The 72,089-nt window shown below is 32.5% G+C and overlaps 1 protein-coding gene across 1 annotated transcript; it reads right to left on the reverse strand.

Annotated features, from left to right (window-relative positions):
- Positions 1–7,893: 7,893 nt before the first annotated feature.
- On the reverse strand, positions 7,894–12,895 carry LOC107951277 (protein DETOXIFICATION 35). Its single transcript, XM_016886271.2, has 7 exons — positions 12,426–12,895; positions 11,470–12,095; positions 10,357–10,413; positions 8,574–8,812; positions 8,365–8,483; positions 8,195–8,281; positions 7,894–8,060 (listed from the first exon to the last, which is right to left on the reverse strand). Exons 1-7 carry the CDS (start codon positions 12,693–12,695, stop codon positions 7,983–7,985), a joined length of 1,476 nt encoding a protein of 491 aa, XP_016741760.1. The 5' UTR covers positions 12,696–12,895; the 3' UTR covers positions 7,894–7,982.
- Between the last annotated feature and the right edge of the window lie 59,194 nt (positions 12,896–72,089).

The raw sequence follows: 72,089 nt of genomic DNA on the forward strand, positions 1-72,089 counted from the left end.
AGAGTATACGGGGATTCAGCGTTGGTGATATACCAACTCAAAGGGGAGTGGGAGACTAGAGATCCTAAGCTAATCGGTTATAGAAAACTAGTTCTTGAATTGGCTGAGGAGTTTGACGATATCACCTTCTATTACCTCCCACGGGAGGAAAACCAAATGGCTGATGCATTAGCTACTCTAGCTTCGATGATTCAGGTGAATAGACTTGAGGCAATGAGGCCTGTTCAGATGAGTATCTCTGAGACCCCGGCTAATTGCTGCAATATTGAGGAGGAGGGAAAAGATGATTGTCCTTGGTATCAGAGTATCCTACAATATGTAAAGAATCGGGAATACCCTGATCAAGCGACAGAGAATGACAAAAGAACTCTGAGAAAGATAGCCATTGAATATGTCTTAGATGGAGAAGTGTTATATAAAAGAAGGAAGGATCAAGTACTGTTAAGATGTGTGGATGCTGTGGAAGCCAAGAAAATTTTGGAAGAAGTCCATGAGGGTATTTGTGGGACGCACGCCAGTGGTTTCACGATGGCCAGACAGATCATGAGATTTGGGTACTATTGGCCCACCATGGAAGGAGATTGTATTGATCATGCCAGGAAGTGCCACAAATGCCAAATTTACAGAGACAAAATACACGCGCCCCCTTCACCTCTTCACGTCATGACCTCTCCTTGGCCGTTTTCCATGTGGGGTATGGATGTTATTGGGCCAATATCACCAAAGGCTTCTAATGGGCATCGCTTCATCTTCGTAGTAATTGATTACTTTACCAAGTGGGTGGAGGCTGCCTCATATGCAAATGTCACGAAAGCAGTAGTCAGCAAATTCTTGAAGAAGGAGATCATTTGTCGATATGGAATGCCTGAGAGGATCATATCCGACAATGCGATGAACTTGAATAATAGCACAATAGCTGAAGTTTGTAGCAAATTTAAAATTAAGCATCATAACTCATCGCCGTATCGTCCAAAAATGAATGGTGAAGTGGAGGCGGCCAATAAAAACATTAAAAGGATTGTGGGGAAAATGATTGAACCTACAAGGATTGGCATGAGAAATTATCATTTGCTCTCCTTGCCTATCGAACATCTGTTAGAACTTCTACTGGGGCAACGCCTTTTTCTCTGGTTTATGGAATGGAGGCAGTATTACCCATTGAAGTTGAAATCCCTTCTCTACGGGTGTTATCTGAGCTACAGTTGGATAAAGCCGATTGGATCCAATCTCGGTACGATCAGTTGAACCTAATAGAGGAAAAGAGGCTAAGGGCTATTCACCATGGGCAAATGTACCAGAAACGAATGATGCGAGCTTATAATAAAAAGGTTCGCCCCCGAGAATTTCGCGAAGGGGACTTGGTACTAAAAAAGATTCTTCCTATGCAAAAAGATTTTAGAGGAAAATGGATGCCAAATTGGGAAGGCCCTTATGTTGTAAAGAAGGCCTTTTCCGGTGGAGCTTTGATCCTATGCGAGATGGATGGCAAAAGTCTACCAAATCCTGTAAACGCAGATTCTGTCAAGAAATACTTCACTTGAAAGAAAGCGGAACCAAAGTGAAAACCCGTGAAGGGCGCTTTGCTTCCTAAAAAAAAAAGGACTTTGGAGAGGCTAAGGTGAAAACCCGTAAAGGGCACTTTGAGACCAAAGAGGGCTTGAGTCGAAAACCTGAAAAGGGCGACTCAAGTATTGGGCAGGATTGGAACATCAGGACTTGAGCGGATCAAATTTTGATCGGGGGATATGATGATCTTCCTTTACTTGAACCAACAAGAAAGGATATGCAACGTCTTGAAGCATTGACAGAGTATTGCAGATCTCCTGAACACCTGTCAAACTCAGAAGGGTCTTCGGAAAGTTTGTACAGAGAAACTCAATCTGCGATAACTGGGGCACCTAGTTCTTATGTGTATTCTTGAAAATACATTCTTTCTTCCTTTCTTTTTGTGAAAATACACATTCTCAATCCACTTCTTTGTTACCTTTCTTTCGCCATCTTTGATGTTTTATTTGAGTTATGATCAGAACCAACTTTATTCTTATCCATTGTTATGACATTTTCACAAACATGTTGCATTGGAATAATGATTAATGGACTAATAAAACATTCACAAAGGAAGTTTTGCATATTACTCTGAAAAGTTCTAAATAATATAGGAACCTGAAACAGGACTATTGTTTAGAACACGCCAATTTTAAAGGTTGGAAATATCTAAGAAGGAAGAGTCTAAGTTAAAGACTATCTTTTCAGATTTTGTTGTCTAAACATTGATTGAACAAAATGACAAGATGTCGTGTTGGTGGCAAAGCTTCAATGAACCAAAAAGCGATGTTTACCAGGCAAGAAAAAAAGGTCTTCTAGGAGAAGAAAATTTTGCATTTGTGCATGAGCATTATGTATGACACCTTGGGGATGAGGTAAAGGACCAAAGAGTTTCACATTCAATGTCATTGAATTGCGATAGGAGAAGATTGAGAAAAGCCATACCTTTCCACCCTTGGGTTACAGTGGGAGATTGATGGTACAAATTTTATGTCCCAGTGGATTGAACTTTGACGTGCACAGTGGGGGGCAATCAGATTAAGTGTTTCTTTGGATATGCTAACCGAGCAAGAAGGCGGTGTAGCGCGTCAGTGATAAAGCCTTAATAAGCTTTTGTGTGATGATAACCTAAGCATTAAGGAATCGTTTTCATGACATTTTGCATGTCATTCATACACATCTAGTTAGGAGCATTTGTTTCATTTTGATAATGTCATCTTAATCATTAAGCATAATTAGGTTCATTATAAAAGGTCTTATTCCCCTGAGATTACGGTGGAACAGACCAAAGAATTGCAGATCTTATCTCCCTGAGATTACAGCGGAACAGATTGAATATAGTAATCCTATCTCCCTGAGATTACAGTGGAGCGGATTAAAGGATCTTATCTCTCTGAAGTTACAGTAGAGCAGATCGCACCAGGTCTTATTTCCCTGAGATTACAGTGGAACAGACTAAAGAATTTCAGATCTTATCTCCCTGAGGTTACAGTGGAGCAGATTGAGGCCAGAAATCTTATCTCCCTGAGATTACAGCGGAGCAGATTGAAGACACTATCCTATCTCCCTGAAGTTACAGTGGAGCGGATTAAAATAAAGGGTCTTATCTCCCTGAAGTTACAGCAGAGTAGATCGCATCAAGTCTTATTTCCCTGAAGATGCAGTGGAATAGACTGAAAATAACAAGTCATGCCCCCCTAAAGTTGTAGCGGAGCGGACAGTAGATAGCAATTCTTATCATGTCTAATCTTATTCCCCTAAAGTTGTAGTGGAATAGACGGAAGCGAAGTCACAAACCTTGTCTCTCTGAAGTTGCAGTAAAGCAGGTTGAAGTCACGAATCTTATCCCCTTGAAGTGAAGGGGGCAAGTTGAAGATATGAGTCCGATCTCCCTGAAGTTGCAATGGAGCGGGTCAAAATGATGGACCTTACCCCCTGGAGTTACAGCAGAATGGATTGAAGCCACAGGTCATATCTCTTCTTGAAGTGCAGTGGAATGGATTGAAGCAACAAGACACAGTGGACTGGAGTGAAGCTACTAGAAGAAAAGCACCACGACGAGTCCAAAACAGGCGAGACCGGGCAAAATTGGCCTTTCTTGGTCTTTGCTCTATTCTCGTTACACGACAATGAGCAAAGAGGGGCAGCTGTTGCAGGCCCATTTACCCGGTGGCCCACTACCCGTTACAAGCCCAATTACAAAATAAACCAAACCCATCTAAAACCTAACCCAAAACCCGAGCCCAATTCCCCCTAAAAACCCAACTAGGGTTTCAGAAAAACAAAACCCTAGCCAAACCTAGCGCCGCATCCCTCCCTCTGCCGTCTGCCTTGTCCCATCGCCACCCACCGTGCCTAGCTTCATCAACACCTGCAAAATGGCAGAGAAAGTCGGAGCACACAACAGATAATGCAAAGAATACAACTAAAATACAATGTAAATGGGATATAAAAGCAAAAACAATATCTCTGTAAAAAAAAAGGGGACAGCGTTTTGAATTCAAAAAAGAAAAACAGATAAAAAAGGTTGATTCCGATTCTTTTTTCTGTTCTTGCGTTTTTGTATTCTCTTTATTTTCCTTTTATTTTATTTTATTTTGTTTGTTTTTCTACAATCTTTCTTAACGAAAACGAAACTAAAAAAGAAATACCTGTTGATTTCGGGGGCCAGAGTCAGAGCCCTCCTTCGCCGTCACCGGAGTCGAATGGGGAGGAAGGTCTCCTTTTTCCTCTCGGTCCCGCGGTCGAGAAGGCTTAGCCTTCAGGGACGCTGTGAAGGGAGGGCTAAGAAGCCTGTTTCGCGCAGCTCCGGCCACTGGCCATGGAGGCGGCGGTGGATGCCTGAACTTAAGGGCTGAGATTGAGGGGGGAAAAGGGAGAGAAAAGGAGTCCGAGGTTTTTGTTTCAGTTTTTTTTTGAGAAAAAACGCAGAAAATGAAGCTAGAAAAAATTTTTGGATTTAAATAATCATTTCAAAACGGCGCCGTTTTGCCTTAAGGCCTCTTACCCGCGCGTCGACCCGACCCGCAACCCGGGGTCCGCGTGTTTTTGTGCGGGTGGGTTATTTGCGCTTTAAGCCCTTCCGTATTTTCAGTTTGATTCGATTTAGTCCTTTTACGACTTTTCTTCATTTTTTAATTTCGATCGCAGATTTGTCTCGGTTTTTATTTTGGTCCTCAACTCGTTGGACACCTGGGGAGGGGACGCGTGGCCTGAAATTGGGTTTATTTCCCATTAGGTCCTTTGTCCTCTCGCGTCTTTCCATTTTGGTCCTTATTTGCGCATTTTATTACTGCTCAAGCCATTAAATTTTATTTTTATCCCAGTTTGGTCCTTCTTCTTTATTTTCTTGTTGATGTTACCCCAAATCTTTGTTCTAGAATTCAAATTGGTCTTTTGTTGTTATTTTCGTTATTTTATTAATGAATATAGTTATTATACTTGTTTTTTTATATAACCATTTATTCCTCATTATTATATTATATTAATGTTGTTTAGTATTATTATTATTATTATTATTATTATTATTACTATTATCCTTACTATTACTATTTTTACATTCATTAATATTTTGTTATTGTTGTTGGGTTTTATTTATTTTCACTTATGAAAATTTTAGATATATTTGTTTTACCATATTATTATTATATAATTATTTTTATATACATATAGGTATATATATTTTTTTTCTAACTTATTTAATATAAATACTAAATTTCGTATACATGTATATCTATGTTTTTTTATACATTAAAATATGTATATTGTTTATATATTATGTTATTTTATTTTATCTTATTTTATTTTCCATATATGTATATATTTTCATCTACATACATATATTCTTATGTTTTGTAATGTTTATGTATACCTTTCCTATAATATATATGTACAAATTTTAACCTTTGTAAATATACACACATATACACATATTTTAATTTATGTCCACATATATACATCTCTTTACGTTTACTATGATTTCACTTTGTATTCACTATTTATTTATTTCATTTTCATTTAGTATTTTGAATGAAGGATTTAATCTTGTTCGTTTATATATTTTATTGTTTGTATGTTGTTATCGTTGTTCATATCATTTTTATACTTTCATATTCATTATGGTTTTGCCATGCATAAATAATGTAATTTGCTTTCACTATAATTTTGTGCTTTATTTTTACTCGATATAACAAAATTTATTCTTTAAAATGGCATTTCGTGTTTGGATTCGAGAAAATCGTGCCCTAACTTACTGGGTTTCGATTCTCTCGATAAATCTAAATGTACGAATCTTTCTAAACTCAAATTTTAGACGACCTCGGGATTAAAAAATCACGTCCTGACTTACTGGTCGTGATCTCATTTTTAAATCCGAGATGGCTAAAATATCTTTTAAATAAGCGTTTTTCATTCGCGTATCGAGAATTTGAGATATTGTATGCTAACTTACTGGATATGATTCTCTTTCTCGATTAACGTGAAATATATTCCTTTTTCCAAAAATTTTCATTTTAATACAAGGATCGTATTTTTAGTTCTTTCAAGTTCTCAATTTTCGACATCAAGACATTAGATAATCAACTAGGTACCAATTTCTGGGCGTTACGAGGGTGCTAATCCTTCCTCGTACGTAACCGACTCCCGAACCCATTTTCTAAATTTCGTAGACCAAAACCGTTGTTTTAATAAAATCAAATTATTTATTAAAAACAACCTTTTTCCCAGGTGACCCAATCACACCTCAAAAAAGATTGGTGGCGACTCCCTTTTTCATTTTCAAAACCCAAGTCGACCCCGTTTTCCATCAAAAAAACGGTGTCAACAATCCTTATCAAAAAAAGTTGTGCGGAATTTAAAAAAAATCAAATAGAGTTCAAAATTTCTCCTATAAATAGGGAGGGAGGAAGCCTAAGAAAGGCATTGAAGTTAGTTTTAAATTTTTTTCTCTAAGTTGCTTCCCATCCACCATCCTCCTCTACTTTGTAAAAACCTTCCCCTTAGTACTACTTTCATTCTGTAAATTTTGTATAACTATCTACTGTCTCCCATATCCTAGTAATCTTCAACTGATAATAGCAACCAACAGTTTAGGAGTATATAATCGATCTCTTGAGCAAATGATGTCAAATGTTAAAGTTACTCATGTTATTCGTGTAGCATTTCTCTATGATCAAAACCATCAAAACTATTGGAGCTGGATAAAAGATTCTTAACTAAAACTCATTCAAAAACAGAACTGACTTTTGTGGAATATCCAAAATAAAATGAATATCAAGTTTCAAAGTTTCCAATGTCATGCAAGCAAACAGAACGCCTGGTAAAGTGGAGATTCGGGTGAAGTGATTAAGGGGCACGTTTAAATCAAGATGCTAAACCGCACGCCTCTGTGCAGCTGATGTTTAAATCAGAAAAGGGCAGTTTTTCTTGGGAAAGGTGTGGAGAAAGCGAATGTGAAAGAGGCGGTAGAGAAAGCGAAGGAGAAGGAAGGTAAATTTTAAGAATCAAATTGAGACCATTTGTAAATTAAGGGATAATTTTTTTAGAATAAATGATATCATTGATCACTAAATTATGAGTAAAATTTTGTTTTGGTCACTTAACTAAAAAAAGTTATAATTTGGTTATTGAACTATTAAAAGTTTTCATTTAAATCATTGGACTCTTAAAATCAATGTTATATGACTTTCTCTGTTCATACTATCTACACCAATCGAAAGCTCTTTGTCCTCTCTTCTGAAGTTTAATTTTTTTTATGAAACAACTTTAGACGTTACGAATTTGCAAATCAAAATTCAAATAGCATTTTTCCTTGATCTTCGATGCTGACTGTCAGATCGACTTGGATCTAAAGTATGTTGTTTTACTTGTTGATAGGTATTGATCGTCGAATTATCATTTGGAGTTCGCTGGCCGATTTTTAAAAAAAAAACATAACAACCCAATGACTTAAAATAAAAGTTTTTGCATAGTTCAATAACTTGAATGAAAATTTTTGAATAGTTCAATGATCAAATTGTAAATTTTTTAATTAAGAGAAAACTTACCCATAATTTAGTGACTAATGGTGTAGTTTACCCAATTTTTTAAAATTATGACTAAATCAATATAATATAAATTTATAATTATACCAATTTTTTAACGACTACGTCACTCTACCGTTAAAAAAACAATCTTAATTAATTGTGTTACCAAAAAAGGAGCAATAATTGAGTTACCTGTGATATAGTTTACTGGCTTTTATTACTCCACCAAGGTTGGCTAATGGTGGAAAAATACATGCAAGATAAGTATGAATTATTCGGATGCCTAAAGTTAGGGAACGGAAATAATAATAATAGAAACGCATGATAAGGTTCAAGAAATTTTCATATTAAAAATGAGTAAGTAAAAATCTATATAATAACAACATAAATCGAAAATTCAGGTTAACAACTGATCTAAACGCTACTATTCATACCGTCGGTATTGGTGTCTTGGCCACCCCACTTCCTCATGCGTTCCGTTGTTTGTTCCACCTGCAAATGCAATCACACTACTACTGTAACCAACATGAAATCAATGAGCAATGGTAAATGCCAGTGTCAAATCTTATTAAGATACGACTCTCTTATTGTCTGGTGAAGATTTATGACAAACATTTTTAACTAACCTCCTTGTTCCAATTTATTCTACTTAGAACAATCAAGAGGAGCAAGGTTTGCAAAGCCGTTCCGGCTATCATACCTCCCCAAAGTCCCTACAATTGTGAGAAGAACAGTTGCTTTGGTCAGTGTCCATAACCATGCTATTTACAAATGCACATAACCAGAAATACCATACCATCACTCCTAAGTCAGCTATATAACCAAGTAGGTAGCCGAGCGGAAGACCAAAAGCGTAATAGCAACCTAAGTTAATATAAGCAACCAATGACTGCCATCCACCTCCAACAGCAACACCTACAAGAATGACATTAAAACAGAGTAATATAAAGAGTTGCAAAAATCAGGCAGTATAGCAAAAAGGATGGGAATCAAGCATATTGACACCTGATATCACAGGTTGAACACTGTTAAGAACCATGGTTACACCAAGAAGGTATGCCAAATGAGCGACAGCTCGTTGCATTTCTTCGCTGCTAGTGAAAATGACAGCAAAGTGGTCCCTGGTTATCACAAGAAGAACCATGCAGAAAAGGCCGATGAAGAGAGACTGAAGCACCGTAACATATACCGAGTATTTGGCTGCTCTTGGGTGTCCCCATCCTAGCTCATTGGAAACCCGAACGCTGACAATTATAGGACCAAACATGTGAAACCTTTTGATTCAATTTCGAAAATTCACAAGACTGTTGATGTTTGTGGAACCTTTTAACACCTACTTTCCACTGAAAGCGAACTAAAATTCGATCTATTCGAAAAAATTTAAAAAAAATTAAATTTTAAGTTAATTGAATTGAGATATTCGAGTCAGCTTAAATAAATAAATTGAGTTTCGAGTCCGAGGGGTTAAATTTTACAATTCGAATAACAGATTGATGTAAATATCCCTTTGATTCTTATTAATTTTAAAAATGAACAAATTAGTCTCTCACAACAAAAATTATAAAAAAAATTCAAAATATTTATAAAAATTTCAAAATTTATATTATTTAAAAAATTTTAAAATATATGCTGCATGTGAGGTGTAAAAAGTAAAATTGGAATTCAGCCTAAAAAGAATCAAATGTGTGAGAATAAGGGTCCGTTTGTTTACATGTAAAAGGTTTTACGGAAAATATTTTCCGCATTTTCCTGTGTTTGTTTCACAAAAAACAGCTTGGTCAACGGAAAATAAGCTTTTTTCCTTGCAAAATGACTTATTCTTTTAAAAAGCATAAGTCATTTTCCGGAAAAGAGCTTATCAATAGATAATTTTACTTTTATATAAAAATTAACTTAAATCAAGTTTAATATTATTATATTGATAATAAAATTTATTTTTATTTTTAAAAATATTTAAAATATTAATATAAAATATTATATTTTTTAATATTATTAAACATACGTATTTAATTATTTATATTTAGTCATATAATAAATTATTAATATAATCAATATAATTAATTATTTTTAATAAATTATTTAATATTTAAATTTTATTTTAATAGTAAATTTTAAAGATAATAATTTTAAATAATATTATTCACATATTATTGAAAATATCAATATTAATATTTTAACACTAAATATTTATTACAATCATAAATATATTAATAATAAATGTTTTGTAGTATAAATGTTAAAATATGTCATAAGTCTATATACTCTTTACAAATTTGCAATTTAGTTTCTATAATTTTATGTTCAAGAATTTAGTCCCTCTACTTTCTAGATTTGAAAATTAAGTCCAATTGCTTATATTGTTGCTTTTTTTTGTCAATTTTGTTAATGTTACATTTTTAAAATAAAAAAAATACTCAGTTAATAGTCATGTAACTAAAAAAATAATCGTTGCAATGAACCTAAATTTAACAAAATATTTTTAATATATGTAAAAACAATGTAAAATATAAAATTATAGATATAAAATAAACTCAATTAAACAATGAAAAAATGAAAAAAAAATCTCAAATGTATATTTGTTTACTTGAAAACGACTTTTATGAAATATTTTTAAAGAACTTCCAAACAAAAGAAAATATTCTACACAGATTCATCTAAATACCAGAAAATATTAGTTTTTTCAAAAAAAAAAATTATTTTCTATAAATCATTTTTTGAAAGTCATTTTCAGTGAAACATAATAAATCAATAAATGTGTAGCAATCAGCATATGGTGGTGTATAGTTACCTCATAGCAGCATTTATTCCAATGAATAACATAGCTTCCCACCCGTTCAAGTTCATGCTGTCATGCAAAAACAAAACGCATCAACTCTTGTTTCTTTTCAGTAATATCTTACCAGATTTTTTTTCTCAAACTTAAATTTTTATCATATAATCACAAGAAAAATAACAAACCCACACGTGACCGGCTTCTACCTTCCTTCAACTTGCCAAACCTACCCCAATGTAACCCCCATTCTCTCACCCTGTCATTTTCTTCCATAATTCCCAACCACCGCTCGTACAGGGAAGGAATTAAATGTTCAAATCTAAGAGATTTCTTTTTAAAACCGAGGGTTTGTTTTTGTAAAATTACCATGAAAGTTAAAAAGATTACATTTTACCTCTATATTCAAAAGATTAAAAAGTAAATTGAATTTCGTCTATTTTTATTATTAAAAATTAGTTTTTATATGTTAGCATAAGTTACACGTGACACGTCATGCGTATGTATCTGATTATTTTATCAGTCATGTCAATTTTTAACAGTAAAAATACATGAAAATTTTAACAGAAATAACAGTAAAAGTTCTATAGAGGCTCTTGTAGTAAGAGTCAGATTGCATTTTACCCCCTCTACTAAAAAATGTGCAAATTAGTTTTTTTTACATTAGATCAAAGAGTAAATTGATACTTCTGTTAAAATATTTCATCCATTTCTACAACTAAAAGTTAGTTTTCATACATTAGCATAACGTACATATGGCATGCCATGTGCAATCGTTTGATTATTCTGTCAAGCACACAAGTTTTTTAGCAATACAAATAGATGAAATTTTTAACTGAAAGGAGTGATTTGCTCTTTTATCTAATGTATAGGAATTATTTCGTCTTTTTTTTAGTAGAGGGAGAAAGATGCAATCCGACTCTTATTACAAGGGCCTGTATGATACTTTTAGCTAATTAATTTACTATTTAATATAATGTATTACTTATTTTTTGAGTGAAAACACTAAAATGTAATCTAACAAGCATCATATTTTTACTGGTTTGTTTATGCTTATTTACCTATGAAAGATAAATACTAAACCACTAATTTCCGATTTCAACAGAGTCAAAATTAGTGTTAAGAACTCACCAAATGGAAAGGGAACCGACAGCAATGATTGCATTGTCAAGGTGACCGACAAGAAGAATCATGCTCATCATGTACCAAATTTCAAGGCAAAGCATAACAGCAGAGGCAATGGAGAGTCTAACAAAGGCCCATATCTCCTTGAACGCCAGCCATGAAAACCCATGCCACACCTCGTCGCACCAGAAGATAACATAAGCCACTTGAGCTAAAGTGATCTCCCAGTTGGTGATGTCGAATGCTATGGCTGCACCAGTTGTACCCCAACCAAACACATCAATGAACAACCACAGAAGCCCAATGTGGAGAAGCAAAGCCAGAAACCCAATCCATGCCAGCACGTTAACCTTGCTTTGAGCTTGAAGGAACTTCCCAGTTGGGAAGTTAATGGCGAGTGAAAACAATTGTGGGATTGTAAGTATAGTGAACTTCCCAGCTAATTCGGCGATGTCTTCTTCTTGGCCGAGAAATTTAAGAATTGGGGTGGCGAAAATGTAAAACGGCAAGATAATGAAACAGGAAGCCAGCAAGATAATCCAGGACCTTTGCATATAAACGCCAAGCAAGTGTAGTTGTCCAGCACCGAAAGCTTGGCCGCAAAGTGTCTCAAGTGCACTCCCCATGCCAAGCTACATTAATTAATTTCCATAATTTGCACAATAAAATTAGGGTTCTCACCTCAAGAACTTGCAAACAAAATGGTCATGCTTTTAGATCTTTCTACATATTATCTATGGGACAGGGATGTTATTCCAAAAATAATGCAAACCCAAGGCTTATGATCTTGTAATTAATTGAAAACATTGCGTTCTTGAAGATGATGAAGAGAAGAAAAACACATGGATTCAGAGGAAAAGAAAGATAAGTATACGTTAATAACATTATTTTCTTTAAATATCCCAAAAGGGATGAAAGAATGGATACTTTAAATTCATAGTAGTGAGAGATAGGGAACGAACCATGAAGCCGAAAGAGAAAGTTCCGATGACGGTGAGAGAAAGGGTGACGGCGGAGAGTTCAACGTTGCCGATATGGCCGACGAATATATTGGTAAAAGAATTGGTCCCGTATTGACAAATTATTTGAAAAGCAATAGGAGCTGCAATCTTCCACATCTTCACCGTCTCTATCCAAAACACCGACTTAACTTCCTGGAAGCTCCTCGCCGGCGCATAGTCTCCGTTCTCCAACAACGTTGGCGCCGTGATTAGCAGTGGCGTCGCCTCCATTTCAGGTAGGAGACCGGTGTGGTGGTGCTGCAGCGGGTGATGGTTTCGAGTATGATGAGGAGAACGCCCGCTTCTCAGGCCAAGTCTTTCGTCCCCTTTGGCTTGGTTTGTTACTACAAATTACTACTAACACTAAGCTCTCCAACTCCCCAACTCTCCGCTCTCAATAATAATAATAATAATAATAATGACACCTCGATATTAGTAAAAAGATTATATAATAATATATAAAAGCTGCCGTCGAAATTAATTATATTCAAAACCATTAAATTATTAATAATTTTATATTTTGTTCACAAAAAGTAATAAAATGGTCATTGAACTAATTAAATTTTTTTATTTAAGATATTGAACTATTTTTAAGTTTTTATTCAAGTTACTAGGTTATTAAATTTTTTTTAAAGTTTGACTAGTGAGCTCCAAGAGACATTTCGATAATCGGTATGTTGAATAAATACCCATTGACAAGTAGAACATATCTTATATCCAATTCAATTTGATGGTCAGTGTTGGATATCAGAGAGAAAGTTGTTTAGGTTTGGGTTCCTAAATTTGTGACGTTCAAAGTTAGTTCATAAAAAAATGAATTGTAGAAAAAAAAAGGAATGAGAACTTTTGACTGGTGCAGGCGGTGCGAACAGAGAAGACCATACAACATAGATATTAACAGCCTAGTGACTTACATGAAAACTTTTAATAATTCATTGATCATTTTGCAACTTTTAAAAGTTGAATGACCAAAATATAAACTTACTAATAATTTGATGATCTTGATGTAATTTACTATTTTTAAATTATACGTAAAAATAAAAATACTTTTGAAATCATATTTATTGCTCTGAAAAAATATTTAACTAAATTGAAAATTAAAATCTCATCGCTAGGCTTGAGCGTTCGATCGAATCGAATAAAAAAATTTTGAGTTAATCGAGTTTACGAATCCTATTTTATCATCCTAACTTGATTTGAATTTTTCTCGAATTGAGTGGAGTGAGATGAAATTCGAATCGGATATATTTGTTCGAGTTAAATTAAAAAAGTACTTTGGATCCTTAAAACCACTGCCCACCATAATCAAATTTGCCCACCGCAATCAAATTTGTTATTAACTTTCATCCTCTATAATTTATTTATTAATCTTTTATATACGGGTTAGTTTCTTTGCTTGTTTAGTTGTTTAAATTATCTTCTGATTCTTGTCACAATGTATTTTGAAAGTAAAAAAAATATTAAATGTAAAAAATGTGAATTTTTTTAATAAAAGTTATTTTAAAGATAAAATGTGAAATCGATACCAATAAAAAATTTTAACACAAATATTTTATGGCATCACTAATAATTCAATTTTAACAGAAATTAATAAATATTCAACATGATTAAACAATTTAATAATATAAATAGTACAAAATGTGAAATTTAATTCAACAATATAAATAATAGATATAAATTCAGAAAAAGAAATATTTACGATTTGGGAGATGTAAAAGATTTGAGAGAAAGCAAAAGTAAAAAAAGTTTTATGGGTTGGGGGGAAAGGAAGTAAAATGGTTTAATATTTGTTTATTTGAATTATTCGAGTTATTCGAATTCGAAAATTTAACTCAAATCGAACTCGAAATTCGAAAAAAAAATTTAGTTGACTCGATTAATTCAATTCAAGTAATTCAAAATTCGAATTTCTTTTTATATTTTTTAATCGAATTAAATTTTACTCACCCTTACTCATTACAACAATTGAATTAAAATTTTAAATAATAGTACCAAAACATTACTTTCTTACCGAAATAATAAATAATTTAAGCTTGCACGTGTGAATTTAATATTATATTCATATATTCATTTGTTTTGCGTGAAACCTTTTAAAATGGTTTTCTAAAGCAGAGTATTTTCTTTTTTCTAAAAGGTAGAAATTTATATATGAATAATGCATCATAGTATATAATAATCTAACATTTATTATGCTGCTATAAAAAATAATATAATTTTAATTGAAATGATGAAATTTAATACAAGAAAGATTAAAATTATTGTACTCAAATTTCGTAATATTCAGTTGTGCATATATTTTTCTATATTCTATATTTATTTAAAACATAAATTTATATTAATTTTATAATTGAATCAAGATTAATGAACACATCAATTTAATAAAAAAACTTAACATATAATATGGATGATGATGATTTTTTTTATTTATTTAAAATGTATAAAAGACGTGTGTTTATAAAATTTATTGTTAGTGTATAAACCATGCTTAATTCGTTGATTTTTAAACCTAAAATCCTTACCAATCCTAGCACCACAAATAAAAAATTAATTATACCTATGTTTGTATTTTATAGATTTTTAAATTTTAATTAAATTAGTGACCTAATTATGTACTAGCTTATATATATATGTTGTTTTTTTATAATAATTATGAATTTAGGTTTTTTTATATTTATTAGAATAGGCCATTTTTGAAGAGAGGAAGTGAAAACGTGCCTTACAGGTTGAAAATTAGAATTTTTATTAGAATACGTCGTTTTCACTTTTTTAGAATTTTTTTTTGCGATTGAAAATTAGAATTTATGAATTTATTTTTGTTTGTATTTGATATAGGCATTGTTATAGTTTTAAGGTATGCTTGAATTTACGGTGAAACCCTAGAGCTCGGTGACCTACAAATTTCATATGCCATATGAGGATGGAGCCATCACCTGAGAAGCCGGATCACATTGCAACTCAAGGTCCCAGTTGACGGTGATTATACGATCACAAGTTGAAGTGTAACTAAGGCTTCAAGTTTACAAAGGTTATGCTATCAATGGATGAATTATAACTGATCCCCCCAGTTGGCAATGGTTATGCATAGGGGTGAGCAAAATTCGATTGGACTCGAAAAAATCGAAAAAAGTTTAAATTTTGAATTATTCGAATCAAATTAATTGAGCTAATTGAATCAACTCGAATATTTCTTTTTTTGAATTTTGAGTTTGAATTCAAATACCAAACCCTTTTACTTCCCTTCCCCCCAACCTCTGTCTACCCACAACCCCCTTCAAACCCTTTTACTTTCCTCCCAAAAAATTTATTTCCCTCAAACCGCCAAACCCTAAACCCTAAACCCTAAAACCATAAACCCCCAAACCCTCAAAACTTTTTTTCTTTTACTTTCCCCTCAAAAATTTTACTTCTTTCAAACCTCAAAACTTTTTTCCTTTTGCTTTCCCCTAAACCCCCCAAAACTTTTTTTTTCTTTTGAATTTATGTCTACTATTTATATAATTGAATTAAATTTCACATTTAGTACTAACTATATTATTGAATGGTTTAATTATGCCGAGTCTTTATCAATTTTTGTTAAAATTGAATTATTGATGATGCCATAAAATATTCGTGTTAAAATTTTCTGTTGGTATCATTTTTACATTTTATCTTTAAAATAAATTTTATTTAAAAAATCATATTTTTTTTTACATTTAATATACTTTTTAATTTCAAAATACATGGTGACAAGAATCATAAGATAACTGAAACAACTAAGCAAACAAATAAGCTAACCTGTATGTAAAAGATTAATAAATAAATTATAAGGGGATGAAAGTTAATAACAAATTTGATTACAATAGGCAAATTTGATTATTGTGGGTGTCAATGGCTATAAGGATCCAAAACCATTTTTTTCTATAATTTAACTTGAATAAATATATTCAATTCAATTTGTATCTCACTTGACTCGATTCGAGAAAACTTCAAATCGAGTTAGAATGATAAAATAAGATCCATCAACTCGATTAACTCAAAAAATTTTCATTCGATGCTGGCACGGGATCGAGTTTCACCCCATCAAAGGAGAATGCTTTATAAATCCCATATAGAAGTCTAAGATCATAGTTATAGTGAAAAGCACATGGGCCTTCCAGTATAATCAAATTAGTCATTTTTTTCCACCAAAGACAATGAGCCCATTACTATAACCTATGACTGAGTTGGGAGCAACAAGATTTCTAGTGTGGAGGAGTTATTGTGCGGTGCAGAAAAGATGAAACTCGAATCGAATAACTCCTCCCCACTAGAAATATTATTGCTCCCAACTCTGTCACAGGTTATAGTAACGGGTTCACGACCTTTGGTGGAGAAAAAGACTAAGTTGATTATACTGGAATGCCCATGTACTTTTTCCTATGACTATGATGTTAGACTTTTGTATGAGTTTTATAAAGTATCCTCCTCTGATGGAGTGAAACTTGATATCGTGCCCGTGACCGCATATAAACGTGTTATTGTTTATAGTAAAATATCACAACAAAAATATATAAAATTAATAATGGAAATGTCTGGAAATGTACGGGTCAGTTTTTCTTTTAAGGGAAAAATTAAAGAAGTGAATGTGAACCGTGCACCAGGTAAGGTCCCAGGAAAGGGAGGTGAGTCAAATTTAATCGCTTAAAAACCAAGCCTTTCCTAGTTAGAGCCAATCCTAGACGCGCATCTTCTCATTATCACACTTCTCACAGTTATCGAATAACCTAAAGAAGTGAAAGGAATAATACAATACATGTATTTTCTTATTACTACACTTCTTATTTTTTAAACGATTAACTGTGGATCATCTCATATATATATCACAATTATAACATTACATAATATAAATATTATAAACAATTATAAAACATATATATAATGAGATATGTAATAAAAAAAATTGCCCGCCAAGGTTTCTATGGTTCTATTTCTAGAAAATAAAATTACATAATTTTTCGCCACAAGGCATTCCTTGGGTCTTCAACTGCCATCGCATTTTTCCTCGTCATGGACTCCTTTTGAAAAAATTACATTTAAGTCCAATATCTGTTTCCGGTTCACAAAAATTCTATAAATTTTAAAAAATAACCCTACATGGAGATGATAGTCCACGGTCTATATCCTAAGAACCACAACCTCGACAATAAAAAATAATTATATGACAAATATATAATATCGTATCCATTCCCATATATAACTCAAAACATGCATAAGATCTAAATAATGCCACTTTCTATTTAATGAAATTATTCAAGAAGAAGAGAAATTTATTTTGATTATCTATTTATACTTATAGATAGAACACAATCTGACTCTGATACCAATTGTTTGAAAAAATGGGTTTGGAAAACGCAGCAGAAAATAAATTTAGGGAAAAACCAAAGTTTTAAAAGTTTTTCCAAAACAAGATCTTGGTTGTGATACCTAAAGTAATAAACACTTAATCAATATTGTACCTTTTCGATTCGTCTAAGATGAGTGCTTCAACTGAGTAGTCTTCTTCGCTATCCTCAAGCTCAAGTATGTCGAGTGTGGTGTGATGAACCATAAGTCAATGGTGTCGAGAAGCATACTTCCGGAACCTTGACTTTGCAAATCGGGCTAAAAAATAGTATTATTATATTTTTGGGAGTTACCTTAGTAATGAATTAAATGATAGTAAGATTACTTTAATTATTAGTGTTTGAAATTTTAAGTACAAGGATTAAATTTAATAGGTGATAAAATCTATATTGTTATTAAATTGCAAAGTGGTATTAGATAAGGACTTATTCATTAAATAGACCATTAATTATATAGATTTTTTTATAGTGGACAATTATGGTTATTTTAAGTATGTATATATTAATTATATACATATATTATGTACATGGAATCAATAAAAAAATGGATTAGAAAAATATAATATAAATGAAAAGGAATTGTTTAATAAGAAAAGACACAAAATAGTGGGGTAAAAGAAAGAGAAAGAGTAAATAAAAATTAAAAGCTTCATTTTGCTCTTGCATGCCGAAAAGGGGAGAATATTTTAGCCACATTGTTCATGCTTTATAGCTCAAATTGGTTAGTAATTTTTGGTTTTTATTTCATGGATTTTGTGTTTTTGGAATCCTAAGATCATGAGTTAAATAACCCATGTTGAATGTTGATGTTGGAACAAGTTAGTATGGCAAAAAAATCTAAATTTTAATGTTATTGGGATAGATTTTTGGAATTGGAATGGAAGTGGAAAGAATTGAAAGCTAGTCCATGATTTGGTGCATTGAGTTTTTTTAATTGAAGCAAACTTTAAAATGTGAGGGTAAAATTTATAATTTTGTGAAGTATAGGGATTGTTTTGGTGGATTATTCTTATGCTGGAAATTTGAGATTTAATTACTAAGTTCATTAAGTAAAAAAAATATTTTGTGATATAAATTTGGTTAGTATTAACTAGCAAGGAGTAAAATGTTATAAATAAATCTAGCATGGTGTGATTTTATAAAATTTAAGATTTTAGGGACTACTAATAAATTAATTGAATATTTGGTGAGTTATTAAAATTATAAGGAAATATGATCAATTTAATTTTGATGTTAATGTTTGAATTGAGTAAATGGCTATTGTTGTTAAATAAAAGTATGAACTATGAACTAGGATTGATTTATTTTAGTAAAAACAAGAATGATATTAATTGAGTTAAATTGTTAAACTTAAATCAAAAGAATAATAGATCAGGCATCAACCGTGGGAAAGAAAAGATCACTGAGTAGATATCCGTCGTATTTTGGTAAGTTCGTGGACTCAAACTTAATCTTTCTAATTACTATTTAATTAATCAATGCTAATCTAGCTATTGATATAAAATGTACGTGTATTATCGATTTAACGTAAACGAAAATGAATGAGGAAATTGTGGAAGTAAATAATTGTACAATCATCGATATATTCGACTAGAGCTGGGCTCACTGTGGATTTTCTCGATATAATCGACTAGCGTTGGGCGCAGTTTTTGTCAGCTTGTTTGACTAGTGCTGGGCACACAATTGTCTGTTTATCCGACTAGCGCTGGCCGCAAACACCGTTGGTTTATCCAACTAGAGCTGGCCTCACATTTAATATCGTCGGTATATCCGACTAGCACTGGGCGCAAACTCCTCTGTGGTTTATCCGCTAGGCACCGGGTGCCATGTAACTAATAGATCATACAACAAGGTTACTTGAATTATCTAAAGAATTGAAGTTTTCATTGGTTAAATTATAATCTCATATTACTATTGATTGTTCTTGTGATTAGCTAAATAAATGAAATCTATTAGATGTAAAATTGATTTGCATATTTGCAGGTTAGATAAATAGTAGAACCGGACTCGACATCCTTCAAGTATCTCGTACTTAATGTTGGTGATGTTTTCTTTTGTGTTTTTTTTTTTTGCATGTACCTAAGATACTAATTTAGTGATAATGTTCCTTTTGTTTAGAAAGTCCTAGGGAATATGATTTCACAAGTTCAAATGATTATAAATACATGTTTGAAGTTTTATGCAATACTTGAACTTAATATTGCTTAAATGATTTGGTCATTTTTGTGATTAACTTAGGTTGTTTGGTTGGTAAATGAAGTAAAGCTATTCTTTGTGTCACTTTGGTTGTGAAATGAATGGGAATGATATATGTAGGTTGTACATTTACCAAATTAAATGATTTGAATGTTTGAGCTTTGATTGAGGTACCTATGAATGGCATATGGGTTGTTGATGATAGAATTAAATGTAGTGTCAATGATGGCACATTGGTTAGGTACCTAAGATGCTTGATTGAGCATGTTTGATTATGTTTGTTGTTACTTTAGGCCCTTTTAAAATATGCTTAGATGGGTAGAGTGATCATGCTTGATTTGGTTTCGGAAAAGCTTGTTTTAGATAAAGATTTTGTCCACACGGCCGTGTGTCTCAGCTGTGTGTGACACACGGCCTGGCGACACGGTTGTGTGTCCCCTATAGGTTCCTTTGCATGCTAGTCAAGTTGTTACACGGCCTGGCACACGAGCGTGTGAGGCCATTTCAAGTGTCACATGGCCTGATACACAGGCATGTGGCTTGGCTGTGTGACCCAAGTCAGTGAGTTACACGGGCACGGGCACGGGCTGAGAAATGGGTATGTGTCCGTACTTCGAATGCCCACACGGCCAAGTCATACGGCCGTGTGACCCCTGTAGCCAAAATTTTGCAACTTTTTCTTTAACTTTTTAAATAATTTCTATTTAGTCCTGAAATGTTTCTAAGGAAATTTTAAGATCTTTTAAGCTCGATTTAGGGACAATTTGCATTTTGTTGATGATTTAATATGTGCTTATGTTTATTCATGAATTGCTTGTTAAACGTTTCGATTGGTCTGTAATACCCCATATCCCTACTCCGGGGGCGAATAAGGGTTTGGGGCGTTACATGTTGGCTCTCTCCGAATTAGGAAAATTTTCACAAAAATTACTAGTGGGGGTAATTTTGTAATTTTTATAAAATTTTAGGTCAAGTTGTAAATAAAAAAATATCTCTAGAAATTTTCTAAAATAATCTCTTCAGAGAATTTTCTCTCTACAACTTTTTCTTGAATTCAAGTGTGTATTAAATAATGACCCAATACTCTCTTTATATAGAGAGAATTTAGAGAGTTCAACTATGATTAAATTTAATCACTTTAATATTAAATTAAGATAATATTTATTAAGATAAATATTAAATTAAATTTAATATTAAATCTTATTAAAATAATAGAATATTTATCTACAAGAAAAACATTAAATTAAATTTAATATTAAGATGATCACTTTAATATTAAATTAAAAAAATACTATTAAGATAAATATTAAATTTAATTTAATATTAAACTATTAAAATAATATTAAGACGAACTTCGTGAGCTTTAATACACAACACATTGGTGGATACTGTTATAATATCGTCTATGTGCCTGTACGCCAATTTCCATACTTAACCTATCATTTTTGTTTTGGGTAGATACTCTCATAATATTTGGACTAGGACTCATACACCATTAATCATATTTAACGTATCAACTTCCACTTCACTACTCGACTGATTTTAGATCTTACTTGACAATATTCCTCAATCTTTTTCTTCATATAACCCTGAAGATACTTCTCGAAGGAATACCTCTACAGAGTCCACTTCTTACAGTTTTTCTCTTCAACCAACACTAAACATTTTCCCAGAATGATTGTTCACAGATACTATTCATGAATGGATACTTACTATATAGATTCACGTTTGACGGATTCCCAGGCTGATTTCAATACTATCAATCTACCAAACAACCTAGTTCAAACCCAACACATGATTATATTGATAATGAATTGTCCAGGTCATTTAAAAGAATTCCACACATCTTGGTTGCAAAACACAAAAAAAAACCCAAGATGACAAACAACTAAGATTCTATAAGATTCTATAATATATGGAAGATATTAGATGACACATATTTCAACTATATTTAGCGCAGATGAACTTGAACCAATGAATACTATTATTTTTCATATTTACGAATACACCCATATTCTAAACTTATATATTACTATGGTGGATACCCTCATTAGCAATACAAATACATATTTCTTCCAAGAACTTTCCTTAAAATGCATTTGATTACCTTACAGAACTAATCAAACCAAAATAACTTCAGATATACCATATGCTTATCATGGACTTATCTATCAGAGAACTCTCAGAACTTATCTAGAACTTACCACAAGAGCGTATAACCAGATTCTGCCACAAAGACATCATCGAGTACTCCAATGAGACAATACAAAATTTGCCACAAAGGCCATACAAAATATGCCACAAAGGCTATATAGAATTCGCCACAAAGACTTTGCAGATCACGCCATACAAGCAACATATAGAATCATATATTTACTGTCCCGGTGGACTTTCACAGAAGGTGACATGGTTTCTCCCTCATGGACTTAAAGATATCCTCATGTCATGATCTACTAGTTCAATTTACATATTACCGAAGACATCACCATGAATATTCTTACTATCATATCATGTCATAGGTCTCAGCCATATGGGCTTACTCATGCTCATGTCGTGATCTGCCAGTCCAACCTTCATCTTACTAGAGGCATCATCATGAGTGTTTTCATATCATACAATGCCATGGGTTTTAGCCACATGGTCATACACTTATTTCATATAGTGATCTTCTAATCTGGTTAACAATATAACTGCCCTACTAGAGGCATCACAAAGGAAAATTTTACTTGGAATTCACTTACCCAGAGTTGTTTACACACACCTGATCGATTCATACTATTCTCATATCAAACTTTACGTGCATACTTTCTGTAACAACCTGTTTTCAGTGAAATCAGAATAGTGGTTTCGGGACCATAAATTTGAATTCTAAAAATTTATTTTAATATTATTTTAATATCTACAGTATGATAATATGATAGTATAAAATTTTCGTTAAGAAATTTTATTGTTTGTATGCTCAATTTGTGAAAAAAAACTAAATCGTGTAAAGTGTGAAAGTTGTTTTCTATTAGCTAAATGTGTTAAATAGCTATAGAACATTATAGTGGAGGTCCTTATATGATAATTAGACCATTAAAAGTGATAGCAGATGTGCATGGCTTGGCAATTATGAAAATTTTAAAGTTAGGTAAAGGTAATTTTGTAATTAGGCTATTAAACATAAAAATAAACAAAATTAAAGCTATCATCTTATTGGCTTCTTCTTCAATCGAAAATTACAGCATAACAGAGAATTTTTGGAGCTTCAAACATTCGGCCACTTCTTCCTTTGCATGTAGGTGTGTTTTTGTCCCTTTTTTGTGATTTTTATATTTTCGGGATCGTTGTAGCTTAACCTAGCTAACTAGGGGACTAATTTGCAAAACTATTGAATAGTTTGAGATTTTCCATTGATGAATATGTTAGGGTTTTGAATTTTAATGGAATAAAAGGAATCTTTGTTGTTAGTTAAACAACTTTTGTGAAGTGATTTTTAATGAAATTGTCAATTAGGGGTTAAATTGAGAAATATGAAAATTGTGTGGTAAATGTGTGAAATTGTGAAATGTATGGGCTGCTATAAGCATGTATAAAATTAGGCTAGGCTTGGGTAGGAGTGAAATTGCATGAATTTCATTTTACGAGCCTAGGCACTAAATTGTAAAGAAGTCAAAAGTATAGGGGCAAAATGGTAATTTTAACATAACATGATTTTGGATTGAATTGAATAGAATGATGCTTAAATTAGTTAAATTTGATTATATAGATCAAGAAAAGCAACATTAAATTGTGTAAAAGATAAAGTAGTGGATTAACCGATCGTTTTATCTTCGTATGAGTTCGAGGTAAGTACGTGTAATTAAATTGTGTATTTACATGATTTAATTAAAATATATGTATGTGGATTGTGTAATTATTATGTATAATTATCTAGTTCATAACCGACGATATACGAAGAATACTGAGCCCCATTTGAACCTTAGAAAGTCGTAGGATACAAATGTCATGTTATTGGGGTTATCAATTCCAGCTCTTATGAGCTTACCGATACTCAGCTCGTATGAGCTTACCATTATTCTGCTCGGAGGAGTTTACTGTTATTTAGCTCGGAGGAGCTTACCATTTATCACTCGTATGAGCATACATGTACAAGAATTGACGAATTACAGTTTAGTACACCTCGTGTGTACTATCCGCATATCTCACAATATTCTAAGTGGTTCAACGGGCATAGTATTATTATGAGATTTTACTAGTTCGATACGAACATTTACATGGAAATGGTTTATATATGATATACGGGTACACGGTATAGATGCTACATGTACATGGAATTTAATAATTATCGAATTCATACATGATTCTCGATTTTTATATGAATACATGGCTAAAGTGGTTATTGATTATGTGATAGGCTTTGGCCAAATTGAATTGTGTTATGCTTTGAGTTACTTACCTAAATTGTGATTAAATGGTAAGTTTAATTCTGTGTTATACGAACTTACTAAGCTTAATTGCTTACGAACTTACTAAGCTTAATTGCTTACTCTGTTTATTTTTCTGTGTTTTATAGTGTTTCGGAAACTCGTTTGGATTGGAAGTTGTCGGAGATCGCATCACACTATCAAACGTTATTTTGGTACTTTTGACTTTATATTTTTGGTTAAATGGCATGTATAGGTTATTTTGGCTAAAGGTAGCCTATATGCTTTGTTGTGTATTTAGCCATTTGATTTGGCTTGAAATTGGTATATTTTGTTATGTAAATATGTAAATAGCCTTATTATATGTGATATATGGTTGCCATGTGTATGCCTTGGTTGTGGATTGGTATTTTGGGTACCAAATGGTTGAGATTGATAAGTGGCATACATGTTAAGTTTTAGGCACAATAATGCATGTATATGTTTGACAATTTATGTATGTTTGAGATACATAGTTGGCTTGATTATAAGTTGTCAATTGAAGTACTTTTGGACCTCATGTTTTATGTGTATATATTACATGTTATAAGCTTGATATTGGTTGGTTTTGAATGTCTAATTATGTCATGGTTATATGCAATTTGTTGTGTTTAAGTTGGTACCAATTTGGGTGAGAAATATGACTTGGAAAATGACCTATTTTTGTCCACACGGCACGTGTCTCAGCCATGTATGACACACGGCCGTGTGTCTCCTGATACTTCTATAGAAATCAAGCTAGTAACTTCACACGGCTTAGCACAGGGGCGTGTGGCTTGGCCGTGTGACACAAGTCAATATACCCTCCAATTTTCACACGACCTAGCACACGGTCTGGCACACGGACGTGTGGTTTGGCCGTGTGACCCAAGTCAGTGAGTTACATGAGTATGGACATGGGCTGAGACACGACCGTGTGTCCCCATTTCGAATACCCACACGACTTAAGACACAGGCGTGTCTCTTAGCCGTGTGAGACACATGGCCTGGCCATACGAGCGTGTGTCCCTTGCACTTTGAAAAATTTCAATGTTTTCCTAAAAATTTCTTGAGTACTCAGTTTAGTCCCGAACCACTGTTAATGTCTATTTTGGGCCTCGAGGGATCGTATTAAGGACTATAGTAATAAAATTGAATGATTTTTTATTTGAATGAGAAATGAACATGAAATGCATGATTTTTTGATATATAAGTCTGGTAATACTCTGTAACCTTCTTCTTGCGTCGGATACGAGTTATGGGTGTTACACTTTCCACTCAACTTTTTATTGAGATAGTACTTTCAACATACCATCATCCAACATGTAGCAACTACTATGCTTTACAAGCTTTCTGAATATTTGAGGTGTTAACATTATGTATATTTTATTTAATGATAATGATAAATATACAATTGTATTCAACTCTTATTTTAAAAGAATACATTAATAAACCTCGCCATTTAAAAGAAATCACATTTTACTTTACTACTGAGTCTTCATTTTCCCAATTTATTTCTTCTTCTCTTCCTCTTGTCCTCTCTTCTTCCCACATCTTTTCATTTTCTCAAGTGTCTTTGACTTTTTTTAAAAATGGTCACCAGTTTTGACAACTAGAGCACACCGACAATTTTTTTTTCAAAAATCAGACCAATGTCGGCAACGAAAACATCGGCACCAACAAATGACAATTTTTCTAAAATATGAACCAGTGTTGACAACATTAATGCCGACACCAAAAAATAATGACAAAAAAATTTTAAATTATTTTCTAGGGCCGTCCACCTACACGTCAACACCTATTAAAAATATTTTCTTTTGAACCAAGAAATAGTCGTATTTTTTAAAAACTAGAAAATACATACGAGTGTCAGCCATGGCAGTGGCGACACCAAAAATTATTATTTTTATCCTTGACTCAATCACAAAGTAATGATTACACGATGATGGACTTTGGTACCGGCTATTGGGGTATCGACACCTCCTACCACTGCTCATTTCAGGTCATTTCCGTTATACATTTTGAAACTGTGTCATTTTCATGAATAATAAAGTTTTTCGGGTCATTTTTGAAAAACAAGCCTTAAAAATATTTACTTTTTAATAAAGAATACATATGGTGTTACCACTTCTTTTTAAAAAACTAGACTCGATAATGTTTTCACACCTATAAGCACCATTCTCTGGTTCATTTTATACAATTTATAACAATTTTTCAAAGTTGAAGTAAGGGAAGTCAACAATCTGACCTTGTCATGCTAAAATAAATTTATCTCATTTTACAAAATTTGGATGCAAGTTTTGTCTATTCTATTAAAAACTAGACTCACTAAGCTTTTCGTCCATATATGGCTTAACTTTTAATTTGGTTTCTACAATTTTTCGAGAAATTCCAAAGCTACACCACAACTATTTTCCAAAATTGTTTTAGTGCAAATGTTTATTACCCAATTGCCCAAGTGACAAAATAAAAACATTTTCCTCAATAACACAATTTGTAACATCCCGAAATTTTTGTTTTTAAGTTTGTATAATTATGTCAAGAATGAGCTATTGGCCTAATGGTTAAGAGGTAGGGTAATTCTCATTGAGACCAGAGTTTGAATCCCTTTATGCGCGTAATATTTTTTTTGTAAATTTTTGTTCCATTCCTTAGGTGTGTCGTCTATGCCCATAAAAATCCTAGGTTTAAATATCGATTTTAACACATAAATCAGCCTTTTCATTTTATTATTTTCTCCTTGCCGCCCAACCCTTCTTCCCCTCTGATCATCTCCGTTTTTCTTTCTTCCTTCCTTTCCTATTTCCTATCATTGTTGTTGTCACCCCTACATTTTGTTTTCCTGCATTTTTATGAATTCGTTGTCACAGAAGTGAATCGGGAAAGGTAAGTTTATTAGGGAAGATCTGATTTTATGTTTCTTATTCCCTTCGTTCTCTATTTACTTGTGCTGACGGAATAAATAATCACATGAATTAATTTTTGGCAAAGGTTTGGATTTGAATCCCTCGGATCTTCAATCAAGAAGGTGACCTTGTGCATCTTTCAAGCGATCAGAAGTAGAGTAAATGAAATTAGTTGGTTTTCATTCCTCTGTTTAAGTTGAATTCTATAGAATATCCTGGGATTGTTGCCAAATGATTTTGTCTTGGTGTTAGGTACAGATCTGAACTAGATTTAGTCAGATTTTGGGCTTTGAAGTGATGAATAATGTTACAGCTTCGGAAGTGCGGATTTTCCAAGTGTGTGTTCTAACCAAAAGATGGAAAACCAAGTGTGGATTTTTCCTTACACGAGCATCCACCGCACACAAACGGATGGCAGAGCCGTGTGCCACTATTTTGTTAGGGTTAAAGTAGGGTCACACGACCATGTGACCACTGTTGGGAAAAAAGTTATCGTTTTGTATGCAGTCATAGTAAGTTACATGGCCTACCTACATGGCTGTGCAGCTCAGTAACACGGTCTACACCCCCTCACACGGCCTCCCCACACGGCCATGTGACCCCTTATTTCACTGTTTTTCCATTGTTTTGTGATATGTTTTGTTTTAGTCCTTGAGTAATTCCCTACACGTTAGAGCCTTGTAAGCATGATTGAGACTTCATTATTGATTAATTGATTGTAGGATCGTGATTGATATGAAATTGCTTGTATGTAAGCATACTCTAGTGGCTACTGTAAATAGTGTTTTCGTACAAATCATGTCTCTAAAATTGTTAAACCAAAGCATGTTGATTATGTAATTGATACTATTACTGATATTGCATTGTTTAGTATGTTATGCTACACGATTGATATGAAACCAGTACTGTTACTATATTATTTAGCATGATATGCTACATGATTGGTATGCCATTATGCACTGCATGGGTTTGGGTTTGGGTTTGTTGGATGACAGAGGAGTTTCGTGGAGTACCGAAAAAAGTTAAAGTCGTATTATTGTTTTCAATGCATTGCACTAGAGTCCTAATGAGACTGGGCGATTTAATCGCATTTACTAGCAACTTTTATCTACAAAAATTGTTATGTATTCATAACTACTGACAGCGTATTATCCTGCATTATTGGTGGTTTGACCACAGCATTGGCAGCACTAAATGCACTTATACTGGCAATTAATCTACACTTCTGTTACTAGTGGTATATCCACATCAAACACTAGCTCGCATTTTGTTTGGAGTTTGATAGACAGGTTCTGGGAAACTCGTGGTGTGTAACAAATGGATGGTAGAATTATTGCATTGTTTCATTGAGAATGAGATATGCATAAATTGTTATGCAATGTATATTGGGACGTTTGTTATTCTGACCGTCTGTATGTCTACTTTTGCTTAGACTCACATTGAGCTTTCTTAAGCTCACCCCTTAGTTTCCTACTTCTTAGGTAATGCTCAAAACTAGGATCGGACTCGGCATGCGGATGACTCTTAAACATTGGACTGTTTTTATAATAAATTATTTCTTTATAATTTTTCTTCTGGTTTTTGGATTGTAAATTATTAAATTGGACTGTAGCTTGATAACCTTTATTTTGGAGGAGTATTTTATGCATGCATTACATGTTTGAATAGTTTGAACTTAGTAACTGGTAAATGCATGCTATTTGGATTAAGTAAAATCTGGCATGATTTATTTCTGCTACAAAATGTGTATTTATGGTTTTTATGGAACGACTCAATGATGATTTGATTTTACAAAGACAATCACCAATATTAAACTATTGAATTCTAAATGTGGAATGACCTATAAAATGGATGTTTTAGCTTAACCTAAGAAACAAATGTGTTTTCCAAATTTTAGACGAGTTAGGGGGTTTTCTTTGAAAAGCGTTTAGAGTTTGTAAGCCATTCCGGCAGATAATGTAGCCTTTACGATTCGGTCATAACGTCTAGACCATGTTGGAGAGGTTACACATTTCATACTTACCATTCCATATTTATTTTCATAAATAAATTATGTTTAATTTTTACAAAATTTTCTAAATATGCTAACATAGGAAAAGCATGAGTATCCAAAGATATTTCTTAATTGTACTTTTACCTAAAAATCAAGCATCAACATTTAGAATCAAACCTCGGAAACAATTCCTCATTTTTTTCATATTCCAAAATATAACCAAAATTAGCATATAATTTTTTTTTTTTACTTTCTCATAGCAACTAAACTCAATTATCATGGTAAGAGAGATGGAAAACACACTGACCTTAATGAAGCTTTTTCTATTTAGATCATATTTTCTCCTTCAAGAGCCATAAAAACCCTCACTGAAAATAAGGTTTTGAAGGTGGATTCCAACTTGAAAGATGAGTTTTCTAATTGATTTTAATAAAAAATTAATGTTTTGGAGTTAGATTTTTTTTAAAGAAGATATTTCTCCTCCCCCAAAAGGAGACTCACGGCAGCAGCAAGTATGGAGGGCTGATGGGATTTCTTTTATTTTTGTTCACTAAATTTTAAAATACTAAAAATCCAAGTAAAAGTCAAGCCCAAGTACAAAAATTTAATACATGGTCCACACCTCAATTTAATAACATTCAATGGTCCAAATTTATTCCATAAATTAAATATTTTATCAAACAATATTTCTAATTTAAAATTCTTGAGAAATGTGACCAAATTTTCTTTTCATGACAAAATTATCATTTTGTTGTTTTTGTTTTTTTTTCTCAATTTCTTCACAACAAATAGTTATTTGTAAATTCGAATTTTATAATTCACATTTAACTGTTAATAATAATTCTTAGATAAGAGAAATTGCACTTTTATCCATTTCTGAACAAAATTTATAAATTTATAAATTAATCCCTATATTCTTAAGTCTTTTCAATTTGATCTCAAAAAGTTATTCTCATCCCATCAACATACATTTCTACCTATTTTCTTGTCAAATAATAAAAAAATAGCTTGAATTTCAATTTTCAGTTAAATTTTCACCTTAGTCTTCTAATTTTTCTAAATTTATAATTAATCCTTTTTGTCACAATTCCTAATTCACAATACTTTTCATTGATTCTAATCTCCGATATAAATTTTACTTCCATGAATTTTTTTTATCTAACTCATTTTCAGATTCTCAAAATTTCGCTATATATGAGACCAAAATAGAGCCACGTGTTTAGTTGGGAATTTTGAATTTTGAATTTTCGACATTTTCCGCCACCACATACTAGTTCATTTGTTCTGTTTAACAAGTTTCATGACTTATTAAGAGAATGGTGCATCGAAAAAAAAAAGCATTACATTGGATAATGCAAATAATATGGATGGCATGCAACAACTTTTGTGTGGTAATCTTGATCAACAAGGTGCAACAATTTTCAGGTTTTGGATCAAATATATCTACTGCTTGGATTAGATTCTTGAGCTCGAATTATTTCGAGCTCAATCAGATTCGTTCTTGATATTTTTGAGACCTTAGGTAAAACAATAAAATGAGATTTTAGGTTCATAAAAGTTGGAGAATTTTTTTTAAAGTCCCTTAAAAGCTAAAAAAAAAAATTTTGGGCCCCTTAAAAACTGAAAAATAATAATTTAGACCCCTTTTAACCCTGGGCCCTGCACGGCCGCACCTCCAGATGACCCTCAGCGCCGGGCCTGAGCTCAATCTTTCTTAGGCTCGGATCAGCTCGGACTCGAATCTTTACAAACTCAGATTTTCTCGGGTTTCGATTATTATGATCTCGGACCTCCATTTTAATACGTGGTCCACATTCCAATACCTCAAAATATATAACAAAATTTTAATATGTGGTCTGCATTCCATCTCTAGTAATAGGCTTTATAACTAGTAAGGATATACAAATATATAACAAATATATTTATTAAAGTTTCGTATAAAAATTAAATATTGTTTTAGTTCAAATGGCAAAAGAAAAAAAATTTTACATGCATAGCGTCCTTGGTTCAAATCTCATTATGGACAATTTTTATTGATTTATATAGATATAAGAAATAAAAAATACACACATAATCATATAACTTACTTTGCAAATAAAATGATTTTTGGTAATTCCTTAATTGAGTTAGGACTCGGTCGACGTGTAACATCAACTCAATAAAAACATTTATAAATAGTATGGATTATGGACATATTTTTATTGATTTATAAAGATATAAAAAGTCAAAAATCCCCACAGTCATATAATTTACTTTACAAATAAAATTACTTTTTAGGTAATCCATAACTAAGTTAGACCTGATTGATATGTGAAACCAACTTAGTTAAAGGCTTTATAACTAGTATTAATATACAAATGATTGAGTTAATAAAGCATGCATAATACAATTGAAATATAAATATTATATTAAAATAATTTTTTGGTTTAACGGTAAAGTTCATGTTTTATTTATATAAATAGCATCGGTTCAAATCCAACCCCATACAAAATTTTTAAAGGAGGAGATTGTTGAGGCATGTTATAAACAAATATGTTGAGTGGCACTCGATAGTGCCCACTACCATACATCACTGCGATGGTGAAGCAAAACTTGCCATATTGAGTGTTGACACTTTATTGAACTAAAATCTTTTGGCTATTAACTGAGCTAATATTTTGAATATGGAAGCCCATCTATGGAAACCAATACATTGCCTATGAATATTGGATTAGAGTGGATTGAATTAATACAACCCTTGAATTATGGAGAATTGTTTGGATCAAGTTACTATTTTCCTAAATGGCTGAATCTCCATCATATTGTGTTTTATTGGATTTTATTAGTATATTACTTTTGCTGTTTTGTAACTACTAATTAATTTTTATGTTTTGCTTTGTATTCAACCACTAGTATGTTCGCTAGTCAAAATAACAATATATATTTTGAGACTTGTATAGGTTATGTAAAAGAGCATATTTAGAGAACTTTTATTTGTTCATTAAGGAAATGATTGAGTGATTGCAATTGAAGTGCAAACAAGTTGTGTTTACCGTCTAAATTTCAAGGGGAGGATTTAGAGATACGTGTTCTAGTCTTCAGATACAAAATTGAGATCTCTATACTTGGGGAGCAATAGAGTGTGATTCACTTATTTTATACTAAAACATTGATTTTTAGTTTTTATATGAACTAGTATTTAATCATTTTTTATTTATTTAATAATAAGCAAGTTAGATTTATTAAATAAAGATTATTTCTTAATTTTTTATCAATTGTAATATTAAATTTATAATAATTGCTTAAGGTTGACTATGAATATATATTTTTTCTGAATGTAATCTCCACGGTTTAGAAATTTAAAAAAACGTTGATTTTTTTTCTCGAGCTAATTGGATATGGAGGCAAATCAACATCAACTAATTAAATATATCATTAAAAATAAAAATATTTTGCAAGTAAATAAAGTATAAATTCTAAATCAACCCAAGTAAATGTTTCAATCCAACCCTTAAAATACATTATTTAAATTTAAAATAACTATTATTTATTATCCAAAAAAGCTATTATTTAAATAAAATTTTAAAGTTTTTCTTGAATTGGTTAGACTGTCAGCATGTGTAACAATCACAAAAATTATAACTAAAATTTAAAATAAGATTAATTAAGTAATAAAATATATTTTTTTATAATTAAGGTAGGAATCGAGTTGATTGGGATGATTAAATCTAAGCTCCATACTTAAAATATAATACTCTTACCTATAACATAAAATTAATTAAGTAATAAAATAGCTTTTTCTTTAAATTGTAATAAATTATTTAAATAACTTTAGTTATATATAAACCTTTTTTTTCTTAAATTAGAATGGGTAATTAATTGAGATATACAAAAAAATAATTTCAAAAGCAATTAAAATTTTGAAGACTAAGCAAGAAAAATCGGAAGTCAACTTGAGCTAAAGTGTTTGGATGGTTAACGGAATGCAAATTAAAAAGTTGTGGTTACCAAATTAAAATGAATTCTACTTTTTTTAAATTATAATCAATGTCAATTTTTATGATGTAAAAATAAATATTTTATAATTAAAATAGTGAAGATAACTTAAAAATTCTATACAAAAATATTTTTCAAAAATTATATGAAAGTTAGTAATTATTTTTTATTTAGTTGAAAAATTATTTTTTAAAATATTTATGAAACACACTTTCAAACTTTACTAAATAATGTTGAAAAGTTATAAATAAAATTTATTTTTTCAAAATAAGTGAAAAAAATAAAAAAAAATCCAATAATTAATATGAAAAACTCATAAATCAAATCGAATTGTTATAGACAATTTCAAAAATTCAAAAACTCGATGAAACCAAATTGATATCACTCCTATAAAATATGTATACAAATGTATCAAAATGTATCTGATAAAATTTACTTGTAATTATATATAAAAATTAAGATGCGAATATATATATATAAGGGTAGAAAACATACATTTATAAAATTAAACAATAAATGTTTACTAAAAAATTTAAATAATAAATATGCAATACTATAAATATAAAAAATAACTCCAAAACAAAATTAAACTCTTTCGCTTTCCCTTCTCTTTCCTACCTACTTTCCCTTAAAAACTAAAACACACAACACCTAAAATATCAAAAATAATTTGTTGAAAAAAAAGTTTTTTACCTAAATAATATAAAATAATTATATAAATACTAAAATGAGATAAAGGTAGCAATATTTACTAATATAGGCAGGCACCAAACTTAAAAAGGGTAAATTCCTTAACAACCCCTTCTTATTTATTTTCTTTTATTTCCGTTCAACACCAAAAATAGAGAGGCCTATTATCAATTAGTCGAAAAAGTTTTTTCTATTAAAAAGTATTTTTATAAAAAAGCCAATTTCAACAGGAAATAAATTTCATTTATTTTTTGAAAATTATTGTTTTCAAATTATTTTATTTCAGTTCGAATAATTTTTTTAAAAATAATTTTACAAAAAAATTATTTGAACAAAAAAAATTCATTTTTTGAAAAATAAATAAAATTTATTTCCAGTTGGAATTCTCTTTTTTACAAAAATACATTTTAGTAAAAAAAAACATTTTGGACTAATTGGTAAGATGTCTCTCTATTTTTTGTTTTGAAAGGAAATAAAAGGAAATAATAAACAAGGGTTTATGAAGCAATTTAGCCTATTTGAAGTTTGGTGCCGCCAAGCTGTCAGCTGGCACCCTTAAAGCTTTTAATCAAAATGGAAAATTTACATATCAGGTCTTTAAATGTTTTAGGTCATCACATTTCAGTCCAGTCATGCCCATTGACCAAGCGACACCCACAAAAAAAATATTTTTTAAAACCTGATGTGACTGGTTGCTAGGGAGAAGGGTGCCGCCAATTGGTCAAGCGACATCAAATTTTTACTGTAGCTCCTGCCTATATTCGTAAATATTATTGTCTTTATCCCATTTCAGTATTTATTTAATTATTTTATATTATTTGAGTAAAAAACTGTAATATTTTGACTTGGTTTTCATTATACTTAAATTCCTCTATTTTTTCGATTTATAAAATATTTGAATTTTTTACCACAATATTTGTAACACCCAAACTCGACCTAGACGTTACAGCCGAATCTGGAAAAATTACATTATTTTGTTTAAAATCCCAAAAATTTTAATCCCAACTTTAGAAACCATAAGTTTTAAAAATATTAACTTTAATCAAAATACTTATACATTAAATTTAGAAATTACGCAGACAACATATTTATTTTTACAGAAAACTCCTAACCTGATCTCGTTTGAAAACTTCTGTTCGAAAATATAAATATCGCAAAGCTCTTACATGTTTTTTAAAAAAATTATACTTGAATACTTTTGTATCACAGTAAAACCATTAAGTCATGTAGCAACAGATTTTTCTTTTTACCGATTTTAATTTTGAAAACCGATTTCAAATTTGATAAATCGTACATTATCATCGTTTTACGTTAAAAATATCAAAATCCGACAAAAATGAATAGAAACCATAAACCAAATTTACAAACCAAAAGATCATAAATAAAATAATCATAAACCAATTTATTTACTTAACCAGAAAATCAATCCGAGCTCCCACACGTCACCGGTCCTAGTCATCCTGTCCTAAGTCTGAAGACCACCTGAAGCATATTAAACAAATGAGTGAGCTAGAAGCTCAGTGTGTAAAACATCCAAACAACAAATCAGAAACACATACACAAACAAATACTTTTTCATATAAAGATTCAAACATTTTCTCATATATGAAATTAGATATACTCTCATAATCAAATACAGATGTATATACAGATTCAGATACAGATGCAGACACAGATCCTACCCCCATCTGCTACACACCAACTCCGTCCAACTAATCACACTAATTAGGATTACAAGAGTCCATTCATTCCATCACATCGGGTCGTGGTGGTATGCCACTCATATAAGTGCAGCTGAGCTTCCAGACAGAAACATTGCAGTCCAGCAGCCAGAACAAATATTGCAGATACACAGCCAGAAGGTGCAGTAATACTGCTAAAATCACACTTTCTCCATCACATATCATATCCCACCCCAATGCACATGCAAATACTAACAGACATAAAAAAAATTATATAACATACATGCTTTTATAACAGATTCAGATCATGCTTAACAAATACAGATCATACTTATCATATTACAGATTGTACTTATCTTATCACAGATCATATTGGGCATGTAACATATTAAACATGCATACATATATCATAATTAACTCAAACAAAACATCATAAATTAAGATTGACAATCTAATTTGCATTATACGGACCTTACGGGAGGTTCACATTTGACTTGTATGACGAATACGACCCTATGGAAAATTTTTAAAATTTGGGCCCACACGGACTGGTACATGATCTCAGACACGCCCGTGTTGCCTACATGGTCCAATTGGCCCAGATTGTGTGTCTCACACAACCTAGCACATGGCTCGTCACATACCCGTATGTCACACACAACCATGTGGCATCGATAATTATTGATTTCGACTTTCATCGTTCGCTATTTTCTTATGCTTTTATAACAGATTCAGGTCATGCTTAACAAATACGGATCACACTTATCATATTACAGATCGTACTTATCTGATCACAAATCATATTGAGCATATAACATATTAAACATGCATACAAAAATCAAAATTAACTCAAACATATCATCTTAAATTAAGATTTATAATCTAAAATGCATATACAGACCTTACGAGAGGCCTACATTCGACTTGTACAACGAATACGGCCTTAGGGAAATTTTTCAAAATTTGGGCCCACACGCCTGTGTGGCCTACATGGCCCACCCGACTTGGTACATGATTTAAGATACGACCGTGTGGCCTATATGGCCCAATTGGCCCAGACCGTGTGTCTTACACAGTCTAGCATATGGCTTGGCACACGTTCATATGTCACACACGACTTACCACATGGCATGTCACACGCCTATGTGTCACACACGACTTACCACACAGCCATGTGGCGTGATAGTTCCCAATTCAGCTTTCGTTATTCGTTATTTTCTCAAGTTTCTGTTACACACCTTATTGATCCTGAAACACGCCAGTACGCCACCTCTCAAAACCCTAGAAACAACATTTAAAACGAATCATATTAGCCTTAAACACCAACAATAAATTATCAATTTGGCCACAACCAACAAACAAACAAACTTAACATCACGATTCAGCCCCCTTCGAAGCACTCGATTACTTACCTAAATAGATAGCAACCCCAAAAGAGAATCCCCTCACTCGTCGGAGAACATATTACACCTCACGAAGCACTCCTATCGAAACATCAAAATAATCAATACCCACGATAACCACCATACTGAAAAGTCTACTTAACCAAGCGAACTAAAGAACAATTACACTACTAATAATCCCCACTTTGCACACACAAAAGATTCGAACACAAGACCTAGGGATAAGTTGACACCTTATTATTGAACCAGCAAACTCATTCTTAACATTACTTCAGCTACAAGATCAAAGATAAGGGTTTAGGCAAAAAAAGCAAAAATTCAAGGGAAATGATTCAAACTTAGAACCTCACAAAAGCAACACACTTAACCACTGAACCAAATTAATTCACTTAATAAAATTTTCACAATCTTAACTCTAAAATCAGGGCGTGACTACTCTTAGTTTCACAAACCTAATTTTTTCTAAACCGATTTTTGGAATATGACAGTATTACTATATTATTCATGCATGATTTTTTATAAATATATATACTTTTTTTAGCACAAAAGTATAACTTTTTTCTTTGAAAAAAATATAACTACTTTTCAAATTATAACACTTGTATAACATAAATATAACTGTCATTAGTATAATATTACTATTATTTCTCAAAAAGATACATCTACAAGGTTTGGCTAATAATTAATACAATGATTCAAATTAACATGTTTTACTTAAATTTGAATATTACGCAGTTATTTATTTGTCTCTTACTTCAAAAAACTATTTTTGATGCTTTTTTACATATATTCTTAAAATTAGAAATATTATTATACGATTATGTGTGTGGAAATCACAAAATTAGAGTATAAATCGCTATTTAAAAACTAGCATACAATAAATAATAAAACATATAGTTTGAAACTAATAAATAATGAAATATAAAATCTTAGTTCAATTGGTATGGTCATTGTTGCCAATGTAAGAGGACATGGGTTTGAGTGCGTTGAAGCATATTATTCTCCTATTTATGGGTTGGGAGGGGCTTTGGGTAGTTCTAGGTATTGTCTCAAAAAAGAATGGATATGGTCAGAACTTATAATGAGATTATTCAAAAAATAAAAATAAATAATAACACATGAAATATGTACAATATTAAAATGAAAAATGTTAAATTAAACTGTTTATCATGACGTTTTTCATCAATTTTGAAAGGAAATAAAAACCAATTAAGTAGTTTGTTTCACTGTTATTTAATCATATGATTCATATTTATTTTAAATTTACACTATTTATTAAATCTTTTATTGAGTTGGTGTTGGTTAGGAGATGATTTTTTTTGTCTTTTCATTATTTTATATAGTTTTTAAATAAAATAATTAAAATTAACATCTGTAGGGATTAAACCCGTGTTTAATGGATTTGTAAACAAAGACAAAATTAGGCTTAAATGCCACTTTTATTTTCTTAATTAGGCCTTTAGGCCATTTTCTTTTTTAAATAAGGAAATAGGCTGATTTTAGGAGAGAGAAAGAAAAAGCGGGTGTGTTTTCTGCACAGGTGACAAGAAAGCAAGACCAGCTGAACGCACTTTCCTTTAACGATAATAAAGCAACGAATTTTTGAATGTTGCCATGCCAACGGTAAAAAAAATTTAAAAGGGCCAACAATAATTTTTTTACTCTATAAATACCACCCAAATTTCATTTTTTTTCCAGTCACATCCTTCTTTCAACTCTCTCAAACTCTCTCAACTTTCTCAATTTTTTTGTTCTAAATTTATCGATATTTTGATTTAATTTTTTTAATTATCTCTTATTTTATTATTCCGAATTAATTTCTAACAAATGGTTGCCTCTCAAATTCGTTTCGACGACAAGCATATTTCCGCCACTCAAGTAGTAATGGTAAGATGAAATTTTAAATTTTTTTATTTTCAATTATGTTAAATTTAATTAATTTTTTTATGATTTGAAATAATTTTTATGTTATAAATAAGTTGATAGTTGTATTTTTGAGACGTTCATACATAATATGGGAAAGCCTCCAATCTCTAAAATTCAGGGCTAATTCCACGAGGCTAGATTCTTGCATACGTCTCGTATGCTCGGTGGCTGCAAACTCGATCCTACACTAATCAGCAGTTGGTGGAAAGATGGAGGCCCAGAACACACACTTTTCACCTTCTATGCGGCGAATGTACAATCACACTCAAGGACGTAGCATTACAGCTCGGTCTGTCGATGGATGGGCTAGTCGTCATGGGATTAGCAATTATTCCTGGTAAAGTGGACCTCTGCAAAGTAATGTTGGGGAAGGTCCCAAACACTTTTGACGATGGTCAGATATCGATCAACTGGTTAGAGGATAATTTTGAAGAGCTTCTTGAAGACGCAACGGAGGAGGTCATAGAACAATATGTTCGAGCATTCATCATGAGGCTAATCGGGGGACTTTTAATGCCCGATAAATCTCAAAATTTGTTGGACATAAGGTGGCTACTATATCTACTGGACTTCATCGAATGCGGACAACTAAGTTGGGGGATTGTCATCTTGTCCACGTTACATCGAGAGCTATGTCGAGCCACGGTATTGAATGCGATATCGGTCGGTGGTTGCCTGCTTCTACTATAGTCGTGGGCCTGGTGGCGATTGTCTTTTTACGTCTCAGAGTGACCAACCCATAAGTGTTCCTGTTGGTGACGAGGCACAACTTTTAAATTTATTAATAAATACGTAGTTTGTACAATAAATGTTTTATTTATTATACGTTTCGACTAACATATCGCCCGTACAAGTAGAACTATGGGTCAAGTTACGTGGGATTACTAGAGGAGCTTGAAGATTTTAGGCTGTTGTTAAATCAATGCTCCAAAGTTGAGGTTAGTTACTTATTCTTTTGAACCTATATTAATTACGCAATGATTAGTAAAAAAATCATACGTAACGATATTTGCAATTTTGCTTTTTAGCTTGAACAGATGTCGCACACCGATGCCGATATCATATCTTGCATCCCACTAGAAGTGTTTGGAAATTGGCATATGTGGGACGCGAATGTGTCGTTGGTAGTATATGCGGCGATGAAAATGCACAAATCAAACCAGATGTTGCGACAATTTGAGTGGAGGCAACGAATTTCGCCACTACCACGAGATATGAAGGAGTTACACAATGTGGACATGTAGAGGAAGAACGACGAGCACTGGGCAAATAGGCACAAAGAGCACATCCAGGCTTGGGATCATAGGATGGAATCCTTACCCATCCGCGAAACATATTTCTCAGCAAACACAATGGCAGATATTGATTACATGACATGGTTCAGAGTCGTCGAGAAGCGGTATCTGTTATGACTAGAGGCGAGGCGTAGGCAAATTTGGCCGAAGAGGCAACATCACCTGCTGCCCAGCAGCAGCATAGGAAGGGACATGGTTGCACAACGAGTTCGTCATCGACTCCAGCAGAAGAAGCATCGCTTATGTTTACGCAATATCCGGGTCAATTTACTTAACTTATTTGGTTCATTTCACTAACCATATGTTTTTTCCCAAGCACCGCACTACGCACCACCGATGCACGTGGGCGGTTCTTTTGTTCTCGTAGGTACATATTTTAGGGAACCGACATCCCCCATATTCTTCACCTTTTTGTTGACAAAAATGCCTACCCAAATGTCCAGCTAGATGCCGGCGCATGTACTGCTACCAACGACGACACTGCTACAGACCCTCATGTAGCAATCGATACTGATGTTGATGCTAGGGACAATGCCGATGTACCCGAGATTTGGGGTCCCTTATTATTATACGCTGATAGTGACACAAACACAAATCGCATCACTATTTTATCAAGGTGGCTCATCAGTGCAACCATCGACCGCGGGAGCAGAGAATACACAATAGAAGCCTACGATGACACAACAGTCGACCACAGAGGACAATGATGGTGCTGGCGTAGCGGGAGACGAGGCCTAGGGGCCATTATGAGGTAGATGTGAATGCATTGATGATGCTGGCAAGGAAGTGTAAATGCTCACACCTCCGGACGTCGCAGATTTCTGCCAAACAACTGTCTCCACCGCCTTGAGGCACACATTCTCCCCGATGACTGGATTGATGTATTTTTTCTAACAGTGCGATGTAAATATATATTTCTGGAATAAATAAATAAAATGAGGTTTTTCATTCGAACATATCATTTGTCTTCATTACTGTCTAACGTGAGTTATGCGTAAGTTAACAATAAATAACAAATTTGGAACATCTAAATAATGGAAGCATTGTAATGAATATATTATCTGGAAGAAAATAATGCTATCTATGCTGAGGCCCCAATGTACCCTTGTACATAGAATAAGTCATATAAATTCAGCCCACCCGTGCTCGTCGAGTATTTTGCAAAAGTTACTTTAATGCATAGGAGGAGAAAAAAATGTTAGAGAAAGCTCCCCCAGCTGAGTGTGCTTTCTCTAACATTTTTCTTCTACCAAACATTAAAAGTGTATGATGCTTCGTATTTTTTAGCCATTGTAACCATGTTTTCTTCTGCCAAACATTAAATGTGTCTCCCGTTACACGTTTTCAACGAAAGAAATTTTTTAATTTCCAAATCATCCCTTCTTTGTGCCTATAAAAGGGCTCACACACACACCAAACTTTATTGTCCCTTTGTCATCTTCTCCCCCTTCTCCATCCCTCCCCTATAAAATATTTTCTTAATATTTGAGGTATTCTTGAGTTTTCGGTGATGTGAAATCACTCTGGGACACACACATTTCATATGTCCTACCAAGATGAGACTATTACCTCTGGAACCTATCTTGGGGAAGTCGAGTTCTGGGGTGATTTTGCTTTATGCGTGGAGGTTTCAATTGATGACCGTTATGCAGTAATGGATCGGGGTATAACGAGGGAGCCAATTGACAATCGTTACATAGCCATGAGCTCAATCTTTTTGAATACCCAAAAATAATGCTTTATAATATCATACAGAAGTTTGAGGGCATATTCATACAGAAAAACTCTGGGTCTTCCCGTTATAATCGGTATAATTTTTTTCTCCATTTCTAGGCAATCAGTACCTTTAACCCTCCTTCTTATTCAAAAGTCGACACCATCGTAGATGCAGGAGGACTCTCAGGCGGGGAGCGGCTTTTGTAATGCAGTAAAGGTGATGATCCTTTCGAGGCTACAGTGATTTTTGTTATTAAACAATCCATTAATAACTACAACTGCTACTGCGCTGACCCGAATTTGACCTCTATTGTGCCGAAATATCCACTCTTCACCTGAGAGCCCTCTTCTGTCCACCTCGGTGTTAGCTTTCGAATAAGAATGAAATGTCAAAGATACCAACTATTTGGAAATAGAGAAATAAATTATGTTTATTACACTGAAAGTCCCTAGAGTTTTTCCGTATGATTACGGCCTCTATCTTATGTACGATATATATAGGGTATTGTTTGTGGGTATCCAAAAATCTTAAACTTCTAATTGTGTAACGACTGTCACTTGGCCCTCTCGTTATACTCGAACCGATGACCGAATCATGGTCGCCGATTGGGACCTCTACACTTCGACCCTTAATTGTATCAAGCATTATTACCTCAAAACCAGATTTCCCCACAATGGGTTTTTAGGGAGATGGTCCTATCCCGCCATGACTTATGAAATGCATGTGTTATGAGGCACATTATCACATATCTGACCACTTAAATCTACCTATGAACTTTCACGGTTTTAGTCAAAACCTTAAACCTAAATCCCAAAACCCTAAACCTTAAGAACAATACAAACTCTAACCTTGGAGAGAGAAAAAAAAGTGCATCCAGCTGGTCGCGCTTTCTGCGCTGGCTATACTTTCCTGTCACATGTGCAAAAAGCGCGCCTAGCTAGATGCACTTTTTCTTTCGCTCTCCTAAAAACGACCTATTTCCCTAATTAAAAAAATGGATTTTTTTGTTAATATAGCCATAAGAAAATTCTTTACCACTACACCAATAATAGTCCTTGAGTAAACTTTAAAAGAATAACTTTTAACATAAAATGTTTTCTCTCACAAATTTGTGTGTGTTCTAAATAGTGGTTTCCACACGCATATATGTGTGATAGAATTTTTTATATGAATAATGTTGTTGATTTAGTGTAACAAATGAGCATACACTAACTCAAGATTGATGATAAAATAGTAATAAACAATTTTATTCATTTAGTATTCTTAATCTAATGAGTTTTTGTGTTCAAATTTCACTTTACTCACAATTTAATCTAATTTTTATTTTAATATCATACACATTTCATGTGTTATTCTTAATTAGTTCCAAATCATATTTTTCATTATTTATTTTATGTTATTTTTTAACCATATCTCTGTTCTAGATACATTATTTCCACACGCATACGAGTGTGATAAGATTACTAGTAGATACTAATAGATCTATAATGGAAGGACTATAATGATCACTAAAAGTATGCACACGCAGACCATTTATCACATGTGTATGCTTACGGAAGCTATGTATTTAAAACATTGGAGTGTGTTTAAAAATAACATATAATAAGTAACAAAATGTATTGAGGCAAGATGTGTTGATTGTTGTTAAGTGGCATTCAATAGTGCCAAGTACAAACTGTCATTGAGGTAGTTTATTACTTACCTTATTTGGTTTGACAATTTAATGAAAATCTTTGGACCTATTAATGTATTGTTTTATTGAAGATATTATGATCCATCTATGGAAACCAATCTTTGGCTTTTGAAGATTGGATTGGATTCAAGTGAATCAATTCAACCTTTGGACTATGGAGATTTGATCTAGATACTATTGTTGATTTTTGAGAGCGCATCTTCTATTGATTATGCTTTGACTGCTAATTATGTAATAGCTATTTTTAAGGAGTTACTTTGTATTCACTTAGATCCTATGTTAGCAAAACAAAATTGATATATGCTTTGAGGCTTGTCTAGTTTATGTATGAGAGCTTATTGAGTGCATTATATTTTGTTCATTGATGAACAATTTGTGAGAGAATGCAAATTGTTATTGTAAACATTGTTGAGTGTTTGTTGCCCAAGTTGTTTGGGAGAGGATTTGGAGGTGACTGTTCAAAGTTGATATACTAGGGGAGTGATAGAGTGTGAATCACTTCTATTACTGTGGATTAAAGATAGTGGAATTACTCACTAAGCTAGGCTCCGTAAACGTAAGGAAACCGAACTACGTAAACAAACCTTGGTGTTCTTTGTGTTTTTGTTTGCATAGTTTTCGCAGTGCCAATTCGTAGTGGCCACTTCAGTCTAGCACTTCCATTACAATTTTTCCTTTTAGTAAACAAGAAACTTAAGGTACCAACAAAATGTATGGTTTGAAACTAATTAATAATAATACATGCAATATGTATGATATTAAAATGAGATCAGATTAAATTGTGAGTAAAACAAAATTTAAACACAAACATATTATATTGAGAATAGTAAATGCACTTCAATTGTTTATCATGATGTTGTCACCAATCGTAAGTTGATGTCAAGTTAACTTGTGACACCAACTCAATCAATAGTATTATTAATACTACATGCGCATGCTTGTGGAAACCATGTATTAAGGACATAGTTGTGTGTTTAAAAATAACATATAATAAATAATAAAATGTATAGTTTGAAACTAATTAATAACAACACATGAAATTTGTATGATATTAAAATAAAAAAATTAGACTAAATTGCCAGTAAAATGAAATTTAAACACACAAATACATTAGATTAAGAGTACTAAATAAATACATTAATCCTAAGTTGGTGTTGAGTTAATTTCTAACACCAACTCAATCAACAACATTAATTATACTATTATTTAATACTCTAACAAAGTTGGTGTCATGAGTCAATTAAGCATCACCTTAGTTAAGGAAATTACAAAATATCCTTTCATATTTAAAATATGTTATATTATTCGATGGCACTTTAGTCTTTTTCTTTATAAAAACAAAAAAAAATCTTATAGGGGGATTTGAATTCACACCAATTCATAAAACCTTAGATTTACCACTCAACCAAAGTTTTATTTTAGATTTCTTTTGAGCATTTTAATTTTATTATGCCCACTTTATTATGTCCACTAATTGTGTCTAAACTATTTATTCCATCTTTGTTTAAGCCTTTCATTGGAATCAAACCAGTACCTTGATGGATTAAGGCATCATTGTCTCTCGGCCACCCCGAGATTTTTGAAATAAATGCACAAAGAAGCATATAAAAAGTTATTTATTCGTATCTGATCAAATTTATTCATTCAAGGATCGAAGATCGGATTTATTCTCTGAGATCTTAGACACTATGTGAGGATTTGCAAGAATTTTTTCTTTAATGATTTTTATTGAGATTATTTTTTTCTATGATTAATTATGATTGATTTAATTAACTTGTTTTATTTCTATGTTGTTAACAATATTGAAAGATTCTATCTCAAAATGAATTTAGATTCTTATTCTTGATATTTAATTTATCATTGTATAAGCACAAGTAAAATTCAGATTTGGTAAGAACCTTTTATATTTCGATCATTTTTTTTTCCAATTGTGATATACATTGAAATTATCAAGTGTGACATGATATCAGTCACATCATGTGACTCGATTAAACGGACCCGAGATGTAACACCCCTAACCCGTGTCCGTCGCTGGATTGGGGTTACGAGGTATTACCTGACATAATGCCTATTTCAAGTTTTTTTAGTAGCATATACAAAATGGGGCAATCCAATTATACCAAATTTGTATGCTTAATAATTAAACCAAATACGTATACTAACCATTCATACAAAATGTAACGCACATTTTGTGATCACAATTAAATCGAAGAACACCATACTTATTCGAACACAAACCAATAATTTACTATTAACTTATATATATAAGAATTTATTTCCTATTAACATTATAAATCTAATTATAATCTAAAGCCAAATAACTGAAATCGAAAATAACATACACATAAACATGCATATTTTCCAGTTCCGAAATTTGCATAATCATATACACGGTTTGGTCATTTCCGAAAGACCTTATTTCATTACCATTATAAAACCAGAATTATATATTCAATTATGTATATAATTCATTACATAATGTAATAATATTATGTTATAAAATAGAAAGTCATATTTTTCATTTTATGCCATTCCATTAATCTAATATATATACCTCTTTACACCTAAACTTTCATATTTAAATTAACCCAATTCACTTGTAACATACCATCCCAACTCTGAAATAAAACCTTATTTCATAATTCCATACATACCGAGTATACATCATGCATTTACCAAAATAGCAAACCAAATATAATTTGTAATTCATAATTCCATTCATACCAAATATACAACATTCATTTACTTAAATAACCTAACCAATGTAAAATAGCTTAACGTTGTATGTTTTAATACATACATCGACCATGCTTATACCTTGTAATTTATGCCGAATCTCATTTATAAAACATCACCAATATATATACTATACCATATACTTACTATCCATCTACGATTAAATGAAGATCAAGATATATTTAAATCATAATTAACCAAAACCGAACATATATACTACAAAGAGAATTCACATTATACAAATAATGCACACTTATAACATCTAATCCATACACCCATTTTCAACTTAATATTATCATAATTAAAAACAATCAATATTTAACCTATCTCACAACCTAATCCATTCATAACTCAATACATATCAACCGCACCTATATCAATCACTTAATCTAATTCAAAAATGTCACCATACACACTACATTTACCTACTCTTCACAAACTTATACCACACTCAAAATTTCATAAATATATATACATCCAATAGTAAACCGAATACATGCGGTAATTAAATTATAAGCATATTTCAATTTATAAATTTGTAACTTATTCTTACCTAATTTCTAAATAATTACTTACCATATATTTAATTTATATATCGCTTAGTTAATATTACATAACCTATCCTTATTTATTATAACACATACATCAAGCATATTTTCTACATATACTTTATTTGCTTAATCTTTTAAACAAAAACACCATCAAATGCATATTTATATATATATATATTTTATAAGTACTATCCATTTAGGCTTAAATGATTAAAATATACTTAAACCATTATTCAATTAAAACCGAATATAGACAAGGAACTTAAGCCATTTTCGCATGGCTTTAATACAGACTCTTTCGAATTTTAAACTAAAACCAAGGCTACCTATACATGTCATCGTTTCAAAGGAAATTTTAGCTTAAAATATACCATGATTATTTGATAGTGTGATGAGCTTTACTGACGAATCCCCGAGCTCGTAACAGCTTCAAAATCTATAAAACAAAAGTACACAAATATAAACACATAGTAAGTTACTTGAAACTTAGTAAGTCGTAAACATGAATAATATTTAACAGTAAAGATTAAAAGCACATATTTTACTTTATAAACATAATATACATTTCATAGTCACACATCAGCTACATATATCAATTGATAAACTGAATATTCTCGTGCATAAATGCATATAAGATATTCACCTTTAGTAACATAGTTACCAACTAACATTGAATTACCAACTTATATATATAAGCATGATAAATTTCAAACTCATAATCACATAATAAAAACGATTCTAATTAATTTACTTACCTTGTTTCTATATACTCATACAACTAATACATACCTATACATATAATTCATTACATATCTGTCTTCGTTTTATATTTTCCATTGTACCATGCAAAATTTAAAAAGGATACACGAATAGTCGGAAGGCTTGTACAACGCCAACGTCCCAGACGTGGTCTTACATGTAAACACAGATCGATGCCACTATCCCAGACAAGGTCTCACACGAAAATACAAGTCGATGCCAACATTCCAGACGTGGTCTTACATGAAAACACAAGTCGATGTTAACGTCCCAGACGTTGTCTTACACAAAAAAATTTATCAAAAAATCTCATGTACTTCTAGGGTTTGTACGGGCTTTTAGTTATTAATTATCAACTGAATCAACCTCAATTAACTTCTCTCTCAATATATAGACAATCGGCCAAGACAATTACTAAATTTAATAATTCAATTTATTACATTTCTACTACAAAATAATGAATTTAACAAAATTTAAATGCGTATCGACTTACCTCGGATATCGACAGACACAGTCGACTACTCGATTACTTTCGACTTCACCCGATCTAATTTCGTTTTCTTCGGTTCTTGATCTAAACATGTTCAAATTTAACCCTTTTATTCATCAAAGCATTCAATTTAATCCAAAAACTACATAAATGGGCAAATTACCATTTTTCCTTGACATTTTACACTTTTTACAATTCAGTCCCTATTGCATAAAACACAAAATACACCAAATTTACCCATACTATGCTTAGGCCGAATATCACCCTAGTCCATACAAGTCCATATATTTAATTTATTTTGCATTTTAGTCCCTCAAAAATTTTATTTTCACAATTTAGCCCTAATTACTCAAATTCACCAAAAATTCAAAGACAAAACATGTTAATCTTTCACATATCTTTAATATTTCATCATCAAACAACAAAAATCACAAGCTATTATCAATGGAAAAACACAAAATCATCATCCAATCCAAAAATTAAGACATGGGTTTTGAAGATAACTTAGCAACGATCTCAAAACCATAAAAATTATCAAAAACCGAAGCAAAATCATACCTTAATCAAGCTAGTTTTGTGCTGAAACTTAGATTTGTCTTCTTTCTTTTTCTTTTACTAAGTTTTGGCCATGAAGAAGATGAAAATGATTTTATTTCCTTTTTGTTTTATTTAACACATTCTAACATATATTTTAGTTTACCATTTTAACCTTATTTACATAAATTATAAAACATATAATATAAGGTCAATGTTGACCATTGCCACCAACTATCATCTAAATGGCTTAATTTACATTTAAAACCCCCATTTTTAAAAGAAAACAACAATTGGGTACGTTTCGATTTGACCCCTAAATTTTTATTTTACACAATTAAGTCATTTTCTTTAATCGATCATTCAAATGATAAAATTTAAATACGGAAATTTCACACAATCAAATTCACACATAATAAACACACAAAATAATATTAACATATTTTTTGGCTTAGATTTGTGGTCTCAAAACCACTATGTCCGATTAGGGTCGAAATCGGGCTGTTACACGAGATTGGACCAAGTTTAAAGGGCCTAAATGCAACATGAAATGTTCAAACCATGCATTTTTTTTCATATAGACGTTTAGATCTTGTGATGCATGATAATTAGCGTTAAATTTACACAGCTTTTAAATTATTTTCTTGTTTTTTTATTACAACAATTTAATATTTCCTAAGTGAGTTTGGCGTCATTAATATGTGTCCTAAAACTTGTTTTAATGCTGGTAGTTATAGTTAAGATAGTTGGTAGTTTATATAGTTAGTTTTATTGCATTTTAATGTGTCTTAAAACTAGCTATTTAATTTGCCTCTTTTATTACAATTTTATGATGCATGTTTAATTTGTCTTAAGTAAATTAATTGTGTGTTTAATTGTATCCTAGGAGAGTCCAATGGTTGGTCACCTTAAAAGCTGCAAGAGGCTACTTAGTTTTGCTAAGAGTCAAGGTTGTTTTGACACCTTAAGTGGTTGTTCGATTCAGCTTGGAAAGTGGTCTTTTTGACCAACAACTGCTTCATCAATTGCACCGTCCAAATGGGGGTTGAATGAGTCCATTCGAATGGCCTTCTAGAATATTTCTATTAGTTATTTCCATGCCTCATAAAGCCACCGTACAATAAGGGAGTTGAATTTTTATTTTCAAGATTTCTTCAACCTTAAGTATTCTTGAATTCTTCTCCAACATCAAAAATTGATCAGCCACATTCATCATCTAAGTTCAAAGACAACAAGGAAGCATGCATTAAGTTTAGAGCTCCATTTAATTCGTGCATTTCACATTAACGGTCGAATTGATGTAAGCTTACATAGGTCTATATATATTTTGTTTATGGATTGATGTAAGGTTAGACCTTTTAGACGTTTTATGATATAAATATATTTGAGTTAATCTCTTTGTTCTTTAAGAACTTACCGAACTTATCAAGAATTCTTTCTTGTGGCGTTCAAATCGATCTTATCGCTTTGTTCACCATCTTAAACTGTGGTAATCAACCTTATACATTCATATCCTATCTCATTATAGATAGTGGGTCAAGGCCCTATCCATCCCCAAACATTTTGATTCTAAACTAACCTTATAGAATTTGGGTCACGTTATTATATAACGTCAGTTCTTTTTTGGTTTGTTTATGTTCGAGAGTTTCAAAATCTATCTTACCATTGAAATTTTCATCATATTACCAACTTTGAGCTAGTACCTATTTAGACAATCGAGACACTTATATTGTGATTCAACTCGTAACCAAGTTCGCGTCAGTTGGTATCAGAGCTATTAGAATCTAAATCAGGTACATTCGTTATCCTCGGTTTCCTAAAAAAATCGTGAAGAAAAAAAGAAAAGAAAGAAAAAGGAAAAGAACGAGTATGAACTAAAAAAAGTCTAGGAACCCTCTGTAAAAATTTCTTCCGATTCATATTTTGGAGCCTATTTTACATCTGATTGTGAAATTTGGCAATAACAAAAAAATTTTAACCCGAAAAATTTCCATTTTACCCTTCGACCTTATACACCATACTTAACCCATTTTTCATCATTTTGACACCTTTGGTGAAAGCAAAATTTTTCTTAAAAAAAACCCAAAATACCCTTAAACCCTTTTTGAAGCTTATTTGTACCCTTTTGTCACAACATATCTAATTTCTTAATTGTGTTTTATTAGTTCTGTTAGAACCGAGAGAATAACTTTCGAGAGGTAAAAGGCACGAGTGAGTGAGATTAATTGAGTGGAAAAAGCTTATTCGTGTGCAAACACGAGTGGGACTTTTTCCTTTTTGAGAGAATCTTGTAAGGTTTGTTTTGGTGAGGTATTCATTTACTATTTTAAATTATTTTTATTTGATAATATGTTAGTAAGACATGTCCCAAGAAGTATTTTAAGATTTTGAGTTGCAATATGTGATTAAGAAAATGTGAAGCATCACGCGATCTGAATTTCAACAAGTGTATAAAAGATTAGATCATGTGGATGGAAGTTCACTACAGAGGCAATCATCTAATGACTTGTTTAGAAAGGATCAATATGTCGGTTCTTATTCATCATGGAATTCAAATTGAAGTAAAGCGGAGCTCGAGCTTGAAACATCTCGAGGCAGCAAACATGAAGATACACGAATCAAGTATGCCACGAGTGTACTGAAGTATTCATCCACATTGACAAAGAGAGATGAATGCATTTTCTATGATAATCCTTCAATTCAAAAGAAATCTAATAATATGGATTCTTACGTGTTAACATCATTTTGCAAAAATCAGGTTCAAATGTTGAGACAAAAGGAAATCAAAAGAAAAGAAAAAGAAAGTTGTTGATAAAAAAAAGGAGAAAATTCAAAGAGTTGGAAATGAGGAAAAAAGAAATAAAAAGAGAGCATGGAGAAAAAAAGAGTGAGCGGTGAATGTATCATCGTAAAAAAAGAAAGTGAGATTGAAAAAAAATTGAAATACAAGAGAGTGATCTAAAAAAGTGAGGATTGTTTTAACTAATTCACGTTCAAGTTTTCTTTGTGACATCTCTTCATTTCAGGTTTCTAAGAACCAAATGGTCGAGTTCCAACTTCATTACTGTCCCAACGAAAGGTGATTCAGCGTTTGGGAGAAAAGTAAGTTGGAAAGTGCAAACATCCTTCAAAAGCCGAAAGGTGAGCAAGGTAAGAATCTTTTTGAGATTGAAGCAATTCAAAATTCTTTGAATGTTGTTGGTAAATCTGTCAATGTTTTTGCTTTTAAAAGATCTCTTAAAAATATTTCAACTTGTCGTTATTCTTTGAATATTGTTGATACATTTGTCTTCAAACATGTTCCTTGTGACATGCCTTGTGCTAGTTTTCGTGACCTTAGCTCACAAATTGAAACATCTATTGACGATTTTGTTTTAACTTGATGCCTACACAATTTGATTGATGTGATTGATAAATAACTTCCATATAAGATGCCTAATCTGTTTGATTCTGATTGTGATGTGAGTTCATTAAATCTTTGTGTGAAATTTTCTTGTGAGTTCATGTCTACTTGAAGGAAATGTGAAAGGATTGTTTGTTTGCACATGCACATATCTGATTTTTCTATGTTTAGTATGGATTATTTGTTTTTCAAGGAAAAACATTTGTTTCATTCTAAAAAAAGTGAGCAAAATCATGTTTTCAATCTTGGAGTTTGTTGTTTTATGTCATTAATTAAAGGATTCGAGCTTCAGGTTTTCATGTTGCATGTTGTAAAGAACAACATTCTATTGCTCTTTCTTTCATATTTGTTATCAAAAATGAAGTTCGTGATTTGTGATAAAATTGTAAGGCAACACTTTGTCTTTGATCCCGGAGTTAACTTGAGTTTACAAAATGATGTGATTTTGGTCACATCATGTTATGATGCAGCTCGAAAAATGATTCGAAGTTGGCCCAAGATTGAAGGGCCTAAGTGCAAGATGAAACTGTTCCAAATCATGTAATTCTTGCATGTGGACGTTGAGGCCTAATTATTCATTTTTGTGTTGAATTTCACAGTTTTTTTATTTATTATATATTTTGTTATTACATGGGTTTTAAAGTGTTTTAAACATGTTTGCCACATTTTAATATGTTTTAAAATATTATGTTTTGTTTTATTACATATTTAATATTTTGTTTAATTATGTCTAGTTGTTGCGTTTTATTTGTGTCCTAAAAGATGTGTTTAAGTTATGTGTTAGGTTTGTGTCAAGTATGTTTGTTATTTGCATGTGAGTTGTCATGATAAGAGTCCATTTCTTAGCCAAGAGTCTAAGCTGAATTTTGGGATGAGAATGTTGCAAAGTTGATGGTTATTTATATGGGTGTAGGTGCCTATTCATATGTCCCAAGAGAGACCATTCATATTACTGAAGTCATGCACTTGAGAAGCTCCTAGAATATTCAAGAACCAACCTTCAATGTGATACATGTGACCAATCATATGGTGTGCCAAATGCATGACTCCATGCATGCCTTAGTGAAGAAGGATTCTTGAACACAACAAAGGGAATGTACTTATTAAATTTGGCTAAAGTACCAGCTCATGCGTAAATCGAATTGGGAGATGAATTTCCAAGAATCCATGTTGCCCATTCAAGTATTCAAGTGTAACAGCCCATTTTTCAACGGTATCGAAAATGGTGGTTTCGGGGCCAAAAATCTGATGAGTAAGTTTGTAAATATTATTATTTAATATTTATGAGTCAAATATGGTTTTAAAAATATTTTTTATATGATAATTTATGCTACTCAAATCATTAATTAAGTTTAAGTGGTAAAACCCTAAGGTCAAGTGGTTTTAGAAAATGAGGTTTCGGGACATTGTTTTTATAAATCGAGCCGTAAATATTTTTATAAATATTTACAGAGTGTCATTAAGTTTGTTTTAAAGTTTCGTGAAGAAATTTTAATGTTTCGATAATTAATTAAGCAAAAAGGACTAAATTATAAAAGGTGCAAAATGTACTTAATATAGCATTTTAGTGGTTTAATGGCTTGAATACTAAATTAGAAAGGACCAATGTAGTAAATGGTCCTTATTATTGACATTGGATGGCACTATGCATTAAAATTATAAAATATTATATGTTTTAATGGCAAAACGGTAAATTTTAAGAAATTAAAAACAAAATTAAAAGAAGAAAAAGCCATTTCTTCTTCATCTTTTCAATTCACCATGTCGAAATACCAAGGAACTAAACTTGGGAGGTTCAGCTATTTTTAATTCTTGCATGTAAGCCCATTTTGATTACGTTTCTTGTAATTTTTATGATTTTGAGATCGTTGCAATTAGGTCCAGCTAGCCCATACCTTCATTTTTGAAACTGTTAAAGATTTTGAATATTTCCATTGATGAATTTATGTGATTTTAGATGTTAAATGATGAATTTTAAGTGTTGGTTGATATTTGAAAGTATTTTGTTTAGTGATTTTGATGAATTTGTCGATTAGGGACTAAATTGTTAAAATAGTAAAAATACAAGGATTTGTTCTAAAATTTTTGCATAAATGGGCTGAACTGGATGCCATAAATATTTTACTATTGTAAATTTGCAATAAAAATGGTTAATTTGCATGTTTTAGGTTGAGGGACTAAATTGAATAAAAATGAAAAGTTGAGGGTAATTTTGTAAAAATGTCAAAAAAGACTAAATTGCATAAAATAAATTGTTTTACTATCTAAATTAATTAATTGAATGAAATCATTAATTTAGATCAAGATTGAGTGGAAAATCAAGGAGAATAGAAAATTATCAAAATGCTTCTGTACTTTGACATTTCTGCAATTTAGCGATGTAAGTTCGTACGGTTTAAAATTTAATATGAATATGAATTATTGAGTAGATTATCATTTAACAACTTATATATTTATTTTTAATTGTGGATAATGAATAGTAAATTGATATATATTATTGAATTTGATACTCGGTTGGATTAAACATGGGATTATAGTACAATCGTGAATTGGTGTGTTACGAGGGATTGGAGTGGATATGGAATTGGAGGGAGATATCGGTATATTACCTAAGTAAATTGAGGTTCAAAATTTATTGCGAACTCTCGTTTTATACTTTTTGTTTGGCATGATTCGGGTGGACCAGCTCTTATGAGCTTTTGTCTGGTGTGTTCAATCTATCTGATGATGTACTCTTATCTGTAAGTCATTCTTCGAATGGAAAATCTCGGTAAGATAATTTATTTAATGAATTTGAAAGATTTGTTATTTATTGAATATTGATCTGAACATAAATAAATTCATCCGTTGAGATTGTGGATGATGCTTAGGTTTGTGCTAAGCTTATGGTTGCATTATGTCATGTTTAACATTAATGATATACATTGAAATGGTAAGTGGCCAAATGGAAATATGCTTATGTTCATGAAAAAGTGGTAAGATTCAAAGGTATATTTTCTTATGAAATGGTTTATCATGTGATTGACCCCAAATGACTTATATACATAAATGCACTAACTTGTGTATTGATGATGGTGATTAGGCTTATGTCAAGCTTCAGATTATGATTGATGTTTATACTTATATTTGGTATTATACAAATGAAACGGTAAGTTCATTATTAAAATCTGATATGATTAAAAAGGAATTGATAAGTTGAATGGTGTATTTATATATATGAGAAATTGCATATGTTATGGATGAATTTCCTATGAGGTGAATAAATATACTAACTAGTGAATTGATGTTGTTATTTAATATTATACTTAGTAAATGAAATGGAAAGTAAGTAAAAGAAGTAATTCATAGTTTTATGAAAAATTTAATAATGGTGTATAATTATTTATAAAATCCTATGATGTTAGTAATTCATACTCATTTATGAGTTGATGGTTATGTAGTTGATAAATCTTGAGGCATTGTTATAAGTTTATATTTAATCTATAAAGTTCATTGTTGAAATGGAGTGTTATGTTTAAAGTTTATACGAGCTTACTAAGCATTCATTGCCTACATAGTTATTTTCCTTTACTTGACAGATTATCGGAAGCTCGATTGGGTTGAAGCTAGTCGGAGATCCATCACACTATTCAGCGATTATATCAAGAGATTTGATATCTTGATCCAGGTTATAATGGCATGTATAGGTGGACTTGTGTTTGATGAACTAGTTGTTATGTTAGGCTTTTTAAGATGGTAATATGTGTAAGAGCCCATTTTTGCCCGGGCCCATACCAGCAAAACAAACCCAAATAACAAAAAAAATATTAAACCAAATAAAATAAATTAACAGTCCATCAGTCTTTACAAACCCCAAATCAACAAGCCCAAATACCCATTAAACCCAATTACACCAAGCCCAATAAGCCCAAACCCTGATAGCCCTAAACAGCTTCCAAAAACCCTAGGGTTTTCGGAACAGACCAGGCGCCGCAGCCAAGCCTTCCGCGACCAGCCTTCGTACGCTCCGCGCCACATCACCCCAGCCACACGACTCCGTACACTATGCCTGCAAAGGAAACGAAGACAACACAACACATAAAAGAACAAAAAAAAGAAGAAAAGAAAAGATAAAAATAGGAAAAAAGAAAAAAAGAACAGAAAATAGGACGATGTATTTTTCTTTGATTTTTATTTTCGGCTTTAAAAAGCCATTAAATAGAATTTGTAAGGGGGTTACACGGATACAGTGTCAAAAAAATCAATACAAAAACGAGGTTTTCCTTTTTTCCTATTTTTCGGTCCTCTTTTCGATTGATTGCTTTCCTTTTTCTGTTTGTTTATAAAATAGATATATAGGAATAGATGTAGAAAGGGGGGTTACCTCTGCCAGCCCGCCATCGGCCCTCATCTGCTCCGATCAGAGTTGAAAGGGGGCATTGTTTCGGCAAGGAACGACTGGAGAAGGCCTCGGTTTTGCGGCGGAAGGAAAGTGAGGCTAGGGTTCTTTTTCTTTTTTTTCTGTTTAACTTTGTTTTAAATTAAAAAGGTTTCTACTTGGGTTTTAATGGGGCATTTAAGTGCATTGAAAAATGACGTCGTTTGATAGCCCTCGACCCGCGCAATGACCCGGCCCGGGGAAGGATCCGCGCGTCTTGGGTCTGATGGGCTTATTGCGCAACATGTCCCTCTGCATTGGCTTTCATTTCAATTCGGTTTCCTTTTAATTTTGTTAATTTGTTATCGCATTTTTATTTTGATTTCAGTTTAATCCATAGCTATGCGGCGTCGTTTCCATTGTTTGAATGCCCAGACCTGTGCATTTTTTTGTTGTTTTGGTCCCTCGATGTTTTGTGTAGCTTCAATTTGATTTTATTCTTTTAATTTGAACTGCATGTTTGGTTTTAATTTCATTTCGATCCACGTTTTCATTTATTGGATTTGAGCATCCAAATTCGTGCGTTTAATTGCTGTTTAAATCCCTCAACTTTGAATCAACTAACAATTTAGCTTTTCTTTCTTAATTTCGATTGCAATTTATTTTTATTTATTTGATGATAAACACATTTAATTCTTATTTTGACATTGTTATTTCTAATATTTAAACATTACTTTAATATTTAGGTTTGTTATTATTGTTAAACTTGTTATTAGTATGATTTTAAAATATAAAATATATTGTTTAAATTGTTAATTATATTATTTAAATGCATTATACATTAGTCTTTTTTATTCATTATACTTAATTTATCTTTTATTAATATGCATTTTTTCGAAGATTTGATAAAATTTATATATATTGTGATGTTTTATTTTTTGTTTTAAAATTTACCTTCTTCATATTTTGTATATTTCAACTTTTACATATTATTATATAGATCATTATTTTTATAAAGTTTTTCAATCCCTATGCATTACTTATTTAAATTAATACATGTATATTATTACGTACCTTAATTTTCATAACATTTGTTTCAAAATTCATCTAAATATTATTATTCATGTGGTAGATCTTTGAAGTTGGTTAATGGTTCGTTTAATCTTTGAATGTTGTACAATGTGGGATATGAAATTATCGCTCCTATGTATTGTATTGCTTATTTACTTGGTTATATTTCATACATTAGTGTATATTTAAATTTACGAATTATCACTTCACGATTTACATTATTGCTCCATCATACTTTATTCGTTTAAAAAGTTATGCTTAATATCATTTGAGTATCAAAACCAATTTATTCAAAAATCTTCAAAATACTGAAATCTTCGAGAGAATTGATCCCTAACGTATTGGGTTCTAATTTTCGTCATCGAATCTAAATAATCGAAAATTTTCAAACATACAAATTTCAAATAAAAACCCATTCTCGGGAATTCGACACGTTGTGTCGTAATGCATTGGATATGACATGTTATTTTCTCGAGACGAGGATTTTAAAAATAAAGGCAATGTTCGATATTTAGGATTTTGTGAAATTGAACCCTAACTTACTGGGTTTTGATTTTCTCATTTGACCCAAATAATCCGATATCCTTCTCAAAATGCATAGGTTTTAAAAGTCAAAGGATAAACTTAACTTTGAAGATTTGAAATATTACACTCTAACTTACTGAGTGCGATAAGTTATTTCTTTGAAATAAACGAGTCTTATCATCCAATTCATTTTACTCAAATTTTTTTTCGAAGGATCGTATTTTAAAATCTTTTCAAAATTTCGACACTAAGACATTAAACAATCGATTCGGTACCAATTTTGGGCGTTACGAGGGTGCTAACCCTTCCTCCTGCGTAACCGACTCCCAGACCTGTTTTTCTCAAATTTCGCAGACCAAAATCATTTTCAAGGTGAGTCGATCACACCTCAATAAAGGATTGGTGGCGAGTCCTAATTTCCATTTTCAAAGTCGATCCCCATTTTTCAAACTCATAAAAAATGGTTTCGAGAACTTGGCGACTTCGCTGGGGACGCATTTAGAGAGTCAAGCCGTAAAATTGATTGTTTTCTGTCTTATTGTCGAAAATTGATTTGAAAAATTGCGATCTTTTCTTTGCACTTGTTTGTATGATTATTGTAAATTAAGTTGTATATTTTGGCATCATTTTGCATAAGACTTTTTAGTGTTGTCCTTTTAAGTGGGAGTGAGAAGCTGCTCCTTCGTGAGGTTTTCACCTCTGTGTAGGATAGTGGATCACTTCCGGGATACATCCGTACCTATGTCTTCGTGAGATTTTCATCTCCGTGCAGCCATAGGGAAATTGTATTCTCCTGAACCGAACTCGGTCTGTATGAGCCTATAATGGGTGAAGATCGAGGAATCTGCTGGTCTGGGTACCTTGTCCTTAGAGCCAAACCGCATATAGTGGACTCAGGAACCCATCCTAGGTAGAGCCACTCCGAACCCCTAGTAGTCACCCGACTAGCTACTTTTGTTTTCCTTGATTGCTTCTATTTTGTACTAACCCCTCTTGTTGTGTTTTGATTATGATTGCATTGCATTTGCATCTTAGGAAAGAGATATTGATTCAAATCCGATAGCTAAATTAGAAAGCTTGCCATGGAATACGAATTCCTTGATAAAGTGGAAAACAATACGACTTCCCAAACATATTCTGAGAAACACAAGAATGGCGATGGAAGAGTTCGTGACCATGCTTCGTGGCCTGAAGATTCAAGATGATTATCGAAGAGCCTTCAACAATGTGGGCGAGCCTTATGAAGATGGGCAGATGATGGATCGCGACCAAGATCAAGAAAGGGAACTAGTAATGGCATCTAATGGAAATTGGTGAGATTATCTCAAGCATGCGCCTGAAGAAAAAGATCGATGTTATTTCTTGGAATATGAGGGTGAGGCCGTACATGTATCCGTTTTATGTAAAGAAATTTACTTTCTAGTAAAGTTTTCTAAATGTAATTGAATTAGAATCAACGTCTCTTTAGGCATTCATTTCATGCATTTGTATTACATGACATTACATGCATAAATCCATTGAAAGAGTCTAATTGAGTAAGTTTATTTCAGCTAGTCAACCTAACACCCTTACGGTATCCAAGCTAGAGAAATGGACCAAAGGTTGGAAAAGTTAGAGCGAATGCAGAAACAGATGCAGGAGCAATTGACCGAATTTCAACAGGAGATGAGAGATCAAATGCTAGAGTTACATAGAACCATGATGAGCCAGTTCAACCGACTGCTAGCTGGAGAGTTTAAAAAAGGGAGGGACCCGATGGTTCACTTTGGGGTTGATAATGAGGATATTTCCTATTCCCTAGATTGTACTCCGACAAGTGACCAGGTCCAGCTAGATAGGCGCCCACAAGGAGCACTCTTTACCATCAGACCTCAAGATATCAGACTAGTACAGCAACACCAGTGAATTGCCTGACAGGCCCAGGATCCAATTTGAGGAACAATTTAGCTAATCCTGTTGCTAATCTAGCCGAAATAAAGTAGATGAGGGTAGAGTACCCAGATACTATAAAGACCCCAAGGAAGAAGAAGAATAAAAGAGATAATGCAGGTGGATATAACAAGGGCCACTCAAAACCAATCACTGTGGGCAGGCCAAAAATGGAAACCACCAGCCACTAGAGCCCTTTAAAGCAAGAATCTAGAGTGAAACCAGGTACTAAGAAGCTCCAGTTCACATCGATTCCGATGTTATATAGTGAGTTATACTGAAGCTTATTTGATGCACGTGTGGTGGCCCCCTTCTACTTAAAACCCATACAGCCTCTGTATCCCAAATGGTATGACATGAACACACAATGTGACTACCATGCGGGAATTATAGGGCATTCAATAGAGAATTGCATTGCCTTCAAGAAACTAGTTGAAAAATTCATTAACATGGGTGTTGTCAGATTTGATGACTCGTCTAGCACAGAGAATCCACTACCCAATTATATTGATACTGGAGTAGACATGAAGGCATGAAGGGGATTAGTTATTTCTGATTCAGGAGGAAACCAAGGAAAGACAAGGAACTATTACGAGTTCCATCATGAGAAGGGATACGAGACCCAAGAGAGCATGAAATTCAAGGCCTTGGGCATGATGAACGACAAGGAGATGAAGCTTTGTGAGGGAATTAAAGAGGAGAAAAACATACGCACAGTGTTGGGAAGCATCCACACCAAGGCCATACATGAAGACACAAATGAAAAGGGACCTTGTTAGATGTCTGCCCTTATAAATTTGGGAGCGTTCTAAGCAATTGGGTTGCGAAAGAAATCCCTATAGCTTTTAGAACTTATTTAGAGTAATGTTCAGAAGACTTTTGTTGTTTTTAGCCTAAAAATGATAGAAATTCCTTTGTGAAATAGGCTTATGTCTGAACGTTATTATTTTAATGAAATACATCTTTGCAATTATTGCTGGGCCAATATTTCATTCTTTACAAATAATTAAAAATTCTTTCATTCTTTTGGATTTTCATCCACATCATTTTTTCATAATTTCATTGTACAAAATAATTATTCGTAAATTCATGCATTCTTTTTATATATTCTTTGGTACTTGCTATGGGTCCTCAGATATCAATGACATGAGTGACACTGCTACAGACTCAAATTTTCCTCTTGAGCGAGGCCTGTGTTTAGACGGATCTCATGACTTTGGAAATGACATAGATCGTAGCTTATCTCCGAACTTGTTGAGGATGGTAGAACAAGAGAACAGACAGATCCTACCTCACAAGAAATCATTAGAAATTGTGAGCTTGGTGAAGATTAGAATTGACTTGATTGCAAAGACGAAGCAAGACCTTGTTGAGTCACTTCTAGAGTTCAAAAATGTCCTTGTATGGTCATACCAGGATGGGCCCGGAATAAGCACTGATAATGAAATCTGCACAACGGTACAACAGTATGTTCAAGAAAAATTCTCTGCTAGGGAAATGCCTTTCTTGTTGACTCATCATAGTTTTGCCCATTTGAAGTCAAGTTTCCATCCCTTCAAGATGTTGTTGGATTTTATCCTGATTGAAGAGGAAGATTCAAAGTTTTCTGTCGTAGTTTCGCCTCAGAAGGCTCTATGAAAGAAATCCGATATTAAAAAAGATTCTTCAAAAGGGACAATAAGGATTTGCCTAACCCTATGAGTTCAGATTCAATAAAAAAAAGAGAAGGAAAAAAATAAAAAAAGTAATGAAAAAAGAAAAAAAAGGAAAAAGTCAAAATCAAAATCAAAATTCAATAAAAGAAAAGAAAAAGAAAATCAAAGCAAAAAAGGAAAATCAATAAAAGTCATCCAAATCAAAAATAAAAAATGAAAAATGAAAAAAGAAAAGAAAGAGGAGAGGTCAAGGCGAAAACCCACAAAGGGCGCTCTGACCAAAGGTGGATTTGAGTTAAAAACCCAAAAATGGGCGACTCAAATTTTGAGCAAAATGGGGCATGAACATCACCATTATCGTAAACTTCTAATGGGCATTGCTTCATTTTTTTGAGAGACTACTTCATGGGTCAAGGTCATCATATATCGAAATAGAATTTTAGAGAAGATGGTATTAGAAAATGTATTGAACTTGAACAATAGCACGATAGCTGAGGTCTGAAATCAATTCAGAAGTAGACACCACGTTTCGTCACCAAATTGCCTAGAGGTGAACAATTACTGACATGGGAAATTACCATTGGCCTTCATTACTTGTCGAACATCTGTACTGGGGCAACACCTCTCTCTTTGGTTTACTGGATTGAGGTAGTTTTAACCTATTGAAATCCCCTCTCTCCGGGTATTAGTTGAGCTAAAGTTGGAGGGATCTAATTGCAATGTGATCAGTCAGACCTAGGAAAAGGGTTAAAAGCTATTCATCAGGGTGGGATATACCAGAAATAAATGATATGAGCCCATAATAAACAAGGTCGTCTCAGAGAATTCCACGAGAGGGCTGGATGTTGAAAAAATTTCTTCCTCAATGAAAGGATTCTAAAGGGAAATGAATGTCAAACCGAGAATGTTCCTATGTTGTAAAGTAGACCATTTTCAGATGAGCACTGATCCTGAGTAAGATTGCTAATCTTATAAACTCGGATCCAGTCAGGAAACACTTCGTTTAAAGAAGAAGAAAGGACCAAGGTGAAAACCTACAAGGGGCACTTTGAGTCAAAAAAAGATGAAAAATGGAAATAAAAAATGAAAAAGTAAAAATAGGAGAGACTAAGGGGAAAACCCGCAAAGGGTACCTTAGGCCAAAGGGGATTTGAGTTGAAAACCCGAAAAGGGCGACTCAAATATTGATCAGAATAGGGCATGAAGGGATCAGAGCAACTCGAGTCATGATCAGATTGGGGCATGTGGTGATCTTGTTATACCCGAATCAACAGAAAAGGGTAGGCGACATCTTGGGGCATCGACAAGGCATTGTAGATCTCCTAAACACATGTCGAACTCAGAATGGTCATCAGAAAGTTTGTACAGAGAGGTTCAAGCTGCGTTATCTGGGGCACCCAATTCTCATATTATTTATATTGAATTTGTTATTCTTGGAATACTTTTTTCTTTTCCAAGATACATATTCCCAATCAATTTCTTTGTTATCCTTCTTTATTACTTTGATAATTTATTCATTTTGAGCTATGCTCAGAACCAGCTTTATTCTTATCCATTGTTATGACCCTTTTTGCAAGCATGTTGTATTGGAATAATGACTAATGGACTAATAAAACTTTCACAAAGGAAGTTTTGCATATTACTTTGAAAAGTTTCTAAATACTATAGGAGCCTGAAACAGGACTATTGTTTAGAACGCACCAGGTTTAAAGGTTGGAAATTTGAGAAGGAAGAGTCTAAATTTGGACTATCTCTTTGGATTTTGTAGTCAGATGCATTTATTGAACAAAATGACAAGATGTCGTGTTAATGACAAAGCTTAAATAAACGAGCAAGCAATGGTCATCCGGCAATAGGAAGAAGTTACCTCGAAGAAGAGAGCCTCCTTTTACGCATGAGTCTTTGGTACGACACCCTGAGAATGGTGTAAGAAACCAGAACGATTTAGATCATGTATCCTTGAATTGTGATAGAATGATTGAGTAAAAGCCACATGTTTCTACCATTGGATTGCAGTGAGAGAATGATGCCACAAATTGTGCGCCCTAATGGATTAAAGTTTAAGGTTTACAGTGGGGGGCAACCTGGCTAAATGTTTCTCAGAAAAGTCAGTCAAGCGAGAAGGCGTTGTAGCACGTCAGTGTTAAAGCCTTGATGAATTTCGAGTAATAACAACCTAAGCGGGATCATTCTTGAAAAAAATAAAACTCCACATTTATGCAAACACTATTCACATGTCTAGTTAGGAGCATTTGATTCATTTTGATCATGTCATCCTAATCATTAGGCATAATTAGGTTCATTATACAGGTCATGTTCCCCAGAGAACAGATCTGGAAAATTACAGATCTTGTCTCCCTAAGCAATAGCAGAGCAGATCGAAGACGGCAAATCTTATCTTCAAGTGTAAGGAAGCAAATTTAAGCCACAGGTCTTATCTCCCTGAGATTACAGTGGAGCGGATTAAAATAAAGGATCTTATCTCTTTGAAGTTACAGTAGAGTAGATCGCATCAGATTGAAGCCAGAAATCTTATCTCCCTAGGATTACAGCGGAGCAGGTGGAAGCTAGTAATCCTATCTCCCTGAGATTACAGTGGAGCAGATTAAAATAAAGGATCTTATCTCTCTGAGGTTACAGTAGAGTAGATCGCATCAGATTGAAGCCAGAAATCTTATCTCCCTGAGATTACAGCAGAGCAGATTGAAGCTAGTAATCCTATCTCCCTGAGATTACAGTGGAGCGGATTAAAATAAAGGATCTTATCTCTCTGAAGTTACAGTAGAGTAGATCGTATCAGATTGAAACCAGAAATCTTATCTCCCTGAGATTACGGCGGAGCAGATTGAAGCTAGTAATCCTATTTCCCTGATATTACAGTGGAGCGGATTAAAATAGAGGATCTTATATCTCTGAAGTTACAGTAGGGTAGATCACATCAGGTCTTATCTCCCTGAGATCACGGTGGAATAGACCAAAGAATTACAAATCTTATCTCCCAAACGATGTAGTGGAACAAATTAAAGCCACATCGGTGAATCTTGCTTCCCCGACATTGCGGTTAAAAAGATTAAAGGTACAGCAGCAAATCTTACCTCCCAGGCAGTGCAGTGGAACAGATTAAAGCCACAACGGTGAATCTGGCCTCCCTGACATTGCGGTTAAAAAGGTTAAAGCTACAGCAGCGAATCTTACATTCCTAGGAAGTGTAGTGAAGCAGATTAAAGCCATAACAATGAATCATGCTTCCCTGACCTTGCAGTTGAAAAGATTAAAGCCACGATGGAAAATCTTACTTTCCAAAAGTTACGAGTTACAAATCCTATCTCCCTGATATTACAGTGGAGTGGATCGAAGCACCAATTCCTATACCTCTGAAGATGTAGTAAGATGGAAAGAGGCAACTCGAAGAAGAAGAGCACCAAGGTCCAGCACGACCGGGCAAAATTGGCCATTTTCAATCTTTGCTTCATTCCCGTTACACGATAATAAGCAAAGAGGGGCAGCTGTAAGAGCCTATTTTTGCCTGGGCCCATACCAGCAAAACAGACCCAAATAACAAAAAAAATATTAAACCAAAAAAAATAAATTAACAGTCCATCAGTCATTACAAACCCAAAATCAATAGGCCGAAATACCCATTAAACCCAATTACACCAGGCCCAATAAGCCCCAACCCTGATAGCCCTAAACAGCTTCCAAAAACCCTAGGGTTTTTGGAACAGACCAGGCGCCGCAGCCAAGCCTTCCGTGACCAGCCTCCGTACGTTCCGCGCCACGTCACCCCATCCACACGCCTCCGTACACTGTGCCTGCAAAGGAAACGAAGACAACGCAACACACAAAAGAACAAAAAAAGGAAGAAAAGAAAAGAGAAAAATAACAAAAAAGAAAAAAGAACAGAAAATAAGACGATGTATTTTTCTTTGATTTTTATTTTCGGCTTTAAAAAGCCATTAAACAGAATTTGTAAGGAGGTTACACGGATACTGTGTCAAAAAAATCAATACAAAAACGAGGTTTTCCTTTTTTCCCCTTTTTCGGTGCTCTTTTCGATTGATTGCCTTCCTTTTTCTGGTTGTTTATAAAATAGATATATAGGAATAGATGTAGAAAGGGGGGTTACCTCTGCCAGCCCGCCATCGGCCCTCATCTGCTCCAATCGGAGTTGAAATGGGGCGTTGTTTCGGCAAGGAACGACTGGAGAAGGCCTCGGTTTTACGGCGGAAGGAAAGGGGGGCTAGGGTTCTTTTTCTTTTTTTTTTCTTTTTTTCTGTTTAACTTTGTTTTAAATTAAAAAGGTTGCTAATTGGGTTTTAATGGGGCATTTATGTGCATTGAAAAACGACGCCGTTGATAGCCCTCGACCCGCGCGGTGACCCAGCCCGGGGAAAGATCCGCGCGTCTTGGGTCTGATGGGCTTATTGCGCAACATGTCCCTCTGCATTGGCTTTCATTTCAATTCGGTTTCCTTTTAATTTTGTTAATTTGTTATCGCATTTTTATTTTTATTTCAGTTTAATCCATAGCTATGCGGCGTCGTTTCCATTGTTTGAATGCCCAGACCTGTGCGTTTTTTTGTTGTTTTGGTCCCTCGATGTTTTGTGTAGCTTCAATTTGATTTTATTCTTTTAATTTGAACTGCATATTTGGTTTTAATTTCATTTCGATCCACGTTTTCATTTATTGGATTTGAGCATCCAAATTTGTGCGTTTAATTGCTGTTTAAATCCCTCAACTTTGAATCAACTAACAATTTAGCTTTTCTTTCTTAATTTCGATTGCAATTTATTTTTATTTATTTGATGATAAACACATTTAATTCTTATTTTGACATTGTTATTTCTAATATTTAAACATTACTTTAATATTTAGGTTTGTTATTATTGTTAAACTTGTTATTAGTATGATTTTAAAATATAAAATATATTGTTTAAATTGTTAATTATATTATTTAAATGCATTATACATTAGTCTTTTTTATTCATTATACTTAATTTATCTTTTATTAATATGCATTTTTTTGAAGATTTGATAAAATTTATATATTTATTGTGATGTTTTATTTTTTGTTTTAAAATTTACCTTCTTCATATTTTGTATATTTCAACTTTTACATATTATTATATAGATCATTATTTTTATAAAGTTTTTCAATCCCTATGCATTACTTATTTAAATTAATACATGTATATTATTACGTACCTTAATTTTCATAACATTTGTTTCAAAATTCATCTAAATATTATTATTCATGTGGTAGATCTTTGAAGTTGGTTAATGGTTCGTTTAATCTTTGAATGTTGTACAATGTGGGATATGAAATTATCGCTCCTATGTATTGTATTACTTATTTACTTGGTTATATTTCATACATTAGTGTATATTTAAATTTACGAATTATCACTACACGATGTACATTATTGCTCTATCATACTTTATTCGTTTAAAAAGTTATGCTTAATACCATTTGAGTATCAAAACCAATTTATTCAAAAATATTCAAAATACTCGAAGTTTGGAATCCTCAAGAGAATTGAGCCCTAACGTATTGGGTTCCAATTTTCCTCATCGAATCTAAATAATCAAAATTTTTCAACATAAAAATTTCAAATAAAAACCCATTCTCGGGAATTCGACACGTTGTGTCCTAATGCATTGGATATGACATGTTATTTTCTCGAGACGAGGATTTTAAAAATAAAGGCAATGTTCGATATTTAGGAATTTTTGTGAAATCGAACCCTAACTTACTGGGTTTTAATTTTCTCATTTGACCCAAATAATTCGATATCCTTCTCAAAATGCATAGGTTTTAAAAGTCAAAGTATAAACTTAACTTTGAAGATTTGAAATATTACACTAACTTACTGAGTGTGATAATTTATTTCTTTGAAATAAACGAGTCTTATCATCCAATTCATTTTACTCAAATTTTCTTTTCGAAGGATCGTATTTTAAAATCTTTTCAAAATTTCGACACTAAGACATTAAACAATCGATTCGGTACCAATTTTGGGCATTACGAGGGTGCTAACCCTTCTTCGTGCGTAACCGACTGCCGGACCTGTTTTCTCAAATTTTGCAAACCAAAATCATTTTCAAGGTGAGCCGATCACACCTCAATAAAGGATTGGTGGCGACTCCCAATTTCCATTTTCAAAGTTGATCCCCATTTTTTAAACTCATAAAAAATGGTTTCGACAATATGGTTAGTGTGCTTTTGGCATTTAATGTCTTGATGACTAATGTTCTTATTTCCAAATTGATGCATGGGTTAAATGGCCAAAGTGGTATGTGTTTGCATGGTTGAAATGTGGCCAATTAGGTTATGTGTTGATAAGGAATTTAGTTAAGGCAGTTTGGATGAAACATGATCATTTTGATGCAAATGTAAGTATGAATGCTTGGTTGTGATTAAGGGGCCTAAATGACATATTGGTTTAATGGGCTTATGGTATATTGAAATGATATTATTATGCATATTTTGGCATGTTTTGGTGCCTTGATCATAGGTTCATTTTGCGTAATGATATTGGGTGAAAGAAAAGGCTTGATTTTGGCCTATTTATTGTCCACATGGCCTAAGACACGGACATGTGTATCAGTCGTGTGTAACATACGGTCAGGCGATACGGCCGTGTATCCCCTGTAGTTTGCTAATGGTTTCTTTTCGAGAGTTAAATGGCCTAGCACATGGGCGTGTGGCTTGGCCGTGTGACCCAAGTCAGTGAGTTACATGAGCTGGGACACGATTGTGTGACCCTTGCAGTGTAAACTTTTCTATAACTTTCTAAATGTTTCCGATTTAGTCTCAGACTGTTTCTATTGTATTTTTAGGGCCTCAAGGGCTCGATTAAGGGAATTTATGAATGTAATTGGATATATTGCATTGATGTATGAATTGAGTGATTTACTATTTTGTTTGTTCGGTAATGCTCTGTAACCCTATTTCGGCGAAGGATATCAGTTTGGGGTGTTACATCAAGGGTCATTATAGTGTCATTTAAAAGAGATGCATCTTCCTAGCTAAGCATGCATGCACAAATTTGATGAAGGAATATGTCTATTCGGTTTACACATGAATGCATCATGTTCACGAACAAAATTTTAATGTTTTATGTGAACATATTAATTTTTTGTGTGAACACATCTAGATGCCAAATTTGAATAGGCATTTTAGGCTTTATAAATAATTTGTAACAAGGACGTTTTGAGGTTGAAGAAATCTTTGAATATAAAACTTATTTTGTGAGAATTTTTTATCTCTCAATTCTTAACCGAACTTCCAAACTTATCAAACTCTTACGATTTTTTGGCATTCACCCTTTGGCTTGATATTTGTTATGTTTATACGAATTGTAACATCTTTGAATTGTTCTAAGTTCATGTAAGTGATGGATCAAAAGGAAGCATGTAACAACCTATTTTTCAGTGGTGTCGAAAATAGTGGTTTTGGTGCCCCAAATTCGACGAGTGAATTGGTAAATATTTTTATTCAATATTTACGAGTCAATTATAGTCTTATAATAAATTTTGATTTGGTAATTTATGCTATTTAAATGAAAAAAAATTAGGTTCAAGTGGTAAATCATTAAAGTCAAGTAGTTTTAGAAAATGAAGTATCGGGACCTCGTTACTATAAACCAAGTCGTAAATATTTTATCAAATACTTATGGAGTTTTATTAATTTCATATTAGAATTTGATTAAGAAATTTTAATGTTTAAATAGTTAACTAAACGAAAAAGGACTCAATCGTTAAAGTTACAAAAGTTGATTTCCATTAGTTAAAAGGGTCAAATAGCTTTGAAAAGGAAAATCAATGGACTTGGATGGTAATTATACCATATTTATGGTTAGTGGATTATATTGGTTGGTTTTTGGTGTAATTTTAATAGTTTTAAAAGGTTAACTTTGTAATTTGATAATTAAATTAAAATGTTAAGCAAAAAGAAGACAAAAATCAATATCATCTTCCCCATTTTGCTTTTCAAAATGGAATCACCATCTTTGGAGAAGCAAAGGTTTCGCCAAACCTTATGTTGAATGCATGGTATGAAATTTCTATTCATTTTTAATTATTTTTACTTTTTTGAGTTTGTATTAACATAATCTAACTAGCTCGGGGTCAACTTGTTAAATGGTTAAAAGCTTAGGGACTTGCCATGAATGATTTTAATGTGTTTTGTGAATGTAATTGATGGATTATTAAAGTTTCTAACTAGATATAAGTATTTTGTTCAGTGATTTTTGATAATTTTCATGTTTAGGGCTTAAATTGTTTAAATAGTAAAATTTCACGAAATTTTTGTAGAAAAATGATAAATATGGGTTGTAGAGAGTCCCTAGTAAATTCGGCAAGCATGATTTTCTTTAAAAATGGTAAAATTTCAAGTTTTGAGTTTAGGGACTAAATTGTATAAAGGCAAAGTATTAGGGTAATTTTGTAAAAGGATGGTGGAAGGACTAAATTGAATAAATTTTCTTATTTAAGTGTTCGAATTGTATTAATTGAATGAAAATTATTATTTAGATCAAGAAACGCTACAATTTGATTTAAATCGAGGAAAAGTAAAGTTGTCGACTCCGTTTTAGCAACCGTTTTAGTCGAGGTTAGTTCGTAGGCTTTTGAACTCGAACTCTATTTATTTATTTTAAACACTTTAATTATATTTATATATACACAAAGGGTTAAATTATGAAATGAGAAATTGTGGATTATGTAATTACATATGTATTTGTCAGTTTTATCCAGCTAACGCTAGGCACAAAACATTGTCGGTTTATCTGACTAGTGCTGGGCACACATTTGACATTATCAATTTATCCGACTAGTGTTGGGCACACATTTGACATCATCGGTTTATTCGACTACTGCTGGGCGCAAGATGTTGTCAGTTTATCTAACTAGTACAAGGCAACCTATCGTCAATTTATCCAACTAGCACTGGGTGCAAAACTTTGTTACGGTTTATTTGTCAAGCACCGGGTGCCAATAACAGGTTGAAAAGGATGATATCCAAAAAGGATATCAAATGAAAGGTTGAAAAGGACAATATACAAAGAAGATATCAATGAAAAGGTTGGTATTTCATTATTGAACCAGTCGCTATTCAAGTAACATGTTTCGGTGTGAAATTTATTATAAGTTTGAATATGAGACGAATGTTTTGATTAGTATGGTTTGATAATGAATATTAATACTATGGAATGATTATATGTATTGTATGTCTATAAATATGTTTTCTAGTTATGATTGTAGTGTGTTTAGAGAATCAAATGGTGATATGAGTATTTTCTGATTAACCGAAGTTATTTCACTTGGTTCAACAGGTAATTAATGTTGAAACGGAAATATATATTATTAGTTATCCTATTACAGAAATAAAATATATGAATATGAAGTGTGAAATGTGAAGTGTGAAGTGTAATGTAAATTCAAGTGCATAGTTTATGGTGAATATGGTTAAGGAAGTTGAAACTTTGATATGTTTCATGCCATGTTTTAGTGAAGTTTATAAGTGCGATATTTCACTAACAAACTCTATGAGTTGTTGTGTATAGGAAAGGCATTTGGCTCACAATGAAATGAATCTATCTTTATTTGTTTTATCTAATGTATATGGTAAGTTTAAATACTATTATACGAACTTACTAAGCATTCGTTGCTTACGTAGTTTTTTTCTGTTGTTTTGTAGATCATCGGAAGCTCGATCGGTTGGAACTTTGTCGAAGACCTATCACACTATCTCGTGATCACTTTGGTAGTTTTGGTTAATTTGAACTATGATTATAAATGGCATGTATAGGGTTTAATGTCATTTATACTTTTGTTGTGTTTTGGTTACTTTTGTAAATGGTTATATGCATATATGGTATAATTGGCTTATACATGTTAAAAACTATGTGAAAATGGTCATTTTGGTATGCTTATTTTGAATGGTGAAATGGGTTGATGATGGTTGACATTAGGTAACTTTTATACCTATGTTTTGTGATTGAGATATGGCATTATAGCTTGTGCTTAATTGATTTTGTTTTTATATGAAATGAGGTGCCTATGTTTATGAATGTTTGAAGATTCTTCTCGAGCAAATGGCCCGATTTAAGGACAAATCGCCTAAAAAAGGGAGGACATGACGTGATATCGATCACGTCATGTGACTCGATTAAATGAACCCGAGATTAGGCTAAGTTTGAAGGGCTTAAATGCAAGATGAAATGTTCAAACCATTCAATTTTTTTCATATGGACGTTGAGATCTTGTGACGCATAATAATTAGTGTTAAATTTACATACCTTTTAAATTATTTTTGTGTTTTTTTATTACAACAATTTAATATGTCCTAAGTG

This window comes from Gossypium hirsutum, chromosome D09, assembly GCF_007990345.1.
Source record: "Gossypium hirsutum isolate 1008001.06 chromosome D09, Gossypium_hirsutum_v2.1, whole genome shotgun sequence".
Classification (NCBI taxonomy): domain Eukaryota; kingdom Viridiplantae; phylum Streptophyta; class Magnoliopsida; order Malvales; family Malvaceae; genus Gossypium; species Gossypium hirsutum.

What these genes read in the sequence shown, in the direction of transcription:
- LOC107951277 (XM_016886271.2), bottom strand. Translation starts at nt 12,695, where the DNA reads ATGGAGGCGACGCCACTGCTAATCACGGCGCCAACGTTGTTGGAGAAC. An exon ending in TAGCTGACTTAGGAGTGATG is followed by an intron (nt 8,282 to 8,364) that starts GTATGGTATTTC and finishes TCACAATTGTAG; the next exon opens with GGACTTTGGGGAGGTATGAT. An exon ending in GAATAAATTGGAACAAGGAG is followed by an intron (nt 8,061 to 8,194) that starts GTTAGTTAAAAA and finishes TTGCATTTGCAG; the next exon opens with GTGGAACAAACAACGGAACG.